General features: G+C 44.9%; 1 protein-coding gene and 1 long non-coding RNA gene across 2 annotated transcripts in view; both read left to right on the top strand.

Annotated features, from left to right (window-relative positions):
* Positions 1-4563, top strand: part of LOC140204478 (uncharacterized) — a 57739-nt gene extending 53176 nt beyond the window's left edge. The window contains exon 3 of the long non-coding RNA XR_011887639.1: positions 4496-4563. This is a non-coding gene — a long non-coding RNA (uncharacterized lncRNA). The remainder of the gene's footprint in view (positions 1-4495) is intronic.
* A 7269-nt stretch (positions 4564-11832) lies between these two features.
* LOC140203588 (serine/threonine-protein phosphatase 2A 65 kDa regulatory subunit A beta isoform-like) lies at positions 11833-59830 on the top strand. The gene is made up of 16 exons (XM_072269635.1): positions 11833-11899; positions 12933-13042; positions 14021-14111; positions 14203-14303; positions 17698-17930; positions 19698-19845; positions 22673-22828; positions 26034-26148; positions 28526-28596; positions 29511-29645; positions 34694-34867; positions 42149-42209; positions 43994-44148; positions 54921-55063; positions 58651-58742; positions 59806-59830. The coding sequence occupies exons 1-16, from the start codon at positions 11833-11835 to the stop codon at positions 59820-59822; spliced, it is 1869 nt and encodes a 622-aa protein (XP_072125736.1). The 3' UTR covers positions 59823-59830.
* The last annotated feature ends 1118 nt before the right edge of the window (positions 59831-60948 follow it).

A 60948-nucleotide genomic window follows, 5' to 3' on the forward strand; every position in this document is an offset into this window, starting at 1 on the left:
TAAACATCATGGTACCTGCAGCTGCCTAAATTGACATACAGTGGCAGGAAAACGTTTGGGCACCCCGGTCAAAATTTCTGTTACTGTGAATAGTTAAGTGAGTAGAAGATGAACTGATCTCCAAAAATCATAACGTTGAAGATGAAACATTCTTTTCAACATATTGAGCAAGATTAGTGTATTATTTTGGTTTTGTACAATTTTTGAGTGAAAAAAAGGAAAGGAGCACCATTGAAAAGTTTAGGCACCCCAAAAGATTTGAGTTCTCAGATAACTTTTACCAAGGTTCCAGACCTTAATTAGCTTGTTAGGGTTATGGCTTGTTCACAGTCATCATTAGGAAAGGCCAGGTGATGCAAATTTTAAAGCTTTATAAATACCCTGACTCCTCAAACCTTGTCCCAACAAACAGCAGCCATGGGCTCCTCTAAGCAGCTGCCTAGCACTCTGAAAATTAAAATAAATGATGTCCACAAAGCAGGAGAAGGCTATCAGATGATAGCAAAGCATTTTCAGATAGCCGTTTCCTCAGTTCGTAACGTAATTAAGAAATGGCAGTTAGCAGGAACGGTGGAGGTCAAGTTGAGGTCTGTAAGACCAAGAAAACTTCCCAAGAGAGCTACTCATAGGATTGCCAGAAAGGCAAATGAAAACCCCTGTTTGACTGCAAAAGACCTTCAGGAAGATTTAGCAGACTCTGGAGTGGTGGTGCACTGTTCTACTGTGCAGCGACACTGAAGAAATATGACCTTCATGGAAGAGTCATCAGAAGAAAACTTTTCCTGCATCGTTACCACAAATTTCAGCATCAGAAGTTTGCAAAGGACCATCTAAACAAGCCTGGTGCATTTTGGAAACAAGTCAATGGTAGAATTGAGTTTTCTTCAGTTGGCAATTCTTCTAGAAGTGCCAGGATTTGTTTTCCTCAAAGACCATTTCTATATTTTAAAGATTCTTTGCTTCCTGCAGGGAGGAGGTGTGAGGCTATTTGGCTAACCATTGGTGGGAAGGTAATTTAGATTAGGAATCAATTAAAGCCAATTGTACGGACAAATGTCAACTTTCCCCTTATTATTCTTTTGCCTCGGAGAACAATTTAGAGTGATTTCTTTTTTTTAATCCTAACTTGCCCAAAGAGGTGAATATTAATGCACTGGGATCACGAATGTAATTCTGTGTCGTTTTCTTTTCTGTGTACATTGGAACAAAAAGTCTGTCAGACACAACTGTTTCATTCAATAAATCACAAGACCCACCCCAACTGAAATTTGTGGCCAATGATTACAATCAATGATGGGAAGGTTCAAATAATGAAGTGCTTCAAATATTTGGGATAGCATTTTATCAGATTGCATGTTTTAATTAGTTTTAATCAGTGGCTGATGTCATCACAGTGGGTCATGACATCACAATGGCTGATGTCATCACAGTGGCTGATGACATCACAATAGCTGATGACATCACAGTGGCCAAATCAGAAACCATGAGAAATATTTTGTTGATATCAGATAAGAAGCACAAACTGTTGTGTCTCAGTCTTCAGCTAGGAAATAATAGAGAGCTAAAGAGGTGATAACTCCCGAACAAAATGGGGTTGAGATGGACCAGATGCTTGCTCAGGCAGGATGAAGAGGAAAGATCTCAGGTAATTCCAAACTTGTCAGCAAGTGTTCAGTGTCCAGCTGGCCCCCGTTTTTTGAACGTTCACTTTACGACTCCTCGCTGTTGTGAAAGACCAAATTAGTTACCGGTTTTCGCTGACAAGAAGGTGTTTTCACTGTTACAAAAAAATGCAGCATGCACCCCGAGCAGCGAGAGTGGTGAAAATAGCGTTCAGCGTTTCTTGTGAAGCGAGCCGTTATAGAGGCAGCGCGCACCCTGAGCAGCGAGAGTGGTGAAAATAGCGTTCAGCGTTTCTTGTGAAGCGAGCCATTATAGAGGCAGCGCGCACCCCGAGCAGAGAGAGTGGCGAAAATAGCGTTCAGCGTTTGTTGTGAAGCGAGCGGTTATAGAGGCAGCGCGCACCCTGAGCAGCGAAAAGTGAAATAGCGTTCAGCGTTTGTTGTGAAGCGAGCCGTTATAGAGGCAGCGCGCACCCCGAGCTGCGAGAGTGGCGAAAAGCCAAGCTTCTTCCCCGGGAACTACACTCAGCATCTCAGCATTAAGCTGCCATAGCTTTGAACTGAGTGAGATTTTCGCTACAATTGACAATGCTGCAATGATTGCAGAAAAGTATGACTTTAACTTTGAAAGGGCACGTAGGTTCAGGGCAGGTTTGCAGGATGTTTTGAGTGCTTACAAAGAACTGTCTGATAGAAAGATGTGTGAATGTTCCAGCGTGCTGGCTGTCTTCTTGACTCTGCTAAGTGAAACTACGCTGTACATCAGTGGTCCCCAACCTCCGGGCCGCGGACCGCTACTGATCCGCGAAGCATGCAGTGGTGCAGCGATAGCCGGAACGCACCCAGAAAAAAGCCAAAATAAACAAGCTAATTAATTAGGTGCTGCCTGGCATGTAAATGTCGGCCCAGATCAGAGACGATGCAATCAGCACCTAATTAATTAACACACATAAAAATTGCTGGTGTACGCAGCAGGCCAGGCAGCATCTATAGGAAGAGGTGCAGTCGACATTTTGGGCCGAGACCCTTCGTCAGGACTAACTGAAGGAAGAGCTAGTAAGAGATTTGAAAGTGGGAGGGGGAGGGGGAGATCCGAAATGATAGGAGAAGACAGGAGGGGGAAGGATGGAGCCAAGAGCTGGACAGCTGATTGGCAAAAGGGATATGAGAGGATCATGGGACAGGAGGCCTAGGGAGAAAGAAAGGGGGAGGGGGGAAGCCCAGAGGATGGGCAATAATGGATGGGGTACGAGGGGGAGGTGGGGCATTAACGGAAGTTAGGGAAGTCACTGTTCATGCTATCAGGTTGGAGGCTACCCAGTCGGAATATAAGGTGTTGCTCCTCCAACCTGAGTACGGCTTCATCTTTACAGTAGAGGAGGCCATGGATAGACATATCGGAATGGGAATGGGACGTGGAATTAAAATGTGTGGCCACTGGGAAATCCTGCTTTCTCTGGTGGACAGAGCGTAGGTGTTCAGCGAAACGATCTCCCAGTCTGCGTCGGGTCTCACCAATATATAGAAGGCTGCATCGGGAGCACGAGACGCAGTATACCACCCCAGCCGACTCACAGGTGAAGTGTCGCCTCACCTGGAAGGACTGTCTGGGGCCCTGAATGGTGGTAAGGGAGGAAGTGTAAGGGCGTGTGTAGCACTTGTTCCGCTTGCAAGGATAAGTGCCAGGAGGGAGATCGGTGGGGTGGGATGGTGGGGACGAATGGACAAGGGAGTCGCGTAGGGAGCCATCCCTGTGGAAAGCGGAGGGGGAGGGAAAGATGTGCTTAGTGGTGGGATCTCGTTGGAGCTGGCGGAAGTTACAGAGAATTATTTGTTGGACCTGGAGGCTGGTGGGGTGGTAGGTGAAGACAAGGGGAACCCTATCCCTAGTGGGGTGGTGGGAGGACGGGGTGAGAGCAGATGTGCGTGAAATGGCAGAGATGCGTTTGAGAGCAGAGTTGATGGTGGAGGAAGGGAAGCTCCTTTCTTTAAAAAAGGAGGACATCTCCTTCGTCCTGGAATGAAAAGCCTCATCCTGAAAGCAGATGCGGCGGAGATGGAGGATTTGCGAGAAGGGGATGGTATTTTTTCAAGAGACAGGGTGAGAAGAGGAATAGACCAGATAGCTGTGAGAGTCTGTAGGCTTATAGTAGGCATCAGTAGATAAGCTGTCTCTAGAGATAGAGACAGAAAGATCTAGAAAGGGGAGGGAGGTGTCGGAAATGGACCAGGTATTCAAGGACTCGGCAGCTAACCTCAATGAGTATGCCTCAGCTGTCACAGACAGCTGTCACAGACTTCTTTGGAAATGCACGGAGAACTGTCTGTCTCACAAGACGATCCAGGTATTCCCTAACCGGAAACCATGGATGAATTATGAGGTCAAATCCCTTTTAAAGGCTAGAGCTGCGGCTTTTAGGTCCGGGGATACCAGTGGCTACACAGAATCCAGGCGTGAACTCCGGAAAGCCATTAGGGGCGCCAAGAGGCAATATCGAGCCGAGTTGGAAGCCCAGGTTAACCAAAGGGATGCCAGTAGACTATGGCAGGGTCTAAATGAGATCACTGGGCACAAAGAAAAGGCTGGGAATTTCTTGTGTGATTCTTTCAAGGGTAACATGTTTGAGATGAACATTAAACTTTGAGGGTTTGGGCTAATAGGTTGCAGCAGGTTAGTGAAATATATGGAAGGATATAATGGGATGCATTGAAAGGGCAGGGAGGGGGCAATCCAGTGGACGGATGTACAGAATTTAAGTTGCTGGATGTTAAATGTTTGCAAGCTTCCTGCCCATCTAATCTTTATTTTATCAAATCAGAAAATACTAACAGCTCGGGAACTAATCTATTTCCATTCTCTTGCCCTTGTGCAGTCTGCTTCCTCAGAAGACAGTGCCCCTTCATCAAACGAAGCTGATAGAAAGACTAACACCAGCCCTAGTTTACAGTCATGCCAAGGATCCTGCAGCTCGTCTGACGAATCTGTATCCATGATACAATCAGGTATGAAGTTTCTGACAGCTATGTGTGAGCTTTTCAGTATTTATACTCGGTAGGTACTCACAGAATTCCATGTAAGCACAGCTAACATTACAGCTCAGTACTGATGGGAGAGTCTCAGCAAATCTAGTTGCTCATGAAGGGTTGCAATTGTCCATATCAGCAGAATTGTATTCAGCTGCAAACTGTAATCTCGAGGCCTGGTCTATCACTCCTTTTGACCATTACTATCAAGCTAGGGACCAATGCCAGTTCAGTGGTGAGTATAGAAAGAAGTTTTACAAGTTGCATTGGGTGGATCTGAACTGAATAGAACTGCTACTCAGAACCATCAGCTTGTTAAATGGCAAAAGCAGCATGCAGTAAACAGATGCATCACACACAATGCTGGAGGAACTCAGCAGGCCAGACAGCATTAAAGGAAAAGAGTAAACAATCGATGTTTCAGGCCGAAAACCTTCACGACTGGAATGGAAGGAAGAAGGAGTCAGAAAAAGAAGGTGGGGGAAAGGAAGGAAGAGATACAAGTTGGCAGGTGATAGGTGATACTGGGAGAGATGGAGCGGTTAAAGTAAAGAGCTGGGAAGTTGATTGGTGAAAGGGGTAAAGGGTTAGAGTAGGGGGTATTTGATAGGAGAGGACAGAGGACCATTGAAGAAGGGAAGGAGGAGGAGCCCCAGTGGGAGGTGATGGGCAGGTAAGGAGATGAGGTGAGAGAGGGAAACGAATGGAGAGGAGGAGGAGGCAGTTACTGGAAGTTTGAGAAATTGACGTTTGTGCCATCAGGTTGGAGATCACCCAAACAAAAAATAAGCTCTTTGCCGCTCCAACCTGAGGGTGGCCTCACAGTGACAGGAGACCATGGACTGACATAATGGAATGGAAAGTAGAGTTGGAATGGCTGGCCACCGGAAAATCCCGCTTTTTGTGGCAGATGGAGCGAAGCTGCTTGACAAATGTCTCCCAGTCTGGTCTGATCAATATATAGGAGGCAACACTAGATACTATAGGTGATCCCAACAGACTCACGGGTGAAGTGTCGCCTGGCGTGGAAGGGCTGTTTGAAGCCCTGAATGGTAGTGAGGAAGGAGGTGTAGGGGCAGGTGTGGCCCTTGTTCTGCTTGCAAGGATAAGTGCCAGGAGGGAAATCAGTGGGGAGGGATGAGTGGACAAGGGAGTCGTGTAAGGAGTGATTCCTACGGAAAGATGTGCTTGGTGGTGGGCTCCCTTTGGAGATAGCAGAAGTTGCAGAGAGTTATGTGCGGGATGCAGAGGCTTGTGTGGTGATAGGTGAGGACAAGAGGAACCCTATCCTTCGTGTGGCGGCAGGTGGAAGGGTTCAGGGTGATTTGTGCAATGTGGTTGAGGGCTACGTTGATAGTGGAGGAAAGGAAGCCCTTTTCTTTGAAGAAGGAGGATATCTCAGTTGTTCTGGAATGAAAAGCTTCATTCTGGGAGCAGATGCAGTGGAAATGGAGGAACTGAGGCCAGGGAATGGCATTTTTGCAAGTGATAGGGTGGGAAGATGTCTTGTCCAGAGAGCTGTGAGAGTCAGTGGGTTTGTAAAGAGTATCAGCAGATAAACTGTCTCCAAAGATGGAGACGGGGATCGAGAAAGGGGTGAGAGGTGTCAGAAGTGGGCCAGTTGAGGGCAGTGTGGAAATTGGAGAAAGTTGAGGAAATTGATGAGCTCAGCATGGGTGCTGGAAGCAGGACCAATGCAGTTATCTTTGTAGCGTAGGAAGAGTTGTGGAGTGATGCCCGTTTAGGTTCGAAACATGGACTGTTCCACGACTGTTAACTCTCTTCCGTAGCTGTTGCCTAGCCTGCTGAGTTCCTTCAGCATTTTCTGGGTATTACTTTGGATTTCCTATATCTGCAGATTTTCTCATCTTCAATGAAGAGTTCAGCAGTTCCCCAACCAATGGATCTGATCAAAGTTCTGCCACCCTGGTTCACACAGTCGTGATGGTGATAGTTTAGCTAACATGAGGACACTTCTCCAGTGAAGATCCCCACCTTCAATTAAACCAGAGCCTGGAATGAACTTTGTGAAACTATATTCAACTCGAAGAACTGAGTGAATGATGCATCTGTGCTTCCTCCCAAAGTCCTCACTGTTATAATGGTAGTTTTCAGCCAAATCAAAGAATGAGCGAGTAGCAGGAACAGCAATAATAATGAAAATGGGTAACCTCTGATGTGCCGTGCTTAAAGTTGCACTTCAGAACTAAATGCCTAGCAAGCCAAGCATATCCAGTACAGGTCTGTCAGTGGCAACTACATGTCCCTAGTTACGTTCTATCCACCAAAAACAGAGTATATCCGATCTGGCTAATTACTGTCCAATCATAAAAGTAATGGGAGGTGTCACCAACTGTGCTCTTAAGGGACATTTGCTCTTCAGTAATCTGTTCCCCCATGCCCATTTTGACTTTCCAGGGTCAGAGTTAGTGCAGTATTTACAGGTGATTTGAGTGACTGCCTTTAATGAGGCTGTATTTGACAGGGTGTGGGATTAAATAGCCCGAATCAAATTGAACTCTGGAAATCAACATGAAAACTACACTGGCAAGATTTGTACCACACAAAGGAAAAGGTTTAAAAGCAGTGGTCAGTGAGTTCTAGCTTTGGTTAGTGAAATGTTGCATGTAATCTATTTTGCAGCAAGTGTTTCTCTGCCTATTGATGCAATGCTCACCATTAGCTTCGATTTTTTTAAAAATCTGATTTTATATTTAAATTGTTTCCTGATGTTTCCCTGCTTATGATCTCAATGAGTCCACAACTGTATTTGCTGTTGAGAGTGTGAGCCACGTCTCCAACGAGGCCGTGACTCTGGCCGGTCGGTGTCCGACGAGGTTGGGGCTTTATGTGCGTAATTGGTATTTTGGGGGATATCAGTATTTCTTTCCTTCCCTGTTTGCCCTTCATCTGTCGGCTTACTGGGCCAATTAAGAAGACATTTAAGAGTCTATTGCCTTGCTCAGCTGTGTGTTAGTAGTATTCTGAGCTTTAAGAGTGCATTTAGTGAGTTATGGATCTGATTGCACTGTACAGTGACAGCTTTTGATTATATTTACGGGAGAATGGTACCAGGAGGACAGTGTCAAAATCAAAATGCATTTCCTGCCACTGGGGATCTCAGGACGTGTGATAAACAAAACAAAATCGTATGTGAGAGTTTCCATTTAATTCTGGCAGCTATTAATGCATTGAATCAGGTGGATTTTAATTCGAAATTTAAGCTTCAAGTAGCAATAAATGAATAGAAACTGAGTAAAATTGTTAGTTGATTTCACCCCGCTGAGGTATGTATTTTGAATGATAAATAATTGGTTGAATTGGAAGCTATTACCTATTATAACTTTGATTTGATTGCATCCTGAACAGAGAAAGCATCTGAGCAGAGTGATATCAAGGGCAGGATTCATGCACCTAAAGATGATCTGAGGAAACATAAACCTATTGTAAACAAATTGAAGAAAGGGCAGAAGCTTCGGAAGGAGAGATTGAAGGCACAGGAGGTCAGTCTCATTAACGAACTAAGGGTAAGATTGTCGTCGTACTCACCTTGACTGCCCTGCCAGTCTTTGATTAGGGCAATAAGAACGTTGTATGTATATACTACCCCAAAATCAATTTGCTATCCACAATATTCATTTTTTAATTTGGAAAATTGTTGAGGAAATTCAGTAACACACATCAAAGTTGCTGGTGAATGTTTATGTGTGTTGCTTGAAATCCTAGCATCTGCAGATTTCCTGGTGTTTGAGGAAATTAAGTGCATGATTATTCAAAGGACTTGATCTACCTTTATTCTTTTTGTTTCTGTTCCATTGCTGGAAAATCCTTTATATCACCCTCAACTCATTCTTAAGGCCCTTTGCATTGCTATATTGCTTCTGACTTTCAAAAGTCTTTGAAAAGTATGCAGCATTCAATAGTGCGTTCGGTTGTCTTTCCCCAGTTGCTGCTATTCTCCTGCTTTGTATCTGCTATGTTAAAGCAGCAGGAGGCAATGCTTTCTGAAAGTTTGGGGAAATCTGGATTGTTGCAGTCTTTACAATTTATTTTTTACAGCATTTAGCCAAATTGATTTGCCATCCTCTGAATATTTTCAGTTGTCAGCCTTGATTAATTTACCAACTAAAATTGGATTGATTAAGTTGAAAATGCTTTTGCTGATTTGTTGAGTTTGCAGCCACTGTCTTCGTATGCCGATGGAAAGCTGTTTCCAATATCCTGAGACATATGTGAATTTTGGACTGTACTTCATATTGGTTTCCTTCAGGTTTTGGTGTTTTGTTAATTGTGGCTGGTTGGTGGGTGGGTGAGCTGTAAATATTTTGTGTGTAAGGTGGGGTTGGGGTTTCGATGTTACTGTCACTGGTCTGTTTTGCAGGCGAGGGGGTCGGGGATTGTTATTGTTTCTTTTCTTTGTCGTACTGATGGTGGGGAGAGTTGGTGTCTTTTCTTTCATCAACTCTCATGGTCTTTCTGTATTTCAGGGCTATCTGGAGAAGACAAGTATCAGAGTTGTACGTGCATACTTTGACAATAAAATGAACCTTTGAACATTTCACCGTTTTCTTTCTCTTGTATTACCAGTCCTGTGATGGATCGATTAAAAGGACTCCAGCAAAACTAAGCAAAGTGTCCAGTTCCACCAAACCACAAATCAAAACCCCTTCCTCCATTGCTGCTGAGAAGCCCAAGGCTGAACCACTTTCTCTACAAAGGTAATGTCACTGGGCAATACAGCCTTAGTTGGAAAAGGACTTCTCAGAATATTGGTAGTATCACTGTTTTATAAGTTAAACATAATGGGATGCCTTCTCCCCTATTGAAAGTACTTATTTTTAAATTAGGTTGCACGTGACTGTTGTTCATTTATTTAGCAGACTTCTTTAAAGAGTAGTACAGTATTTTCTACTGAGGAGGTGGAGCATGAAACAATGACAGTGACTTTTGAAATATTATTTCAGTAATTTTGTTTCTCTCTTTTTAGACACTGCTTCACCTGCTGAATATTTTGTCATTCTCTTTACATTTCCAGCATCTGTGATATTTTGATTTCTGTTTTCAAAAAGTTTACTAAATTTCTAGCAGGTTTTCTTTCAAGAGCTGATTGTTCCATCCAGTGACATAATTCATTCTATTCTGCAGTTTAATGATAATCTATGATATTTGCTGTGCTCCTGAGTCTGTGGGATTTGGCTCAGAAATGTTGTGAGTAGCTTGCTGTAACACGCACGGAATCAGGCAGAATTTGTGAAAAGAAAAGCAGTCTGCAATGTCGATCTGCGATCCTTCGTCACTGCAAAATTCCAAAGACAATATGATATTTATCTGCCAAGCTCTCAAGCTCAAAATTAGTTTTCTACTTTTTGTTTTCAGGGCTGAATCTGAAAAGAGCTGGAAATCGCTTCCTGAGGGTGAAGGATCTAATGTGTCATTCAGTTGCTTTGTTAAAAAGGGTACGTCTGCATCTCAAAATGTTCTCTCTGTAAACACCTGAGATGACACATTCCAAAAACACTTGATAAAAGAAAGTTTTTTAAGTTGAAAGTTTACAAGTATGAACACTTTTAAAAATTAGTTGAACAACTAAATTGTGTTTCTAAAAATAAAACCTACCTGCCTATTTCCTAAGCCAAGCTCATAGAACCATAAAAATAAATATGTTGGCAATTGCATCTGTGATGGTCAAGAAAAGAGCTACCCATTCTAATTCCACGTCCTACCTCAGGCTCTGTAGCCCAGTTGATCACAGCGCTTCAGATATTCATTTACTTTTTAAATATGAGGGGAATTTATGCCTTGGAAGTATTTCAGATCCCTCTACCATCCTCTGAGTGAAAATACTTTTAATACTACTAGCAGTTACGATGGACCTCAGTTTTTTTTTAATCCCCCTGTTCAGGAAATAAGCCCTTCTCATTTCTGCCATTTGATCCTCCCAATTTTATACATCTCAAGACTAGAAAACAACCCAAGCTTATCCAATCTTTCCTCCATAGCTACAATTTTCCAGGCTTAACATTATCTCTTGTAAGACCGACCTGGGCTCCCACAATCCAGGCTATTCATATGGTTCGGTATTGAAGGATTACTCTACCAATAGAGATGCAATGGTAACCGGAAACCTGTCTGGTTTTATCAATGTAACAGATAATGTAGTCCTAATTTTAAAAAGAAGTAGGAAGTGTTCTTCCTCCAGTTCTTGCCAATGTTTTTCTGGCAACCGACACTTAGAACATTATCTGGTCTGCAATCTCTCCATCACTTCAATCACTTTCAGTTACTTGGTCCAGATCACTTTATTTTCACTATGGGTTTAGTGTTTATACATTTTCATCCCCTTCCAGGAAGTCCTTAATGTTCTGCTTCTTTCTAGACAACAGACCTCATCAGTTCCCCTTCATCACCATCTTTCCTCACCTGGTAGAACTAGTTCTTACTCTCAAGTTTGACTTAGGTTTCTCCCACTTTCTCCAAACTAAAGGTGAAGCCTCGGACAGTTGCATGGGCCCCAATTAAACATGCCTTTTCAGCAGTTATATGGGACAATCCATGTTTCAAGCCTTCACTAGTAACGCCTTGGCTTCCTGCATATGGCGTGCACGCAGTAGCTTCATTTCGGGTACAGTGAACCAGATGCCCGATATGTTAACTCCACCTGCTCTCCTTGCTGATCTCCAGGGTCCCAAGCTTAAACCTCTCAGGCTGGGGATTGCCCTGCAGGTGATAGGGCATGGTCCTCAATTTCTCAACTCCCAGCATGCCCAGTAACTCGTAGATGAGTCTACTCTCGAAGTCCCATCCCTGGTCGCTATGTATCCGCCTGGGGAAGGCCATAATGCATGAAATACTTCTCCCATAACACTTTTGCCACCGTAGTCGCCTTCTGGTCCTTGATAGGAAAAGCCTGAGCATATCCAGTGTAGTGGTCCGTGATGACTAAGACATTGGCCGTGTTGCTGGCATCGGGTTCTATAGACAGGAAATCCATACACACCAGGTCCAGGAGCCCTGCACTCTGCAGGTATGACAGAGGAGCTGCCTGCACAGGCAGTGTCTTCCAGCGTATGCAGCGAATGCACGACTTGCAGTCCTCTTCAACCTCCAACTTCATTCAGGGCCAGAAAAACCATAGGTCTTGTCCACCCCCAAATGTCCAGAATCATCATGAAGTGAACTCAACGCAATGCTCCGATACTTCTCAGGCAGAACCAGCTGGCAACGCCGAGGTCGGTCCGGGGCTGACATGACCGGTATAAAATTTGGTTCTTTAACTTCAAACGAGGCTATTCTCTCAGTAATGGAGGTACTGAAGCTGGTTTTGTCTTCTCCGCCTGCGCCATATCCCCCTTTCCAAATACATACCAGATAGTGCCAGTGCCCGGATCACCTCACTGAGCAGCTGCCACTCCTCCAGAACTCAATTCCGGCAGCTGCTTGCTCTTCAGAGCAGTCAGGTTACAGTAAACTGGAGGTAGGGCATCATCAGAAGCCCCCAAATGATCCACTGCTCAATCCGCCCTTTCCTTTTCGTCGGCCTTCACGGTGATGGCAAACTGACACATGGCCTTTATAACCCTTATTTTGTTGTGTGGTTAGTAGAGAAACCAAATATAAAAGACAAAGACGCCACTCTTGTTAAAGTTAACAGTTTGTGCACAAAAATCTTTGGAGCTCACGCCTCCGGTGTTCCTCCTCAATGACCTCCGCCGAAACGTTGCCAACCGCTGGACCCTCGAATTCCCGTAGACTCCGTCCGGTGATCACCGAGCACTCCCCGCACTCGTTCTACCTCCTCACTCGCCTCGACCGAAAAACCACAAAAGCTCGGTTCCCAGACAAACAAGATAGAATAATGTGTCTCTCATTTGGTTAGTTCCCTGTTATCTGTAGTTAAAACCCAAATATCGCAGCTACAGAGAAACTATTACATCAGCAGTTAGCATTACAGAGACGCCATTTCATTAGCCTTAGCAGTTAACATTACCAAGAACCCTACATGTGTTAGTTGGTATGTGTTCTAAGACTGGGGCTGTCAGTACATGTGTGATAAACAAAACAAAATGGTATGTGAGAGTTTCCAATTAATTCTGGCAGCTATTACTGCGTTGAATCAGATAGATTTTAATTGGAAACTTAAGCTTCAGGTAGCGATAAATGAATAGAAACTAAGTAAAATTGTTAGTTGATTTCTCCCTGCTGAGGTGTATATTTTGAATGATAAAGAATTGGTTGAATTGGAAGCTACTACCTATTATAACTTTGATTTGATTGCATCCCTAACAGGGACAGCATCTGCCAAGAGATCTAGTGTAGACAAATTGAAGGAAGTGCATGAAAAGTATCAGGAGGAGAGATTGAAGGCACAGGAGGCCAGACTCAGTAAAAAACTAGAGGTAAGATTATTGTTATACCTTCTTACCTTGACTGTCCTGCCAGTCTTTGATTAGGGCAATAAGAAAGTTGTCTGTATATACTACTCCAAAATCAATTTGCTATCCACAATATTCATTGTTTAATTTGGAAAACTGTTGAGGAAATTAAGTATATGGTTATTCAAAGGACTTGATCTAGCTTTATTCTTTTTGTTTCTGTTCCATTGCTGGAAGATCCTTCATATCACCCTCAACTTATTCTTAAGGCCCTTTGCATTGCTATATTGCTTCTGACGTTCACAAGTTTTTGAAAAGTATGTAGCTCATTCCACACTCTCACTACCTTCTGAGTGAAGAAATTCCCCCCTCATGTTCCCCTTAAACCTCTCACCTTTCACTCTTAAACCATGGCCTCTGGTTGTAGTCCCACCCAACCTAAGTGGCAAAAATCTGCTTGCATTTACCCTAGATCCTTCATACCTCTGTCAAATCTCCTCTCAATCTTCTATGTTCCAAGCAATAAGGGCCTAACCTATTCAATCTTCCCTCATAACTTAGGTCCTCCAGTCCTGGCACCATCCTTCTAAACCTTCTCTGTACTCTTTCAACTTTACTGACATCTTTCCTGTGGGTAGGCAGCTGAAAGTGCACATGACACTCCAAATTAGGTCTTACTACTGTCTTATAGAATTTCAACATAACATCCAAACTTACCTTGATTTATGAAGCCCAAGGTGCCAGAAGCTTTCTTCATGACCATATCTACCCATGGCACCACTTTCAGTGAATTATGGTCCTGTATTCATGGAAATGGATGACCAAAGCAGAGGCTCGGCATCTGTAGAAAGAGAAACCATTTAATGACTGGGCTCGGGACTTGTGCTGACGAGAATAATGTTGTGCGGTGCCCAGTGGAGTGGCCAGTAATATCTTTTTTTTTCCAGAATTCTGTTCAGGGTTGGATGGCATTGATCAATTTCATTTCTTTCCTTTCCCCAGTCACGGTTGAACAACATAAAGCAACTGTCCACAATTGCCTTGGCCTTGGGGGTAGAGCATACCCGGAATGAGCTGCTCCCACTTCTGACTGGTAGGTACAAAGCTGCGTGTGGTTGGGCTGCTTCGGTTTGAACAATCGCCTCTCAGAGTCACCTTGCCACTGATTTCTCGTCTAGATGCAGACACCATTTTCGATGAAGACGAGGCACTGCTGGCATTAGCGGAGCAACTAGGGAGCTTCACGGTGCTCGTTGGCGGACCGGAGTATGTTCACTGTTTGCTGGTAAGAGCGGTCGTACATTTACAAAGCACTGCACAAGACGGACACGCGGTTAATGCCATTGAAGTGGTATTACTGTCTTAATAAAGGTTAATTTCCAGAAGATGATTCTCAAAGCAGCAGGGTACCACAGGCAATGATAAAGTAAGTGACTTTATAATGAGTCATAGAAAAGTTCAGCACATGTTCCCCTTAAACATTTCACCTTTCACCCTTAACCCATGACCTCTAGCTGCAGTCTCATCCAACCTCAGTGGACAATGACTGCTTGCATTTACCCTATCTAAACCCCTCGTAATCTTGTCTCCTTCTGTCATATCTCTTTGCAATCTTCTATGTTCCAAGATAAAAAGAAGTCCTAACATATTCAATCTTTCCATATAACTCAGGTCCTCCAAACCCGGCAATGGCCCTGTAATCTTTCTTTGTTATGATGGGTTGCATGAATGAGGGGTAAACGGACACATACAGAACCCTCTCTGCTTTTATTGTTTGCAATAAAATCTTTGAGGCAGATGAGGCTTTGTGCCACCCCAACATATTTGTAGGCACGAGAAAGTCTGCAGATGCTGGAAATCCAAATCAACTCTCACAAAACGCTGGAGGAACTCAGCAGCTCAGGCAGCGTCTGTGGAAAAGAGTAAGCGGTCGATGTTTCTGGCCGAGACCCTTCTTCAGGACCTGGTTGAAATATTGGAGGGGTGTATCATTGAGAATTGCTACAGTGAAGTGTAGTTACTCTACCCCTGATCCAGGTTCACCCACGCAGCCTGTTGGAAAACATACACGGACTGATACCGTCCCCCGAACACTGAAACCTCTGCTCTGTATTGACCAAATATACGTTCAACATGAGCCCAACTGGGGGAAACAAAACACAGATTTTAATGCCCAGATGCAATGGTCCTATGCATTAAATATTTATTTAAAATAACGTACTTGTATTGTTTTTAAATACCCGTAATGGGGAACAAGATTCTGAAATTAAATAACGAGGGCCTCAGGCTATTACAGGGCATAGATCAAATTGAAATGATTTTCAGTGATCAGTTCATCATAGGACAATTCAGAATTAAAACAATGAAATCAATTTATGAAACCACCAAAGTAGCTCGATCAATGAGGTTTAACCAGGATGCTGCCTGCTTTAGAGGAAGTGCTGCAACTTTATCAGACTCTGGGTGGGCCACGTCTGGAGTATTGCATGCAGTTCTGATTGTCCCACTATAGGAAAGATGTTGGGGCTTTGGGGTCGATGCGGAAGAGGTTCGCCAGAATGTTGCCTGGTTTAGAGGACGTGTGATCATGAGAGCTGGATAAACTTATGTTGTTTTCTCTGAAGCGCTGGAGGCCGAGGGGAGATCTGCTAGAGGTTTGTAAGATTATGAGGAGCATGTGCATAGATTAAGTAAAGAGGAGTATCTGTTTCCCAGGATTTAAATGTCTAATACCAGAGGTATGCATTAAAGGTGAGAGTGGGTAGGTAGGTTCAAGGGGGATGTGAGGGGTAAGTTTTTTTTACCATCAGAGTGGTGGATGCCTGGAATACATTGACTGGTATGATGGTAGAGACTTTTCAGAGACTTTTGGATAGGCGCATGGGTATGAAAAAGATGGAGGGAGATGGACATTGTGTAGGTAGGAGGGATTAGTTCTTGGTGGTTTTTGATTTTCTTTTTAGCTGGTTCAGCACAACATTGTGGGCCGAATGGCCTGTTTCTGTACTTTACTATTCCATGTTTTACTTTATTGATTGCAGTGGTTTCAAATTAGACACTCCAGCGTCAGTATGTTGCGTATAGAGTGTGTACGTTCTTTTGTATTGATACTCCTTTCAAAAATGTTTTCTTTTTGTGTAAAATTACCTGCGAGTACAGGCAGAGAATTCTTAAAGCATTTACGTAAGGAATCCAATTTGCTCATGTGTGGGTGGGGGCTGTATATAAAATATCACAAACTTTTAGCAGTGTTTCTTGAAGAACGCTGAGATGGCGTGGCTTTGTATTATAGAAAATAGCAATTCAGAAACGTTTTCTCGGAGCCCCTGTGATGCCTGCAATTCTAAACTGAAACGTGGGCACAGTTGTTGTTTGAATAGTTATATAAGATATAGGTGCAGAGTTAGGCTATTTGGCCCATCGATCCATTTTCCCCTCTCAGCCCCAATCTCCTGCCTTCTCCCTGTATCCTTCCATGCTGCGATTAATCAAGAGTCTTATCAATTTGTCTTTCAATCATGGCTGATCCTTTTTTCGCCTCCTTTGCCCCACTCCCCAGTCTTCTTCCAGTAACCTTTGATGCCATGAACCTATCAAGAACCTATCAATCTCTGCCTTAAATATACCCAATGACTTGTCCGCCACAGCCACCTGTGGCACAGAATTCCACATATTCACCACCCTCTGGCTAAAGAAATTCCTCATCATTTTCATTCTAAAAGCATATCCCTCTATTCTGGGGCTGTGCCCTCTAGCCTTAGACTCCCCTGCCATAGGAAACATCCTCTCCACATCCACTCTATTCAGACCTTCCAACATTTGATAGGTTTCAATGAGGTCTCTTCTCATTCTTCTGAACTCCAGCGAGTACAGGCCCAGAGCCATCAAAGGCTCCTCACGTGACAAGCCTTTCATTCCCAGTATTATTTTTGTGAATCTCCTTGAAACTCTGCACACTGTCAGCACCTCCTTTCTTAGATGAGGGGCCCAAATCTCCTCATAATACTCTAAATGATGCCTCACCAATACATTATAAAACCTTAACACTACATCCCTGCTTTTATATTCTAGTCCTCTCGAAATGACTGCTAACATTGCATTTGCCTTCCTCAGCCTGCAAGTTAACCTTTAGTGAATGCTGCACGAGGACTCCCAAGTCCCTTTGCACCTCGGATTCTTGAATTTTCTCCCAATTTAGAAAGTAGTTTACACTTTTATTTCTTCTAACAAAGTGGATGACCATGGACTTCCCTCAAACTTTGGCAAAATTATTCTGACAGGCAGCTTCATGTTTATTTGCATATTAAAACCTCATAGGATGAACAATTATTGGTACTTAATTTGAAGATGAAATAATAATTACTGGTAATTAGGAATGTGTCAGTGTAATTTCCATTTAATATTAGTACAGAGTTTTCTGGTTAGGAACCTTGGGAATTTCTGTGATTGAGAAAATATGTCCTTTGATTTATACAGTTTTTGGTAGTTTGTGTTTTGTCCTCCAGCACGGCTCTATATTCTTCTGCCTTTAAATGTTTCTCTGTCTCATTTTCTTTATGAGAATTCCTAATTCTCAGCAATGTAAGAATTTATCTTAAAGATTGTTTCTAAATATTGTGTTTCTTAGAAGTAGAGTAAAAAGAAGATGTGTTTCAGTTTAATTCTTTCCCACTAATCAGCCTCCCTTGGAGAACCTGGCAACGGTGGAAAAATCGGTAGTACGAAATAAAGCCATCGATTCATTGCGAGCCATCTCCCACGAGCACTCTCCTGCAGACCTAGAAGTCCACTTTGTGCCACTGGTCAAGCGCCTGACTTGTGGTGACTGGTTCACGTCCAGGACTTCGGCATGCAGCCTTTTCAGTGTCTGCTACCCTCGGGTATCCAGCTGTGCAAAGACCGAGCTGCGTCAGTAAGTACTTTCCTCCCTTGGAATGCTGGAGATGAACATGATTGAAGTTGGCTAGGAATATTACAGTATTATTGTAGAAAATCTACATCCTGTAGTATCGCTCATTATGTACCGTGTCGTATGGTGTGGGCGATCGTGGGTCTTTCCGTGGACAGGATTGTTCTTGGCGAAGTTTTCTACACAAGTGGTTTGCCATTGCCTTCTTTCTGGGCAGCGTGTGTCTTTACAAGACGGGTGACCCCCAGCCCATTATCAATACGCTTCAGAGACTGCCTGCCTGGTGTCAGTGTCAGGAGTTGAGATCTGCACCTGCTGCTCATACAACCGTCCACCACCTGCTCCCACGGCTTCACGTAGTCCTGATCGGGGAGGCTAAGCGGGTGCTACGCCTTGCCCTAGGGTGACCTGCAGGCTAGTGGAGGGAAGGAGTGCCTTACACCTCCTTTGGCAGGGACGTATTTCCTTCCTGCCACCCAATTTCGGTATAATTTGGTTTTATTGGCGATAACATGCTACCACCATGGTGGACGGGACCTTGTTTTAACTGAGTGGGTAGAAGTTTCTAGTTTAGAGAATAATCAGCCCCAAAATAGCACAGAAAGTGTGGCATTTTTGTTTTTAATGACATAAACTGAAGGTTTTTTGTGTGTTTTTAGTGAGGAAGGAGCAAAAGCCGAGGTGCATCATAGTCGAGTGGTGCTCATCGCTTACTCTCGGCTGTGGGGTTGAAGTGGCCTTGTCATTTACAAAGGCGTGCTCTTTTTGAGAGCCGTGTCTTGTCAAGCCTGTTGCTCTGCTTCAGGGCCATTTTGATTAATCTGGCGCGCAGAGGATTTCACTTGTTCGGAGGTGTTTGAGTTTTGTCGGACGAGAAGGTTGCTTTGGTAACTGTGTGCCCCTGCAGTCCACAACCAATGGCTCTGTTCTGCTCCAAGTGCAGGAGTCCCACATCTGGGGTTCACTTCCAGCCGCTTTACTCCCTGAATTAAAATTTTTTGTGGTGTCATTTGTGTAAACTTTCAGATACAGTCAGTTGTTTCAGAAAAAGAGAGGGCTGCATGGTGGGGAAATTCTAGGCAGCTTCTAGAGTAGGTTACGTGGTCAGCACAACATTGTGGGCTGAAGGGTCTGTAATGTGCAGTAAATTTCTATATTCTGTTGCTATCTTGAAGTATTTCTCAGGATAAAATCTGAATACCACAAATATTGGATTTTTGGGTGGTGTGGTGGAGATGCGTCTCTACCAAAGGAGGTGTAAGGCTTCCTTCTGCTGGTCTGCAGGCCACCCTTGGGCAAGGTGTAGCTCCTGCTTCGATACCATCGACCCCTCCCGACCGCCCCCGCCCCGATCAGGGTCAGGTGAAGCCATGGGGTCAGGTGGTGGATGAGCAGCCGGTGCAGATCACAAGTCCCGGTTATGCGACACCTGACGCCAGGTAGACAGTTTCTGAAGTGCATTGATAATGGGCTGGGGGTCACCCACCTTGTAAAGACACACACTGCCCAGAAGGCGGAAATGACAAACCACTTCTGTAGAAAACTTTACGGAGAACAATCAGGGTCATGGAAAGACCGTGACCACCCATAGCATATGACACAGCACATAATGATGATGGGTTTAGCAAAATATTTTAGTAGCTTCTGATTTAGAAACATTAATTGCAAAAATGTCAATTTTTAGTGCTTGTATTTCTGCTTGCGAATTGTTAAATTCTGCATCAATGGGCGACTACTCCTATGAGACCTTTAATTTTATTTTTTCTGCAGACTTTTCCACAGCTTGTGCTCAGATGACACACCAGTGGTCCGCCAGGCAGCAGCATCAAAGTTGGGTGAATTTGCAAAGGTTGTGGAGCTGGAGTTTTTGAAAAGTGACATTATACCCCTCTTCACTTCCCTGGCTTCTGATGAGCAGGTATGTAGTTGTAGAGCAGATACTGGGGTGGCAGCGGGAAGTCGAATTGAAGTGGGTGGCCATTGGGATACCCCGGCTGTCGCAGCGGAACCAGAGAAGGTGCTCGATGAAGAAGCCGCCCCCCCAACCCCATCTGTGTTGGTCCTCCGATGTCGAGGAGGCCACGGCAGGAGCTCCAGATACAGCGAATAGCCCCGAGAGGAAAGCACCGCTTCGCCTGCAAGAACTGTTTGCAGCCCTGAACGGAGGCAAATGGGCGAGTGTAGACCTTGTCTTGCTTTCGGGGAGAGCGGCGAGGATGAATGAGTGGCGTGGAACCCTGAAGGGTGGGGTGGGGAAAGTGGGGTGTGATTAGTGGCAGAGACCTCTTGCAGATAGCGGGGGATTGAGATTAGTCTAGGAGTCTATTGTGGATGGTGGGGGCTACAGACACTGATGCGCTGGAAAGGCTTGTGGGGTGGGAATGCAGGTGACGTGGATGAAGGAAGCGTGGATTATAGTGAAGAAAGGTGATCTTATTCCCCATGGCTTGTCATGATTTATCTTGCTGAAGCTGCTGCTGTCACCTTGGCTTTATGTCACATGTGTATCAATTGCTTGTACTGAGGAGCCTCTGTATCCCACACGTCATGGCAGTGTGTGAAATAACGGAGAGCACTTGGCTCGTTCCGGTAACAGGCTGTCTGTCATTCCGCTCACTGGAGCAATTCCCCCCCCGCCCCACCCCACATTACCGCTTGCATTTTACTGTATGGATGAGCTGGAGGTGGGAAAGATTAGTACGGATGGTGTGTCCGTGGCAAAGAACTGAGTTGCATCCGGTTAATACGTCCATGTACTCAATATGCTACGCCTTGTTAATGCCACTTCCTGCTTGCAAAGTTTCTGTTGTCGTAGTCTGCACCATCTGTTCACCTTTGTAACCGGGGTTCACAACCCTCTTTTACGCCATCAACCCCCTACCATCAACCGAGGGGCCCCAGGTTGGGAGCCCCTGCTTTATAAACTTCCTTTGTCCACAGCAGATGGAAGCAGTGCCTGTCAATCTATTGGCATGATTACACCATTCCAGTACTCCAGCTGGAGATGCTCCTCCAAGAAGGTGGTTATCTTGAGGCTTTTGCCTGAAGAGCGAACTGTTTAATCAGTGTGTGTCCTTTCATATTCCTCCAACCTAAAGTATCCCGGGCAAAAGGCTTGACGCAGTCCGCAGTATCCTCGTGTACTAAGGAGCCAGAGTCGTACAGAAATGGTACGCTGAAGGGGTGCTGGGATGGACACTTTGACCCTCACCTAGCTTCTGGTTAACGGTTGGACGTGTGCTCCTTGGTGTTGAGTAAGCTTCTCTTCTGGTTACTGTCCAGTGACTCCTGGAAATAAACCTACACATCTGTAGCCAAGGAGATGTTCACACTTGCTCCAGGTTCAGACCCCACCAATGATGGCTAGCGTATCAAAACAAGGATGTAATGTTCACATTTTATAAGGCTTCACTTGGAATATTGAAGGTAGTTTTGGGCCCCTTATCTAACAAAGGGTTTGCCAAGACAGGAGTGGGTTCAACGGAGGGTCACGAAAGTGATTGAAAGGTCCAGGATTGAAAGGCTTGTCGTTCAAGGAGCATTCGATGGCTCTGTTCCTGTAGTCATTTGAATTCAGAAGAATGAGGGGGAGGGATCTCATTGTAACCTGTCAAATACTAAAAGGCCTCTAGAGTGGATATGGGGAGGATGTTTTTTATGGTGGGACAGCCTAAGACCAGAGGAAGCAATCTCAGAGCAGAGGTTTGTCCATTTAGAATGGAGATGAGGAAGGATTTCCTTATCCAGAGAATCTGTGGAATTCATTGTCACAGAGGAGAAGTCATTGGGTATATTCAGGGCAGAGAGGTTGATAGATTCTTGATTAGTCAGGGCATGAGAAGTGACCTGGTTGAAGCGTGTAAGATGATAAGAGGTATTAATCGTGTGGATAGCCGGAGACTTTTTCCCAGGGCTGAAATGGCTAACATGAGGGGGCATAGTTTTAAGGTGCTTGAAAGTAGGTATAAGGGGGACATCAGAGGTAAGTTTCTCACCTAGAGAGTGGTGGGTGTGTGGAATGCACTGACAACAAAGGTGGTAGAGATGGATACAGGGTTTTTTAAGAGACTCTTAGATAGGTACATGGAGCTTAGGAAAATAGAGGGCTATGCGGTAGGGAAATTCTAGGCAGTTTCTCGAGTAGGTTACTTGGTCGGCACAACTTTGGGGCTGGATAGCCTGTAAAGTGCTGTAGATTTCCGTGTTTCGATGAAGAGATATGGGGAGAAGGCAGGAGATTGGGCTGAAGGTGAAATGGATCAACCATGATGAAATGTCAGAGGAGACTCGATGTGCCAAATGGCCTAATTCAGCTCCTACATCCTACGGTGAAAAGTGACCACTTGGGTGATTAGCTTGGAGATTCACTCAGCAGAGAATGGTGCTTCAAGAGCAGGAGAAAGAAAATTGATTTATCAATAAATTTTTGCACTGTCATGACATTTGCTAATATACTAATCCAAGGAATGCTTCCATCAAAGGTTGCATGTTGATACACTCCAAATTTCCATTCCAGTACTTGTATCCTGGGAAGATTCCAGCACACATTGCAAAGTAATGAAACCTGTTGCTACTTTCTAGGTGATCTGAACGGATATCATCTGGGAAACAATTGTTATATTGTCAGTATTTATTTTTATGATTTTTTTGATGAGATTAGTTCTTCCTAATGTTAACTTCAGGAAATTAATTTTGTTTTTTAATGAAGAACCAGCTCAAACCCGGTTTGAACATCTTTTTCACAGGATTCGGTGAGGCTGTTGGCAGTTGAGGCTTGTGTGAGCATAGCCCAGCTGCTGCCCCAGGAAGACCTGGCAACGTTGGTGATGCCGACCCTCCGGCAGGCAGTGGACGATGAATCCTGGCGTGTTCGCTATGTGGTGGCAGACAAATTTTCTGAGGTACGTGTTATTGCTAAAGCACAAAATGCATCTCTTTGGTATGATGATATGGTGCATTTATGTTTTAAAGCTAGTCTTTAAGTTTTCTGTTCCAGCTGGAATCCCTTCTGATTCTGTCAAAAGTCATGAAAACACGATTAGTTCCTCTAATATAGTTTTAAGAAATCATTAAATCAAGCACCTGCGTATTTTTAATATAATTGACTGACATGCCAAAAGGTGCTGAGATTTCTTTCCAGATTCATTTAATTAGCCTGTTTTTAAACATGGATCTGAAATAGAACAAAGTTGGTCTGAATTGAGCTCAGATCTTTTTCAGTGTATCTGAAGGATAATCCTGTGACAGGGGTTTAGAACAAACTTGTTGGCATAGTGCCAGGGATCTGGGGATTCAGCACGTGCACAGGTTGATGACACTGATATTTTTCACTTTTGACTGGAGGAAGTTAAGGGGAACTTCAGTTCTGTTTAAAAATGAGCCGAAAGGTTGAAAAGCCAGGACGATCCTCAGAGACTTTGACACTCAGGAACTTGAAATTACTCACCCTTTCCACAGTCCCCTTGATTAGGACTGACGTATGTTCCCTTGACTTCCCCTTCCTGACGTCCACAATCATTGGTTTTACTGTCATTGTGGTAAATTTTGTGATGTAGGGCATTAATTAATTAATTTAATTAAAATTTTGATGGACTGGACTTTGCTGGTTCCTTCCCACTGCTGACTTCACACAAACCAGGTATGGTGTAGGGAGGTGGTGATTCTACTTCACCCTCCTGTGGTCCACAATCAGTTCCTTGGTCTGACTGACAAAGTGCCAGATTGTTGCCACACCACTCAACCAGCTGATCTATCTCACTCCTCTTCGGCTCCTTGTCACCATCTGAAATTCTGCCAACAATAGTTGTGTCATCGGCAGATTTATAGCCCTGAAGAGCAGTCTTGGCCCGAAACATCGACTGTTTATTTCATTTCCATAGATGCTGCCTGGCCTGCTGAGTTCCTCCAGTATTTTGTGTTAAGTTTCCAGCATCTGCAGAATCTCCTGTGTGTTTATGTTTTTTGAACCAGATGGTCTTTGTTCTCAGTATAAAACTTGTTGCCTCAGGCTTCCTCCTGGTGCTCCGGTTTCCTCGCACAGTCCAAAAGCATTCCGGTTAGTAGGTTAAAGGGTCATTGTAGATTGTTGCACAAGTTGGTGGGTTACTGGCGGTGCCGTTTGAAGGGCCGGAACAGCTTGTTGCGTTCTGTGTCTCCAATTAAATCTATGCCCTTTAGTCTTAGGCTTTCCCAGCCTGGGAAAACACTCGGATCAACTGAAATCTCCGTGCTTTTCTCACCACAATGTAATACAAGTCCTCAAAATAAAGGCACATTGCCTACACAGGTTAATTGCAAACATTAACAATCAGGTTAACATTATTTAACAATTAAGAAGCATTATTTAATGATTAAATAACATTATTTAGTTGTTTCTTTTGACCTGAGAAATTAGCTGATTACAATTGCTCACGTTGTTGTCTGTGTACCATACTTTCGGATTCAGAGCCATCAACGACAATATTTTCTCAACTTTGCCTTTCTTTAAAAATTTAAAATTCCGTCTCTTTAGGCCAGGAAAATCTGGTCCCACCCCAAAGCATTGAGATTAAATCTTTCTGTTCTGTATGAGTGTAAAATCTGTACTGAAGCAGCTGGTTTATCTGTGGATATTTTATCAAGGATAGATCATTACAGCTGTTTTACCTGGGTAACACTAAAGAATGCTGCTTCTAAATGGACACCATTTATCTGACCATTCCCTTTTTCTCCCCACTCATTTATTTCTTTACCAGAGCATGGGGTATCCACTCATTGATAAACATCTGAACACAATGGCAACATTTCTCTGGGTTTCTTTCCTCTTACCCCATGGCTTCACGTGACCCTGATTGGGGGGGTGGGGTTGGCTAAGCAGGTGCTACACCTTGCCCAAGGGTGACCTGCAGGCTAGCGGAGGGAAGGAACGCCTTACATGTCTCTTGGTAGAGATGTATTTCCACCCTGCCACCCATGATAAAATTACATAATTAAAAACTGTAAACCTGATCGAAAATTAAAGCAAATTACAGATGGACCAGTGTTCAAAAGCACACAGAAAACACAGCCATTTTGTCATCTTAGGATTGTTACCCTTGGAACAGGCAAAGACGTTATATTGTCTGTCTTTATACGATAACTAACCCGTGTTCAAAAATAAGCTCCATATAAGGTAACACACACAAAAATGCTGGAAGAACTCAGCAGGTCAGGCTGCATCTATGGAAGTGAATAAACAGTTGACGTTTTGGGCCAAGACCTTTCATCAGGACTGGAAAGGAAGGGGAAATATGCCAGAACAAGATAAAGGTTGCCAGAGCACTTGTGAAATTGGCACCAACCCATTATTGGAAAACAATTGCATTAGAACGATACAGAGTTTATTGTATTTATAAAGTTCTGCTATCATTGCTAATGACAGACCATCACAAAAGGCACTTTCTATGCTCAAGATCACGTATAAACTAATCTTGCAATGAAGTCTGTAGCTAAAGTATAGTTCAGATTTTTAATTTTGAAGTTCATATTTTCAGAGTACATACATGTCACCACATAAAACCCTGAGATTCATTTTCCTGTGGGCATACTCAGCAATTTCTATAGAATAGTAACTGTAAACAGGATCAATAAAAGATAAAGTACAAATGCAAATATAAATAAATAGCAATAAATAACAAGAGTATGAAATAACAAGATAAAGAGTAATTAAAGTAAGATCATTGCTCGTGGGAACATCTCAATTGATTCAGTGTACTGATCCCCTGTAGTTCAAGATCCTTATGGTTGAAGGGTAATAACTGTTCTTGAACCTGGTGGTGTGGGTCCTGAGGCTCCTGCAGCTTCTACCTGATAGTTGAGGGGTAATAGCTGTTCTCGAGCCTGGAGGTGTGGGTCCTGAGGCTCCTGTACCTTCTACCTGATGATTGAGGGGTAGTAACTGTTCTTGAACCTGGTGGTGAGGGTCCTGAGGCTCCTGCACCTTCTACCTGATGGCAGCAGCGACACGAGCGTGGAAAAGAAAGATGGTGTTGTCTTTGTGATTCCTCTGTTCACGTGTTAATGCACAGATTGCTGCTATTGAAACCCGCTCTATCTTTGTTACTCATTTGGTTTCTCTTGCCTTTAAAGCTTCAGAAAACCGTGGGTCCTGAAATTGTGGAAAATGATCTGGTTCCTGCTTTCCAAAACCTGTTGAAAGATTGTGAGGCTGAAGTGCGAGCAGCTGGGGCCAACAAAGTTAAAGGTTGGTTGGGAATTCTCATTCTTGTCTTTTCCATCCGGTTTAAGATGTTGTTGGTGAAGCACAGTGACAACTTTCTGGCAGCAGAAACAACTATCAATTACTTCATTAATAGACTCTTGTTCTGGGCAATGACACTGCAATCTGTGCCTGTAACTTTCCTAGTGGAGACGAGGCCTTTGATCCAGCTGTACAACCTGGCATTTTGCAGTGCAGTCCTGAACATTATTTGCTTACTTTTCTTGTCTGCACAATTTGTCTTTTTTTCCTGCGCATTGTGTGATTGATGGTTTTCTGTCTTTAATGGGTTCTGTTGGGTTCCTTTGCTTTGTGGCTGCCTGTAAGGAGACAAATGTCAAGGTTGTGTATAGTACGCATGGTGGTTGCACATTTTGTCCGACGATGACAGGAAACCTGTGCGGGAGAGTTTTTAAAATGGAAAAGCCTTTGCACTGTGGCAGTTCCACTCTCTTGGCCTCAGAAGTCCGGGTCCAGTGGTATGAACAAGCGCCAGAAGAAACAGGGGTCTTCTTGTTTGCAGTGGATGACCAGGACGCTTTCTGTGTCTTTTCATGCCCCTCGCTCTCCACAGCGCGATGCAGAGCCACCTTCCTGGCCGTTGGGCTTTACTGTAGATCGCACCCGCCCAGTCCGCTGAGGCTGACGTTGCGTGCTAGGACTGGCTTGTCCGAATCTCACTGGAGTATGAGACTGCTGTCACGTGCAAATGGCTGCTTGCAGCCACAGGGGAGAGATGAGTGTCCGGTGGCGAGCAAAGGTGAGTGAGCTGCCCCGGAATGGACACGACAAGCCCCTTCACCAGAGGTGCGACCCCTTCCGTGGACACCCCTGAACTTTGAACTCCTGTGAAAGATGTAAACAAGGTTGAAAGAATGCAGAGAAAATTTACAAGGATGTTTCCTGGTCTGGAGGACCTGACTTAGAAGGAAAGATTGAATAGGTTAGGACTGTATTCTTCAGAATGCAGAAGACTGAGAGGAGATTTGATGGAGGTACAATATTATGGGGGCGTATGGATGGGATAAATGCAAGCAGGTTTTTTCCACTGAAATTGGGTTGGACTACAACCAGAGGTCATGGGTTAAGGGTGAAAGGTGACAAGCTTAAGGGGAACATGAGGGGAAACTTCTTCACACAGAGGGTCATGAGAGTGGAACGAGCTGCCAGCACAAGTGGCCCATGCAGTTTTGATTTCAATATTTAAGAGAAGTTTGAATAGGTACATGGATAGTACGGATATGGGGCGGGGGGGTGGTTGTGGTCCTGGTGCAGGCAGATGGGAGTAGACAGTTTGAATTGTTCAGAATGGACAAGAGGGACCAAAGGGCCTTTTCTGCGCTGTGCTTTTCTATGACTCTATTTAATGTGGTACCACATATCCAGGTGACACTTCTCCAAGTGAGAACAGCATGCCAGCATGCCTCCCCTTTGGCATCCTGATCTGATCCCAGAACTGGATGACAGCAAATGGAAAGGAATTGTGTGCCACTTGACTTCATGTTTCGATGGTGGCTGCTCCTTACAAAGTGCATTTCATTGCTTGTGCAGAGTCTTGAAAGGTTGTGAGATTGTGAAAAAGAGTGAGTGGTGTTCTTTACGTTTGTACCACTGACTGCCTAACCCGAGGCCCTCCGTTGGTCAGGGTCCACCATGGATGTTACGTGCAGCTGTCTACGTGATACGTAAGCCAGGGCAGTATGATATGGAGAGTAAGCTGTTGCCCATGTAGCAGGCTCCCCCTCTCCACGCATCTGATGAGTCCAAAGGATCGGCAGAGACCGATACAGTTTGGTACCAGTGGCATCGCAGGAGTTGCCAGTCAGCGTTGAACTCAACGTAGGATTGCCTCGGAGAATCCGGCTCCGGATTTTTCCCTTGGGGTTTACTCCCGGGAAAATGTACAGATGTACCAAAATTGAACCTGTGCTGACTCTTGATGTTTACACTGTAGGTGCTGGCCTTGCTTTTCCTTGTGCGACTTAAATAGTGCTTCAGAATGTATGTTTTCTCTTGCCACTATCTTGTGAGAAGATACAAATATTAAGGCAGATGCTTTTCAGCAATTGCTTAATCTGTTAAACTTTATTGATTTATCATTGTGGTGAGAGTGTGGAACGAGCTGCCAGCGCAAGTGGTGCGTGCAAGCTCGATTTCAACGTTTAAGAGAAGTTTGGATGGGTACGCAGATGGTAGTGGTATTGAGGGCTATGGTCCAGATGCAGGTTGATGGGAGTAGGCAATTTAAATGGATCGGCACAGAATAGATGGGCTGAAGGGCCTATTTCTGTGCTGTACTTTTCTCTGACTCCATTGTTTTGTTTGAGAATAACTCTCTAACATGCAGTACTCTATCTTGCAGATTTCTGTGAAAACTTGCCAGTAGATTGCAGGGAGACTGTCATAATATGTCACATCTTGCCGTATGTTAAGGTAATATGCCTTCTCAAATTCTTGGCTGGTTATACAGTCTATCTAAAATTAATGTAGCAACTCATCTCATTCACTTCAGGAAAAAGTCCCTCAGTATTTTGGGTGGGTCTGAAACGAGGATTCAGGCACCATTTATCAGTGTGAACTGTTTGTAACTGGAAAAGCTCAGTGTCCAAGCACGAGTCACATCTTGCCCCCTCTCCCGTCCCATTCTCCTCTCCTGTCCCATCCCCCTCTCCCACTCCCTCCCCATCCCCCTCTCCTGCTCCCTCCCCCTCTCCCAAAGGGCTGAGTTCTGCCGAAGGGTTTTGGACTGAAATGTCGACTGTCCTTTTCTCCATAGGTGCTGCCTGGCCTGCTGAGTTCCTCCAGCATCTTGTGTGTGTTGCTGGTTTTTTAACATGGTGTTGGCTGCCTGGAGTGATGGTAGAGGCAGATATATCGGGGACTTTTAATGACGTTTAGATAAGCACACGAATGTGAGGAAAACGGAAGAATATGGACATCGTGTAGATTAGATTGCCCACTTGATTAGGAATTTAAGTATAATATTGTGGGTTATGGGGCCGGTTCTGTTCCATGATTTATATAAACTAGAATATCAAACTGTAAAAGAAATTATTTAAGAATGATCCATGACTGACCAGGTGGATCATAAGAACGTGGATCAGGATGGCATCATGAGTGAGATATCAAATGACAAACAAGAGAAAATCTGCAGATGCTGGAAATCCGAGCAACACACACAAAATGCTGAAGGGACTCAGCAGGCCAGGCAGCTTCTATGGGGAACAGTACAGTCGACATTTCTGTAGGTGCTGCCTGGCCTGCTGAGTTCCTCTAGCATTTTGTGCGTGTTGACTGAGATACCTGTCTGGGTTTTCATTTGATCATTTTTTGTGTTTCTTTTCCAGGAACTTGTGTCTGACACCAATCAACACGTGAAGTCAGCTCTGGCCTCTGTTATTATGGGCTTGTCCACCATCCTGGGCAAGGACAGCACTGTTGAGCACCTGCTTCCCCTGGTCTTGGCTCAGCTCAAAGATAAGGTAATTTTATCATGAAGTACAAACTTTAACATACCCCTTGCGTGACTGGTGGCCATCGTGGATAATATTTGATTAGCCTACCGAAATCAGGCTAACACCAATGGAGAGCTTTCTTCTGTGTGCTGTTTGGAAGCTGTTGTCAAGTCCAGAGTGCTGAGGAAAGGTCGCTTATTGTTCATTAGGCGATCAAAAAGTTGGTTGTCATCTCTGGAACTTGTACATCTGCTGAAGGTGACGAGCAGTCCATGCTCCACCACAAGATACAGGTATCTGGATAAGTGTGCCAGAATGGGACGTGTTGCAACACAGACTGATGTGTCTAGGCTTTTACTCTCACTGATATCGATTCCTGGAAGGGGACAGCAGTTGGCCCATGTTCATCTGCTTTCTTTCCTGTTGACAAACATTGTAACTGCCGTTTGCTTGGAGCTGTGCGGTGATGTCCAGCATTCTAAAGTGTTATAATCACAGATTCTGCAGATGCTGGCAATCCACAGCCACACGCGTGCACACACACATACACACACACACAATGCTGGAGGAACTCAGCAGGTCAGGCAGCATCTATGGAGGGGAATGAACCCTTGGGCTGACACCCTTCGTCAGGACTGGAAAGGAAGGGGGAAGGCACCAGAATAAGAAGGTTGGGAGGATGGGGGGAGTACAAGCTGGTAGGTGATAGGTAGACCAGGTGATGGGAAAGGTTGGTGTGTAGGGGAGGGGAGTTGAAGGCAGGTGATGGGTGGGAAAGGTAAAGGGCTGGAGAGGATAGATAGTAGGGGAATTAAGGGTTATGGGGAAAAGGCAGGTAGGTGAAGCTGAGTTTATGGACAGGTCAGCCATGATCTTACTGAATGGCGGGGCAGGCTTGATGGGCCGGATGGCCTACTCCTGCTCCGATTTCTTATGTTTTTATGAATCATGAATGGAATAACAACTGTTTCTTCCACCGGAGTCTCTCGAACTGTTCTTTTAGTTTGAGAGCTTCAGATAAGAGCAAATGTGCAGTGCGTTCTTTAGAAGCAGTGATGTGAGCTGGTTTGTAATCTGAGTGCATATTGGATTAAAGATGAATCGGTTAATGGTGTGATGGAGCTGTTATTTCTCCATCCATCAAGTTCCTTGTTTATTTTGGCGTGAACTTAAACAAAACTGTTGCATGTGCAAATTCTGGATTTTTTTAATTTATATGGAAATTTGCATTCTTTCATTATTTTTACAGAATTAAGATTATTTTTAAAAATGTAAAAAAAATCTCTCCCCTCTCCTCTCCTTCCTCAATTCCCCACTCTGAGCTTTTACTTCTCACCTGTCTATTACTTCTCCCTGGGTCCCCACCTCCTTCCATCTCTCCTGTGGTCCACTCTCTTCTCCTCTCCTCTCTCAGATTCTTTCTTCTCCAGCCATTGACCTTTCCCACCCACCTGTCTTCACCTAACACCTTCCAGCTGGCCTCCTTCCCCTCTCCTCACCTTTATATCCTAGCATCTTCTGCCTCCCTTTACAGTCCCGATAAAAGGCCTCGGCCTGAAACACCGACTGTTTACTCATTCCCATAGATGCTGCCTGAGCTGCTGAGTTCCTCCAGCGTTTTAGGTGAATTGCTCTGGACTTCCAATGTCTGCAGACTTGATTCCCTTCATGTGCTACACCCGAAAAGATTCCCCAAATGTCAGAAATGCCTCGATTTTCCAGGCACAGCTGACAGATTCAAAGTGTACATCTTCAAATTGGCAGCTGTTAATTCAAGCCTTGAATTATTTGTTAGTTTGAAATGAAATCAAGAAAAAAGCCTGCCGAATCATGATTTGAACTGTTGGATAATTTAATAGTAATTAGTATCTTGCATCTATTTATGCCAAAGGTGCAGAAAGATTTCTCAAACACAGAAATTCAAGTGTTTTTCTTTTGTGAAATGCAGCTTTTCACAAAATGACCGTTGTTTCCTCCCATGGCCCTCCCGAGGAGCTCGCCTGCACTCAGGGAGAGTGAACGGACAATAAATTAAGACTCAGGAACAGAATTAGGCCACTCAGCCCATCGTGTCTGCTTAGCCATTCCATCATGGCTGGCTTATTACCCTCTCGGCCCCATTCTCCTGCCTTCTCCCCCGTAACCTTTAACACCCTGACGAATCAAGAACCTGTCACCCTCCACGTTAAGTATACCCAATGACTCGTCCTCCACAGCCTTCAGCGTTGATGGATTCCACAGATCCACCGCCCTTTCCTGAAGAAATTTCCTCTCAGCTCTGTTCTAAATGGACGTCCCTGTATTCTGAGGCTGTGCCCTCTGGTCACAGGAAACCTCCTCTCTGTTCTAGGCCTCTTAATATTCCATAAGTTTCAATGAGATTCACCCCTCTTCCTTCCCGTCTGAACTCCATCGAGGACAGAGCCGGAGCCGTCAAGCACTCCTCCTGTATGTTTCATTCCCAGGATCATTCTCGTGAACCCTCTCTAATATCAGCACATCTTAGATAAAGGGCCCAAAGCTGCTCACTATACCCCCAACTGCGTTCTGACCAATGCCTTATAAAGCTTCAGCATTACCCTTATATCTTTTCTAGTCCTCTCAAAATGAATGCCAACATTCCATTTTCTTTCCGTACCACCAACTCAGCCTGCAAGATAACGTTTAGGGAACCCTGCACGAGGTCTCCCAATTGCCTTTGCACGTCTGATTTCTGAATTTTCTGCCCATTTGGAAAATAGTACATGTCTTTACTCCTTCTACCAAAGTGCATGGCCATACGTTTCTGGTAGTAGGCACCCTTCGATCCCGGGGATGATGGGTTTGTGCCTCTGGTGGACTGTGTCCTCTCCTGGGCAGGAAGGTTTGAAGGACCGGCTCTTCCCATGCAGCAGGCTCCCCCTCTCCACATCACTCATGTTGTCGAAGGGAAGGGCATGCGCCAATACAGCTCGGCACCAGTGTCATCGCAGAGGTTGCCAGAGTGAAGCTGTAAACAACATCAAACTGCCTTAGGGGTTTACCCCCAAAGCCTTTCCCATGGGTGGGCATGACTGCAAGGCAGTGGAGGTTTAAAATCAGGGTTTTCCCTCTCCTAAGCGGGCTGCCGCCCAAGGCTGAGGAATCCTACCTACCAGAAACACTTTCGGTCAGTGCAGTATATTCCAACTGCCACTGCCTTGCTATTCTCCCAATCTATCAAGTCCTTCTACAGACTCTCTGCCCCTCCACCTATCTTGGTATCATCCACAAATGTGACCACCAAGCCATCAATTCCGTTGTCCAGATCATTGACATCTGCTTGAAAAGAAACGGTCACAATACCAACCCCTGTGGAACACTAATGGTCACCTGCAGTCAACCAGAAAAGGCCCCTTTCATTTGCAACTCTTTGCTTCCCGTCAGTCAGGCAATCTTCTATCTTTACTAGGATATCTTCTGTAATACCATGGGCTCTTAACTTGTTAAGGAGTCTCATGTGCGGCATCTTGTCAAACTCCAAGTAAACAGCATCCACTGACCCTCCCTTGTCTATCCTGCCTGTAATTTCCCCTTAAGGAAACCATGCACCTCCAAGTACTGGGAGCCTCGTCCTTAATAATGGACTCCCACATTTTCCCAACCACTGAAGTCAGGCTGAAGGGCCTATAGTTTCATGTCTTTTGCCTCCCTCCCTTCAGAGTGAAGTGACATTTGGAAATTTCCAGTCCTCTGGAACCATTCCAGATTCTAATGACTCTTGAAAGATTATTACTAATGCCTCCCCAATCTCTACAGCTGCCTCTTTCAGAACCCTGCGACTACCTTCAAAACTTTCAGCTTCCCAAGAACCTTCTCCTTAATAAAAGCAACTGCACTCACTTCTGCTAACTGACTCTCGAATTTCTGGCATACTGCTCGTGTGACCATAACTTGGACCATAATGTATAGTACTATGCAAAAGTCTTAGGTGTATATAGCTAGGGTGTCTGAGTTTAGCACGGTCCTGTAGTAATTCTTATATATTGCACTGTGGTGCTGCTGCCGCAAAAAAAAATCAAATTTCTTGACATCTGTGAGTGATGATAAACCTCACAGATGTCTGATATGGGTCTCTGATGTGGACTGAGAGTGGGAAGGGGGCAGGGAGAGGGGAGTTGTGTCCCTGTCCCCCTCTTTTGGTGAATGTCGGTGATAGCGTAGGATGATATCCTGGTTCTGCATTTGTGTTTATGGACTGTGGACTTTTTCAGATTTAGGGTTTTTATATTCTGTTTTCTTCATCGCCTTATTCTTTTCGTTTTGTTGTGTGAGGGGAGGGTGTTTGGGGGTAAAATGCTGTGTTAGTTTTTTGTGCGGGGGATGGGTTGGGGGGGGTCAATGTTGCTATTCCGTTTTGTGTGTGGCGGGAGGGGTAGTTTTGGGGATCAGATGATCAGGATGCCATTATTTTTTGTACCAGGGCTGGGGAGGTGTAGGTTTCATGCTTCTCTCTGAGTGACTTTCATCTTCTTTCTTTGCTTGGTGGCTATCTGGAGAAGACAAATTTCAGGGTTGTATTTGGATACGTGCTTTGATCATAAACAAACCTTTGACTCTTTGGTTGGGAAAAGGGGGAAGGGAGCGGGAAGCACCAGAGAGACATTCTGTAATGACCAATAGACCAATTGTTTGGAATCAAATGCCCTTGCTTGTGTTCTCAGGGCTGAGTGTGTCTCCACTCGCACCACACCCTCCTGCCCCTGGCAGTCCACCTCAGCCACCTCTCTCACACCCCTCCCGTGGGTGCTCCACTCTCACCATTCCCAACATCCTGTGCTCCCGCCAGATTTACAAACTTGCTCTCCACTGCACGTTGGCAAGTACAGTTCTGTGCAAAAGTCATTGGCACCCTGGCTAGATGTGCATGTGCCTAAGTACTGTAAGTGTGAAAGTGGCATTCATATTTCTTTTGTGGGATTAATATTTCATAAATGTCCAAGATGATACTTTGAAAGCAGAGAGTCTGGGGAGCGCCAGTGTGTTTGTCAGACAGCGTTCGCAGTATGAATGTTTTTCACCTTTGCTGTACTCAGAAAATTGCCTTTCCTTCCTAGTGCCCTGAGGTCCGTTTGAACATAATCTCCAATCTGGACTGCGTGAATGAAGTTATTGGAATTCACCAGTTAGCACAGTCTCTCCTGCCAGCCATTGTAGAATTAGCAGAAGATGCCAAATGGAGAGTGCGCCTTGCGATAATCGAGTACATGCCTCTGCTTGCAGGGCTGCTGGTGGGTGGTTTATTCTAAAATGTTTTTATAGTCTATTAGCAATGCTTCCATATGGATGATTTGCAGAATGGAAATGATTGCCCATATCAAATTGATACTTTAGTTTAAAGACGGAAATAACTTTGAACATCTTCTTTCCTTTTGCACCAGAAGCAAATGTGCGATAGTAACAATTATACTTGTAGCCCACTGACATGGGTAGTCTTACTTTAGACTCGGGGCTCCCAACCTTTTTTTTAATTGACCATTAACCAAGTAGGGGTGGAAACCCCTGGTTTAGACAATCAGGTTTAGACCCCTGTTTAAGGACTGCGGACTTTGTCAGACTTGGGGATTTTATATTCTGTTTTTATATTGTCTGTTTCTTTTCATTTTGTTGTGCGAGGGGAGGGTGTTTCAGGGTAAAATGTTCTGTTAGTTTTTGTGTGGGGGGTGGGCTGGGATTGTTGCTGTTCCATTTTCTGTGTGGAGGGAGGGGTGGTTTTGGGGGGGGGCTGATGATCAGGATGCCATTCAATGACTTTCATGTTTTTTCTTTGTTTCATGGCTATCTGGGGAAGACAAATTTCAGAGTTGTACATGATAATAAGTGAACCTTTGGCCTGCACATCAAACAGACACAAACAGAAAGGGCAATAAACTCCATACAATCAGATGAGGGGGTGACAACGGTTGTCGCAGAGGAAATAAACAATATCTTTTTGAGATTTTACCAAGATCTGTACAGCTCAGAATATTCAGATTCAGCTCCACAAATACAAACGGAATTTCTCGACTTGTTACAATTTATACCCCGAGATGAAACGTCCTTGACATCACTGGAGTTTAACTTAGAGGCTAAAGAATTGTCTGCAGCTATAACTAACATGAAGGGAGGGAAAACTCCTGGGCCCAATGGAAATTCCGATTGAAATATATAAAATCTTTAAGACTAAACTAATACCACCTCTGCTTGATATGTATCAGGAGTCATTTGACAATGGATCCCTTCCCTCCTCTCTTAATATGGCAGCAATCACACTACTGTTAAAACCTGGAAAACCACCATCCCTTTGTGGATCTTATAGGTCAATCTCACATCTGAACAATGATCTCAAAATTCTCTGTAAGGGATTAGTTAGGAGGCTGGAGCCACTCTTGCCAAAAATGGTCCACCCTGACCAAAATGGGTTTGTAAGGGAAGGCAGGGCTTCCACAACATTCGAAGAGTGCTTAATATACTTTATGAAAAATCTGGAAGCTCCGATAGCGCTATTCTGTCATTGGATGCCAAGAAAGCCTTCGACAGAGTGGAGTGGAATAGGGGGAAAATTTCTAAGATACAGCTTCTGTATTCTAACCCACAGGCTGAAGTTTTAACTAACCTGCTTTTTTCGGCATCTTTTAAACTCCAACGGGGAACAAGACAGGGATCTCCCCTCCTGTTTATCCTGGCCATTGCGCCACTTGCTATGGCAATTTGAAAACAGGCTAACATAGCAGGAATAACTATAGGAGATGTAGAACATCGCATAGCCCTGTACATGGATGACGTAATTTTGTCAGAACAGGGTTTACCTATTTGGGTGTTAAAATTACTCCTACTATTGGTAAAATTATCCCAACTAATTATAAACCTCTCACAGACTCAGTTACTCAACTTACAAACAGATGGACGAAATTGCTCATAAATTTGATTGGACGCATAAACGTTCTAAAAATGTCAATTTTACTGAAGTTCCTGTACCTTTTCCAATCTATCCCACTTTCTCCTCCATCATCTTTCTTTTATTTATTTTTTTTTTATTTTATTTTTATTTGGATAAGGAATTCACAAATATCACGTACTTTTTTCACACATATAACATTTTCCATTTTTTTATATGTATAAAACTACAATTATTTATACATTCTTAAGTACACATTGAGATGATATAAAAGGAAAATAAACATTTAAATAGATAATTATGTACTGTGGTAAATCTAACCAATTAGGCTAAGTAATGGAATTAGTTGTTAAGAAAAATGGTAATAATAGTTTCCATATAACCCTTCTGGACCATTTCCACTGGTCCAAAATGTTGTATATAAGCCTAAGTATCAACCATTGCAGGTGTTTATATCCTAATTTGTTCATGCTTGCTCCTGCCCGCAGACATAATTATCCAATCCCTATGTACTTATTTACTCTTTCTTTTATTTATTAAAGAAATGTTTTTCTAATTTCATCTGGAATAATAGATGTCCAAGACTCAGGCTTTCCCTGTTATATCTGCCGTATGATAGAGGTGGCTTACAGCTACCAAATCTTATATGGTATTTCTGGGCGGCCCAAATTAGAGCAGGAATGTTTTATTTTGTTAAGGATCACTCCCCTCCTTGGGTCTCAATGGAATCCCAGTTGATCAATATCCCTCTAGAACTATATATGTATTCAGCAAATAAGAAAAACCTGGTCACACAATCTAAAATCCCTTTCTTAAAAAATACAACAATGATTTGGCACGATGCTCTTGCGTAAATGGGTGAGACATCACAGTTATCCCAGTTTACTCCTACCTTTGGTAATGATAGCTCCAGCCCGGCAGAGCGGATCCTAGTTTTAAAACTTGGTCGCCCCGAGGCATAGCTAAGGTGTCTGATCTTTATAATGGCAATTCACTTATGTCTTTTGAAGAACTCAAGGCCACATATGGAATTCCAACAAAACACTTTTTTAAATGCCTTTAGTTGCAAAGTTTTATTATGTCCAGGCAAAGTTACAGTTTGAAGCTCCCTCCTTTATTTACCCTAGAAGACATCACTCTGAAATTATCTGAAGCTAGGGGACAAGTGTCTGAATTATACATGTAAGGGTTTCTTCTTTTATGTTACTTGCTAAGGCTAATAAAATGGCTTCTCTGTACTGTTAACTGCTGAGACAGTGGTTCTCTAGAGCAGCTTGTTTGGGTTATAATTACTGATACAGGAATTGTATTCATTTGCTAACCAATTGGGATAGATGGTATTCTTTCTTGTGTGTCTGTAAGCTATTCTTTTTCGTGGGCTTTGGGCAGAAGGCGCGATGGGGACAGAGAGAGGAGACACGAGGAGAGAGATGCTGTAAGCTGGGCAACGGCACGGACCCCGAGCAGGAGTCCGAGGCCCAGGGTCTTCAGCGAGGATAGGAGGCGAGGACAGACTCGTGTGGAGTGTTTGGTGGATCACCGAGGGTGGTCCCATTCGTGAGTTGGCGGAGTTCAGAGGACATTGATTGGAGGAAGGGAGACCCGGTTCTGTAAGAGCTCCAACGAGTGTGCACCGAACTGATAGTTACTGACTTGGCACCTTTATTCTATTTGTTTCTACTAACCCATCACCAAGAAATACTTATAAAGTGTAATCATTTAATCGCATATGGCGTACTGTCGGTTAATTGGCGGTGTGGGGTACATCACACAGCATCCACACAGACCTGATCACCCCGTTTGGCGGGGCTGAAGGCTGCTCCCCCTAGACGAAAGCGAGCTGAGCGAGTCTGAGGCTTACCAGGGGGCTACATACAAATTGTTTGCAAGTAAATGCAAAGAGTCATCAAACAACATGCTACAAGCATGGAGAACTGATTTGCATGAGAACCTGTCAGAAAAAGAGTGGTCAGAAGCTTGTTCCTTCGTTCAAACCCAGTCAGTGAACACTCATTCTAAGCGGATAACCAGACAGTACATTACTCCAGTCAGGTTTCGTCACTTTAACCCCAACATTCCAGAAACATGCTTTAAATGTAATCACTAAAAGGGGTCTCTGTTCCATTGTATGTGCGAGTGCCCCCAGATAATCTGCTTCTGGAAGAAGGTGCTGGATTTGATTAGTCAGATTATTGGAAAAAAGGTGCTCCTTGATCCTAAATTATGTATTCTGAACATTCATCCAAAGGACTTTGTAACCTCCAAAAATGCAAGGTCTCTGCTTAATATTTGTTTTTTGAAAGCCAGACGTTGCATAGCCTATTCATGGAAGAAACCCACAACCAGTGGACTTTCACAATGGCTGAAAGGAGTGACTTTGTATCTTGCTCTAGAAAAGATCAACTACATCACAGAAAAACAAACTTGGCAAATGTCGGGAAATTTGGGATATTTTCCACAAGTTTCTGGAGAACAATATTTGGGATGATGAAAGTAACAAATTGAACTGACAGCTTGGTTTTAATGGCCGGGTGTTTGCTTTTTTTGTGCGTTGTTTTTCCTTTTATTTCTGATGTATTTTATTTTTCCCTTTTTCTTTAACCTTGTTGCACTTTCAAACCTATGGATGATCGAATGTGTTTATTTTTCATTCTGTAAAAGCAATAAAGAGATGTTTGAAAACAAATAAGTGAACCTTTGAATCTTTGATTGGGAAAAGGGGAAGGGAGAGGGAAGCACCAGACAGATATTCTGTAATGATCAATAAACCAATTGTTTGGAAGCAAATGACCTTGAGAGCAGAATTAGTCCATTCAGCCCATTGAGTCTGCTCCAACATTCCACCATGGCTGATTTGTGATCCCTCTCAACCCTATTCTCCTGCCTTCTCCACATATCCTTTCACACCCTGATTAATGAAGAGCCTGTCAGCCTCCATTTTAATTATACCCAATATCTTGGCCTCCACGGTTGTTCATGGAAATCAATTCCACAGATTCACCACCCTCTGGCTGAAGAAATCACTCCTCATCTCTGTTTCTGCCAGGTGCTCCGATTTCCTCCTCCATCCCAAAGACGTGCTGGTTGTAAACTGGTTGTTGTAGATTCCTCCTCTGTGTCAGTAACTAGCAGGAGTAGTGAGGTAGTGTTCATGGGTACGGTGTCCACTCAAAAATCGTATGGCAAAGGGGAGGAAGCTGTTCCTGAATCAGTGAGTGTGTCTTCAGACAAATTGTCCCTCCTTTCTGGTAGTAGCAATGAGAAGAGGCTGGTGGGGCCCTTAATGATGGACAGTGTCTTTTTGAGGCACCGCTCCTTGAAGATGTCCTGGATAATATGGAGGCTGGAGCACACGATGGAGCTGACTAATTTTATAACTCTCTGTAGCTTACTTAAGCTCTCCTGTATCATACCGGATTTAGTATGTATTTGGTTTTAAGGAAGCAAATCGCTCTCAGTTTCGGTGTGCAAACACAAAGTAGATTTTCTTCAGTAAGGCCTTTGACAAGGTCCGGCATGGGAGGTTAGTTAGGAAAATTCAATCGCTAGGTATACATGGAGAAGTGGTAAATTGGATTAGACATTGGCTCAATGGAAGAAGCCAAAGAGTGGTAGTAGAGAATAGCTTCTCTGAGTGGAGGCCTGTGACTAGTGGTGTGCCACAGGGATCAGTGCTGGGTCCATTGTTATTTGTCATCTATATCAATGATCTGGATGATAATGTGGTAAATTGGATCAGCAAATTTGCTGATGACACAAAGATTGGAGGTGTAGTAGACAGTGAGGAAGGTTTCCAGAGCCTGCAGAGGGACTTGGACCAGCTGGAAAAATGGGCTGAAAAATGGCAGATGGAGTTTAATACAGACAAGTGTGAGGTATTGCATGTTGGAAGGACAAACCAAGGTAGAACATACAGGGTTAATGGTAAGGCACTGAGGAGTGCAGTGGAACAGAGGGATCTGGGAATACAGATAGAAATTCCCTAAAAGTAGTGTCACAGGTAGATAGGGTCGTAAAGAGAGCTTTTGGTACATTGGCCTTTATTAATCAAGGTATTGAGTATAAGAGCTGGAATGTTATGATGAGGTTGTATAAGGCATTGGTGAGGCCGAATCTGAAATATTGTGTTCAGTTTTGGTCACCAAATTACAGGAAGGATATCAATAAGGTTGAAAGAGTGCAGAGAAGGTTCACAAGGATGTTGCCGGGACTTGAGAAACTCAGTTACAGAGAAAGGTTGAATAGGTTAGGACTATTCCCTGGAGCGTAGAAGAACGAGGGGAGATTTGATAGAGGTATATAAAATTATGATGGGTATAGATAGAGTGAATGCAAGCAGGCTTTTTCCACTGAGGCAAGGGGAGAAAAAAACCAGAGGACATGGGTTAAAGGTGAGGGGGGAAATGTTTAAAGGGAACATTGGGGGGGGCTTCTTCACACAGACAGTGGTGAGAGTATGGAATGAGCTGCCAGACGAGGTGGTAAATATGGGTTCTTTTTTAATATTTAAGAATAAATTGGACAGATACATGGATGGGAGGTGTATGGAGGGATATGGTCCTTGTGCAGGTCAGTGGGACTAGGCAGAAAATGGTTCGGCACATCCAAGAAGGGCCAAAGGGCCTGTTTCTGTGCTGTACTTTCTATGGTAAAGAGTTGTCAAGGTCTGAGTCAGAGTCACGGGCAGAGGTTGTGGTTGGGCTACTCAGCCACGTGGTTACCCTGGGAATTGTTAGCTGTGCTGGATATGAAGCAAAGTAACCTGAGAATTATGCAAAGGCTAACTTGTTCCCAGTGACTGAATGTAGAAAGTGGAATGTTTTAACCACATGGGAGACGTGAATGTAGAATGCTGCACTGTCATGACGAAGAGAGATACTATGCGGGTCAGGAGTGTGGGATCTGTAATCTAAATAATCCAGCACATGCATAATTACGTTTAAATGGTGAAGTTGAAATAGCACCCTGCTGTGGATGTGGTAGCATAGGATTCACTGGGTTATTTATTTAAAGGTACATGGAGGAATAAGGCCCTTCCTGCCCTTCGAACCGTGCTGCCCAGCAATCTCTGATCCAACCCTAGCCTAAACAGGGACAGGTAACAGTGATGAATTAACCTCCCAACTGGTGCGTCTTTGGATTGTGAGAGGAAACCCGCGCGTTCCGCAGGGAAAATGTACTGGCTCCCTACAGGTGACATCAGAATTCCCAAGCTGTAACAGTGTCAGGCCAACTGCTACGCCACCGATAGTGGTCAGTAACGTTCTTACTGTCTGCATTAAACCATCGGACACTTTTAAGATTTTTCCTATTTTTCATGGATCATAGTTCTGGTATTGACACAAAGAAATTAATTAAGGATAGTCAAAATACTAGATGCAAGTACCTTAGATAGGGTATCTTCTGTGTAGCCTTCTGCCACGGCACAATCTAGTTTTGTGCAGTTTATTAGAGCACGTTGCCAGTCTTTCTTGTGTGACCCCTTCACCATTGGCTCAAAGGAGTTAGCAAACTGTACTGGTAAGTAGCGAAAGGTGAAGACGGCTAGAATGCAAATGTGGCAAGTTGGCATGTTCTACTAGAAATTCGAGGGGTTATTTTATCAACATTCTTTCTTTTGTCAAAACCTGTTTAGGGAGTGGAGTTTTTTGATGAGAAGTTGAACTCCTTGTGCATGACGTGGCTGGTGGATCGCGGTGAGTATAGCCTTGATGAATCGTTACTTTTGTTGAACGAAAGTCCTTCAAAGTTGTCCATGTCATCTTACTGGTGCTTCCATGATGCTGAGTGACCCTACCAGGTGCCTAACCAAAAATCCTTCATTGTGCTTTGTCACATCCTCAAAGGATTGGGTCAGGCTCAAGACACGACATGCCCCTCACAAAGCCATGCTGACTCTCCCGAATCAGACTATGCTTCTTGTAAATCCTGTCTGTAGGAATCTTCTCCTGTAATTTGCCCACCGGTGAAGTAAAACTGACTGGTCTATAATTCCCAGGGTCATCCCCACTCTCTTTCCTGAACAAGAAAATAACATTTGCCAACTTCCAATCATCTGGTACTTCCTCCGGTGAGGACTGGCCAGTGAGGATGCCCAGATCATCACTAAAGGTGCAGCAATCTCTTCCCTTGCTTCCCGTAGTAACCCTGGGGTATATCACATCTGGCCCCGGGGACTTATCTATCCTAGGGCTTTTCAAAATTCCAGAACATCCTCTTTCTCAATGTCAACATGTTGCAGCATATCACTGCCCTCGCAAGCATCAAGGTCCCTCTCACTGCTGATTACTAAAGAAAAGTATTCATTGCGGATCTCCCCCAAAGTCCACCGACTCCAAACATTTTGCCTCTTTTAGCTCTGGCCGGCCCAGACTCTCACTCTGGCCATCCACCTGTTCTTCAAGTTTGTTCTTCTGAATCCAACTCGCCAAGTCCTTCTCGTGGCCCCTCCTAGTTCTCCGAAGTCCATTCTTCACTCCCTCCCTGGCCACATTGTAACCCTCTGGAGCCCAGGCTGATCTTTGCATCCTATGCTTCTAGACTAGCTGTTGCACATCTCTTGTCAAGCATGGCTCCTTCACCCTTCTGTTCTTTCCCTGTCTCAGTGGGACAAAACTCTGCAGAGCTCCATCCAAGTGAAGCCCAAAACGACTTCCACATTTCAATTGTGTGTTTCTGAGTGCATTCATCCCAGTTTGTACTCCCAGGTTCCTGTCCAATGTCCAATACCATCATAGTTCAAACACCGGCGCCCCCCTCCCCCCCAGTTATTACTGCTGCAAGCAATCTTGTCGTACTCTTGTACACATGGCAACAAGAAACAGACTTGACTTTGACCGATACGTTTATTTATTTAATTATTCGAGAATAGCATGGAACAGGCCCAACGAGACGCACTGCCCAGCAACCGGCCGATTTAACCCTCGCCTCATCACAGGACAGTTTACAATGACCAATCAGACAACTAAGTAATAAATAATGGTAATCTATTCGAAGTATTTTTTAAGTATCTAATGGGGCAACACAGTGGCATCTGGTTAGCGCAACACTTTGCAATTGGGTTCGATTCCCACTGCCACCTGTGAGGAGTTTATACGTTCTCAGCCTGACTGCGTGGGTTTCCTCCGGGTGCTCCTGTTTCCTCCCAGAGACCTACTGGTTGGTAGGTTAACTGGACATTGTAAATTGTCCTATAATTAGGCTAGGGTTAATCGGGGGTGGCTCACAGGGCAAGAAGGGCCTGTTCCACGCTGTATCTCAATAAATAATCAATGATAAATAAGTATATTAAAATGCTACTTTCCAAGTGCATAATTTCCTCCACTGTGTGTAACTTGGTATGGAACAGGTTGACACTTTGAAGAAGGTGGTACGAGCATTTCATTTCGGAACTTTGTATTTTATCAGCAAGGTACATATTTGAAAATCAAGTAGTAACAGCGATCAGATCATTTCTTGACCTGTCAATGCTGTCTTGCAGTGTACGCCATTCGCGAGGCCGCGACCAACAACTTGACCAAGTTGGTGGAGAAGTTTGGCAAAGACTGGGCAGAATCCGCCATTGTGCCGAAAGTACTTGCCATGGCCAGTGACCCCAACTACCATCACAGAATGACCACCCTGTTCTGCATTAACGTGAGTATAGCTTTGACAATGTACTTGCCCATGGCCAGTGACCCCAACTACCATCACAGAATGACCACCCTGTTCTGCATTAACGTGAGTATAGCTTTGAAAATGTACTTGCCCATGGCCAGTGACCCCAACTACCATCACAGAATGACCACCCTGTTCTGCATTAACGTGAGTATAGCTTTAACAATGTACTTGCCCATGGCCAGTGACCCCAACTACCATCACAGAATGACCACCCTGTTCTGCATTAACGTGAGTATAGCTTTGACAATGTACTTGCCCAAGGCCAGTGACCCCAACTACCTTCACAGAATGACCACCCTCTTCTGCATTAACATGAGTATAGCTTTGACAATGTATTTGCCCATGGCTAGTGACTCCGACTACCATTGCAGAATGACCACTCTGTTCTGCATAACGTGAGTATAACTTTGACAATACTTCCATTACACTTCACAAGCTGCTAAAATATTTCATGAATAAAATGTACAGTTAGAACACACACTAAAGAATAAAGAATTTAACAAAAATAATATGGATTTGTTTAAAATGTTCTTTTAATATATTCTTTGTGAATGTTTAGATTCTGCAAAAAATCAATTAACACTTTGCCAAAGCTGCTCCTTCCAATATTGACATCTGCTTGATACGAGCTTCTGTGCTTGCGTTATTTGCTGAGGTGTAGTGGTGTTTTGTGTTTAATCTGCAAGGTGTCTGGAGTAAAAATTGAGTTGAGGGTGAGACTTTTTATGATTTCGTGGAGCAGAGTTCCTAACCGTCCCTGTGGAAATGGACTGATGGTGTTAGCTGAAGGACAACTGATTTAATGACCTGTTGACCCACCAGATGGCTTACAGCTTTCAAGTTTTATTTCACAAGGGTCTGTTTCCGTGCTGTAGTGGACTATGGCTCTGTCTTTTGCTTAGAGATCTGAGTACCTTGAAATGCACATTATACATTATCTGGCTGAGGGAATTGTAAGTTTTTTGACGCAACTAGTTTCAATTTACAAGTGTACTTAAAGGCCCCCACAGTCATTCCAGTTGCGGAATTAACTTCTTTCCCTGGATTTATTTTATGGGCCTGGGCTTTGCTGGAGTTTGGACAAGGTGATGGAGAGATTCAGTTGAAATGCCCAGATAAAATGGATGTTTCTAAAGTGGGTGAGTCTCGGACTGGAGGGCACAGCCTTTGGAACAGAGGGATATCCCTTTAGAACGGAGATGAAGAATTTCTTTAGCCGAAGCGTGGTGAGTCTACAGAATTCATCGCCACAGGCGGCGATAGGAGGCCAAGTAATTGGGTGTATCTAAAGTGGAGCTTGATAGGTTCTGGAGGGTGTCGACAGGTCTGCACAACCTGGCATTTTTGCGGTATCCTCAAGGATTTGGCAAGCTGGACTCTCAAGAATGCAGGTGCAGCGGCCGCGGCCATTGCTGGGAGTGGACTTCAGGTTGGATGAGAGTGGCCTGAGAGGGGAAAATGAAGTGGTGTTCAGTCGATTTCAACAACGAGCCAGGTTAAAAAGTTTAAAGAGTCGCAGGGGGAAAGACTAACTTCTCTGTGAGGCTTTACACACCTCAGCAGTGAACCGACTGTCACTGTCAGCACTTGTCTCCGCACTGAATTGACTTGCTGGCTGTGCCCTGCGACCATTGGGACCCTGGCTCAGATAAAATGCTGAACTGGCTCCTTGGCTGTGGACTGCAACCATTGGGCCCCTGGACTGGTTTCACTTCTCTCAGCACAGAACTGACTCCCTTGCTGTGGCCTGCAGCCATCTACTGATCTGAACTGGCTCCCTGCCTGTGGGCCTAATTTCGGCGACCCTGCGGTTCATGTTCTGTTTCTTACTGGTTTACTATTTTTTGATTCTTGTTTGCCCGATTTGTTCTTTTTGGGCACATTGCGTGTCTGACAGTCTTTGCTGTGTAGGATTCTTTCTTTTTCCATGGATTCTCTTGTGTTTCTTTGCTTTATGGCTGCCTGCAAGAAGACAAATCTCCTGCTTGTATATGGAGTTCATACTTTGGTAGCAATGTACTTTGAAATTTAGACCTCTGGATCAGCAGGAACACCTCAGAAAGATATGCCTGCGCGGGCTGGACCAAAACAGGGCTAACAGCCTGTGGGAGTGCTCGCTGGGATTCAAACTCATAGGGATGGGCCACAGGCCACATTTACAGTTGAGGTGGCAGTGGAGTTAAATATCAAAGGGAAACAAAGCAAGCCCAGTAAGGAGAGCAAACCTCAGTCTGATAAGAAATGCAAGATTATATTTATTTTGGTGTAAGCAACATTACTAGTAAAGCAAATGAGCTCACAGGAGGGTGATATTGTTACTGTCATAGAGAGGGTTGAATGGCTGAACGATTCACTCAGTGAATGGTGTGGTGGGCGTGGCACCGTAATATTGATTTATTACTGAAATATCGAGGAGGAGGACATTCTGGGACACACCTTACTAATCCACAAGCCTCTACTGGTGAACTTCCGGTAAGATGGCAGTGTGCTGGGGCGCGGCGGGTTCTACAGGGCCAGCCAAACGTGTTACTATCTTTTGTTTATTTCTTTACAATCTCAAGACCCTGCTGGAAGTTAAGCACTTAAAGAGTGCTGCGGCCTACCCCAACGGCGTAGAAACTGAAGAAGCTGGACTTGGGGCAGATCGTTCTGCTCCCTGTGTCAGAGAGTCAGCAATGTGGTTGGCGTGCAGACTGGCAGCGAGCAATTGTCTTAGTCTCTTTTCTTGTGATTGCAAAACCCTGTTGAGCATTGTTAATGTGTAATGCTGCAAGTCTGGTCTTCTGATTTATTGCGGACTACAGGGGCTGGCAGCAGCGGTGACTGACACCCCTGCAGGGTGAGCGGATGTGGCCTCAAGCCATGGGGCCGCCTGTTTGCAGCCACCCAGGAGAGAGGCATCAAGAGCTGGCACTGGAGGTGGTGTAGCGCAGCGTTTAAGCTAACGTTGGTGCTGTCCCTCTCCCCCAAAGTGTTTGCTTGGCAGAAGGCAGGATGTATGTGTTCGACTACAGACTGCTGCAACATTCATGGACTCAGGGACTTGGACTATATTTGTTGTGTGACTATATTTTACTGCTATATGTGCCACGTGCTGTGTATGACTGTTGGTACTGTGTTTTGTACCTTGACCCTGAAAGAACACTGTTTCGTTTGGATGTATTCATGGGTATTCATGAATGACAATTAAACTTGAACTTGATGTAAACAGCCAAGAACAGCAAAACATTGGAATATTACCTGCAAGCTGCACACCAACCGGACTTGGAAATATATTGCCATTACTTCTGAAACCCCCTTTTCACTGGGCGTCTCTGGAAATGCAGCCTTTTAGCCCCTCGCAAACAGCCATCGGACTCCGCGGGGAGAAACTTCAGGCTTCGTACATCTAAGGTGTATGTGACTTTGGTCCCGCAAAATCCGTGAGGTTGGGATGTCTCGCCTACCCAAATCCCGGTTTGTGTGAATGCTGTGTGATTTACTGCCCCTGGCAATCGCCTGTCAGCAAAAAATAGCAGATTGTTCACTGCATAGAATTATTCAGGAGTATATTTAAGAATGTTAACTTAAGCAAACAGTTATTAAAGGAAAGAAAGAGAGAAAAAACAAGAAGGGCCCATTCTACTTAAAAAGTCACAACTGCACAGTGGAGTTCAAATCTTGAACTTCTCTGTAAATCGCGCGCTGGACCCTCCCTCGGCCTGCGTGAAAGCACACAACACCTTCCGAAGGTCACTGGAAATCCATCTTGAACAAAGAGGCTTTCCCACAGGATTATTGGTCCTTCCTCCTTGAAGCCATTCATCTGCAGAAAGCACCCTCATCGTCCACCATCTTTCCTCCTGTCTTCTCCCAGCTCCGGCCAAACAAAGACCTCTCTGCCCAGTAATCTCTAGCACCTTCTCCCAATTCTACCATCCTGATTGGATGACACCTCATTCCTGAGCTCAGACCCAAACAGGCTGAAAGCAGAACAGATTGCTCTTACAGAACTGCTAAAATGAAATGCCTACAGCATAGCAGTAAAAATCTGAACCAGGGCATTGACTCTGACTGGGTCAGAATCCTGGATCACCCACCCTAACTGCATTGTGGGTGCACCCACACCTCAAGGGCTGCAGCCCACCACAAAGGAATTAAATACCACTTCAACCTGTGATGCCCACACATTCCTTGGAGGAATATGCAAAAAGAGCTTCAAGTAACAGTGTACAGGTAGTCCCTAGGAGTGGTCACATGTGACAGCTCTCCCAGTATTCAGCATGAGGTACAGGAGCAAGCATATCAGAATCAGGTTTAACGTCACCGGCATAATGTCGTGAAATTTGCTGTCTTTGTGGCAGCAGCACAGTGCAACACATAATAATAGAGAAAACTGTGAATTACAGTAAATATATAAAATAATAGTGCGGAAACAGAAATAAAAAGTAGTGAAGTAGAGCATGGGTTCAGTGTCCATTCAGAAATGGCAGAGGGGAAGAGACTGTTCTGGAATCGCTGAGTGTGTGCCTTCAGACTTCTGTGCCTCCTTCCTGAGGGTAGCAGTGAGAAGAGGGCATGTCCTGGGAGGCAGGGGTCCTTCACCATGGATGCCGCCTTTTTGAGGCATCGCTCCTCAAAGATGTCCTGGATACGAAGGAGAAAGGCAAAACACAGTTGTGCGAGTTATCAGGTTATAGCAGTACAGAACCTCAACTTCTCTGATATCAGCACGAACGATTTCAAAGGGAATGGCCCAAAGGAGGGGGGATCCAGGAAAACTTCGTGAGAAACAGAGTGAGAGAAGGATGTGGCTGGAAAACTCGAGCAGGGCAAGAAACCGAGTTATTAGGAGTCTTTAGTGGGGTTGGATATGGATATGTTTCCAAGGCCCGATGAAATGTATCCTTGGCTGTTATGGGAAGGAAGGGCTGAGCTCCCAAGGTCTCTTTGAGTGTTTAGTGAAACCCTCTCTCATTGCTCCCCCTCCGTGATCTCTGCTTCCCTTCGACGGGAGTCAGTGAAACCTTCTCTCACTCTGTGATATCTGCTCAGCTCTTTACTTCATCCCTCCCCCCTCCTGGTTTCACCCAGCACCTTGTATTTCTTTCTCCACTCACCTTCCACCCCCCCCCCCACAACTTTTAAATCTACTCATCTTTTTTCTCCACTCCTGCCGAAAGGTCTCGGCTGGAAATGTCGACTGTACTCTTTTCCACCGATGCTGCCTGGCCTGCAGAGTTCCTCCAGCATTTTGTGTGTGTTCAAGGATCCTGGTTGTTTAAAATCCTAAATTGTCACAGAACAGGTGCCAGGTAACTGGATCCCAGCAGTACGGTGCCGTTCTTCAATGAAGGCAGCAACTGGTAACTACAGAGCTGTGAATCTAACATCAGTGGTAGAAAGGGTGTTGTAAAAAGTCTCGAGGGACGGGATTCAGCTGCACTTGGGCAGAGCTTCATCAGAAATGGTCAGCGTGCAAGTGGTGATTCTGTTGGCCAGTTTGAGTTTCTTGGAGTTACGGGTGTACTCATGCAGTTGGTGTTGTCTACAGGGACTTCGGTAAATATTTTGACAAAATCCCCAAATGAGCAAGAGACCGAGGGATCCGAAGTAACTTCACAAATTGGGTTCAAAGTTGATTTGCTGATCAGCTTTTGTGATTACCCCGTGGCGTACCACAGGAATCTGTGCTGGAACTCTCCTGTAAATGATTTGGATGTGGCTAGAAGTTTAGAAGATGACATAAAAATGTGAGCTTTGTCTTGCAGCATTAGTGCTAATGATGGTGAATTGGTTAGTTGGCAAACTAGGCAGAGCAATTGTACCTGGAACATAGAACGTTAAAGCACTGTGTTAAAGTGCTGTGCTGATCTTTTAACCTACTCTGAGATCAATCTAACTATTCCCTCCTACATAGCCCTCCATTTTTCTATCATCTGTGTGCCTATCTAAGAATTTGTCAAATGCCCCTAATGCATCTGCCTCTACCATCACGCCTGGCGGGGCATTCCACACACCCACCCACTCTGTGTGTGTGAAACAAAAATCTTACCTGTGTACCTTCCTCCAATCATCTCAAAATTATGCGTCTGGTATTGGCCATTTCTGCCTTGGGAAAAAGTCTCTGGCTGTCCACTCTATCCACACTTCTCATCCTCCTTCACCCCAAACAGAAAAAGCCCCAACTCACTCAACCTTTCCTCATAAGACACGCTCTCTAATGCAGGCAGCCTCCTGGCAAGTCTCCCCTGTGTCCCCTCTAGATATTCTCCATGCTTCCTATGACAAGAAGGAAGAAAAAGAAAATATTTAAAGAAAAACTGGATAGGTATATGGACAGGAAAGGAATGGAGGGTTATGGGCTGAGTGCAGGTCGGTGGGACTAGGTGAGAGTGGAGTTCGGCACGGACTAGAAGGGCCGAGATGGCCTGTTTCCGTGCTGTAATTGTTGTATGGTTCTACAAGTCACTTATAAATCAATAGCATCATAACATTTTAAGTAACATTTGGATATTAAACACACAGCACGTATTTTCCCCGCATGAGCATATAAAATCATTGCAACACACCAATATCGCTGATTCAGTGGGAGCCCTGGGCTTGTTTCCCTGCAACAAGACGGTCCTATCACGGGCTGATGGGAGTCAGCGATACTCGAAGGGGGTTCCTTATGTCCAGTCTTTTCCGCAATTTAGTTTTCGTTGCATTCATTGCAGAGATATGTTGGAAATGGAAGCACCGTTTTCAGTGTTTTCATGGCTATCTCAGGATATTTAGCCTTGACTTTGATCCAGAATGTCGCCAGAGATGTTATGTCAAACATACTTTTCAGCCCGCCGTCATTTGCAAGCTCGAGGAGCTGATCTTATTCCCATGCTGACATGGATGACGTGCGAGTAATGACCTCGCGTGTGTTCAAGCTGAACAGTGGGTGAGAGGGAATGAGGAAAGGTGCAGCGACTCCTATCGCCAAATCATGTCGTTTCCTCGCGGCCCGGTAGCACATGCTTTGTGGCTTGGTACTGGTCCGCAGCACGGTGGTTGGGGACTGCTGCGCTAGGGAAATTCTAAGCAGTTTCTAGAGTAGGTTACCTGGTCGGCACAACATTGTGGGCCGAAGGGCTTGTAATGTGCTGTGAATTTCTATGTTCGGAAACATGTGGTTAAACCTCCCAGCCCTCTCGTGCTTTCCCACTTATTTCTGCCTGCTCTGCTTACCGGACCTGCCTGTTTAGTTAGTTTGACATGGAATTCTGACTCAACACCTGCTACACTAGTATTCTGTGTCGCACCCCTGCTGCCTCACCAGCTTGAACCCTCCCAAAGTGCTCGAGCAAAGATATGGATAAAAGGGACGCACAGAGGCGGTTTCCAATAGTGCAAGAGTCTGGGACCAGAGGGCACAGCCTCAGAATAGAAGGACATCCCTTTAGAGCAGAGGTGAGGAGGAATTTCTTTAGCCACAGAGTACTGAATCTGTGGAATTCATTGCCACAGATGGCTTTGGAGGCCAAGTCATTGAGTATATTTAAAGTGGAGGTTGATAGATTCTTGATTTGTTAAGGGTGTGAAAGGATATGGGATGAGGCAGAAGAATGGGGTTGGGAGGAAAAATAAATCAGCCATGATGGAATGGCAGAGGGGACTCATAGAAACAAAGAAAACCTACAGCACAATACAGGCCCTTCGGCCCACAAAGCTGTGCTGAACATGTCCTTACCTGAGAACTAGCTCGGCTAACCAATACCCTCTATTTTTCTAAGCTCCATGTACCTATCCAAAAGTCTCTTAAAAGACTCTATCATATCTGGCTACACCACCGATGCCGGTAGCCCATTCCACACACTCACCACTCTCTGAGTAAAAAACTTACCCCTGACATTTCCTCTGTACCTACTCCCCAGCACCTTAAACCTGTGTCCTCTTGTGGCAACCATTTCAGACCTGGGAAAAAGGCTCTGACTTTCCACATGATCAATGCCTCTCATCATCTTACACACCTGTATCAGGTAACCTCTCATCCTCCATCGTTCCAAGGAGAAAAGGCAGAGTTCACTCAACCCATTCTCATAAGTCATGCTCCCCAATCCAGGCAACATCCTTGTAAATCTCCTCTGCACCCTTTCTATGGCTTCCACATTCTTCTTGTAGTGAGGCGACCACAGTACTACAAGTGGGGTCTGACCAGGGTCCTATATAGCTGCAACATTACCTCTCGGCTTCTAAATTCAGTTCCATGATTGATGAAGGCCAATACACCATATGCCTTCTTAACCACAGAGTCAACCTGCGCAGCAACTTTGAGCGTCCTATGGACTCGGACCCCAAGATCCCTCTGATCCTCCACACTGCCAAGAGTCATACCATTAATACTATATTCTGCCATCATATTTGACCTACCAAAATGAACCACTTCACACTTATCTGGGTTGAACTCCATCTGCCACTTCTCAGTGCAGTTTTGCCTGCCAAGGCCTTCTCATGGCCTCTTCTGGCTCTCCTAATTTCCTTCTTAAGCTCCTTCCTATTAGCCTTATAACCTTCTAGATCTTTAACATTGCCTAGCTCTCTGAACCTTTTGTAAGCTTTTCTTTTCTTCTTGACTAGATTTATTACAGCCTTTGTACACCACGGTTCCCGTACCCTACCGTAACGTCCTTGTCTCATCGGAATGTACCCATGCAGAGCTCCACACAAACATCCCCTGAACATTTGCCACATTTCGTCCATACTATTGCCTAAGAGCATCTGTTTCCAGTTTCCTGCCTGATAGCCTCATATTTCCCCTTGCTCCAATTAAACGTTTCCCTAACTTGTCTGCTCCTATCCCTCTCCAATGCTATGGTAAAGGAGATAGAATTATGATCACTATCTCCAAAATGCTCTCCCACTGAAAGACCTGACACCTGACCAGGTTCATTTCCCAACACCAGATCAAGTACAGCCTCTTCTCTTGTAGGCTTATCTACATATTGTGTCAAGAAACCTTCCTGAACACACCTAACAAATTCCACCCCATCTTAAACCCCTTGCTCTTGGGATACACCAATCGATATTTGGGAAATTAAAGCCTCCCATCATGACAACTCTGTTATTATTACACCTTGCCAGGATCTGTTTCCCTATCTGCTCCTCGCTATCCCTGTTACTATTGGGCAGCCTATGAAAAACACCCAGTAAAGTTATTGACCCCTTTCAGTTCCTAACCTCCACCCACAGAGACCCCGTAGACAATCCCTCCATGGCGTCCACCTTTCCTGCAGCTGTGACACTATCTCTGATCAACAGTGCCACGCCCCCAACTCTTTTGCCTCCCTCCCTGTCCTTTTTGAAACTTTTAAAACCCAGCAATTGAAGTAACCATTCCTGTCCCTGAGCCATCCAAGTCTCTAATGGCCACCACATCATATCTCCAAGTACTGATCCACGCTCTAAGCTCATCCGCTTTGTTCACAACACTCCTTGCGTTAAAATAGACACATCTCAAACCATCGGTCTGAGATCATCCTTTCTCTATCACCTGCCTATCCTCCCTCTCGCACTGTCTACAAGCTTTCTCTATTTGTGAGCCAACCCCCTCTTCCCTAGTCTCTTCAGTTCGGTTGCCACCCGCCAACCATTCTAGTTTAAACTCTCAGCAGCCTTAGCAAACCTCCCTACCAGGATATTGGTCCCCCTCAGATTGAAGTGCAACCCGTCCTTTCTGTACAGGGCACAACTGCCCCAAGAGAGGTCCCAATGATCCAGAAATCTGAATCCCTGCCCCCTGCTCCAATCCCTCAGCCACGCATTTATCCTCCACCTCATTAACCACTGACATCTCCTCTGTACCCACTCCCAAGCACCTTAAAACTATGCCCTCTCGTTCTAGCCATTTCAGCCCTGGGAAAAAGCCTCTGACTATCCACACAATCAATGCCTCTCATTATCTTGCTCACCTCTATCAGGTCACCTCTCATCCTCCGTCGCTGCAAAGAGAAAAGGCTGAGTTCACTCAACCTATTCTCATAAAGCATGCTCCACAATCCAGGCAACATCCTTGTAAATCTCCTCTGCACCCTTTCTATGGCTTCCAAGTCATTCCTGTAGTGAGGCGACCAGAACTGAGCACAGTACTCCTGGTGGGGTCTGACCAGGGTCCTATATAGCTGTAACATTACCTCTCGGCTCTTAAACTCAATCCCACGATTGATGAAGGCCAATGCACCATATGCCTCCTTAACCACAGAGTCAACCTGCATAGCAACTTTGAGTGTCCTATGGACTCAGACCCCAAGATTCCTCTGATCCTCCACAGTGCCAAGAGTCTGACCACTAATGCTATATTCTGCCATCATATTTGACTCGATAGCCGAATTCCGCTCTTGCGTCTTATAATCCTGGTTCTCTCTTGGCTCGGGTCACTTTGCCATGGAAGAGATCCCAGTGATGCTGTCTGCTCTGCACCCACACTTTGTACATTTCAGCCGTCCTGCCTTCCTGTTTCTAAACTCGCTCGTACATGGCAGAAGGGGTAGTCCAGCGATTACAATATACCAGCACTTTTTCTTTACAGCTTGTCTATTGATCTGTAAATCTCCGTTGCAGGACCTCATCTCTCTCCTTGCGGGTGATCATTGGTGCCAGTGTGGACTATGCCTTTTTATCATGGGGCAAAATACATTCTGAGCGTCGCACAAATCAGATCGATGATCTTTTCTTCAGTCTTGCTTCGTGAAGGTCGGGGCTGTGAATGAACATTTGCATTTTCTGCTGTTTTTTTTTAGGTGTTGTCTGAAGCCTGTGGCCAAGAAATCACAGCAAAGCACATGCTGCCGACGGTTCTCCAGATGGCAGGCGATCAGGTGGCAAACATTCGCTTCAACGTGGCTAAAACATTGCAGAAAATAGGACCGGTTTTAGATGCCAGGTAAGTATTTGAGTTGGGGCTTATAACCCGGCCTGTGGAGAATGTTTCACCTCCAGTTTGGAATGGAAATTGAGACGCCACTGTGGTGGCATTTAGTGATGGAGTCGCACCGTCTTTTGTACCCACAGGTCCAATCCGGCCAAGACCACCGTCTCCGCCGGTCCCATCGTCCCAGGTTCTCAACCTGGGGTTCATGGACCCCTAGCGTAATGATCCATGGCACCAAAATAGTTGTGCACCCTTGCTCTAAACCTTTCCTGCCCGCGTACCTGTGCTTATTGAAGTTGTTAATGTGCCTGCCTCAACCAGTTCCTCTGGCAGCTCATTCCATGTACTGCATGGGGGAGGGGCATAAACTTAACCCTCGGGCCTCCCCCTCCCCTGTGGTGTTTGCCTCACTTTCCTGCTTGACCTTGATCCTTTGGTACCCTTAAACGATCTTCTTCTCTATCCAGAGGTTAAGGCCATAAGACACAGGAGCAGAACCAGGCCGTTCGGCCCATCGATAATGCACGGCCATTCTATCATGGCTGATTTATTATTCCCCTCAACCCCACTCGCCTGCCTTCTCCCCTTTTTTTTTAAAGAAAGGACATCCTTACCAAGAACATTTAGTGGCCCGTTGCTACCTTCCAAATTACCTGTTTAAGGTCTCTCCACTGCCTTTGTATTCCAAGGACCTCATTTTACTACAGCTTTCCCAAGCAATGCGCAATATTCCTTTTTGTAAGGTTGTAAGACTGACCTTGCACACTTGGTCTCTCATCACCCACGCTACCTGAGGAACTCCAATCAACTGGCCTTTTAAAAGGGTCCCCCGTGTCGGAGGCGTTGTTTGCCCCTCGAGCAGCTGCTTCCCAGTTTACCTTCTCCTGTTCCTGCCTAACACCGTTGCAATTAGCCCTTCTGCACCTCAGCACCTTCACCCAAGGATCAGTTTTAATCTGTAACCATCTTAAAACTGAGGGAATTACAATTATGGCTGAAAATTTGATCATCTGCCCGGCTCATTTCCTCGTAAGCTGTGTTACGTCGCCATGCCAACTTGGAGTGTCTGCATACTGTCTGGTGTAACCCTCCTAGACACAGTTATCAATTTTGACCCATTGAAGCCTCTGGCGCTCAGGAAGTTCCATTCAGTACTGGAGAAGTTGAAATCAGCCACTCAGTGACCCTATTTTTAAGTCTTTCCGTGACTGGGGTTGAGGGGGATAATGAATTGGCGGTGATGGAATAGCAGAGTAGACTCGATGGGCTGAATGGCCTGATTTTGCTCCTGTGTGGTCATACCTTTTGGTCGTATCTGCCTGTATATCTGTTCCCCAGCTCCCAGTGGCCTTTTGGGAGCCTAACACAGTAATTAAACCATTTTGTTCGTGTGTCATGCAATATATGTCGTCTGCATGGACTTCTGTGAGACCTTTGACAGGATCCTGCACGGGAGGCTGCTCCTTATTGTTAAAACTTCTGGCAAGCTGGCAACGTGGATTAAAAGTTGGCTGAGGATGGTGGAGGGTGTTTCAAGCAAAGCTTGGGTTCTGGATTTCGTCAGTTGAACTGTATAGAAGCATGCCCTCTTGTCCATTACATCTATACTGACAATCACTCCTTGCTATAGTAAACCCACTCAGCCACACTAACTCCACATCCCTCTGTCTTGCTCACTGAACCTGTAGAACAGGCCCGTTGGCCCACAATGTTGTGCCAAACTAATTCTTCCTTTTCAGTCCGGACGAAGGGTCTGGGCCCGAAACGTCACCTGTTTATTCATTTCCATAGGTGCTACCTGACCTGCTGAGGTCCTCCAGCATTTTGTGTGTGTTGCTCTGGGTTTCCAACACCTGCAGACTTTATAAATAAAGCAGCGCCTAATTGAACCGTGTCCTTTTGCCCGCACGTGGCCGATATCCTCCATTCTCCGCACGTTCATTTGCCTGTCTAACAGTGTCTTAAATACTTCAATGCTCACACAAAATGCTGGAGGAACTCAGCAGGTCAGGCAGCGTCCATGGAAATGAATAACCAGTCGACGTTTCAGACTGTGACCCTTCTTTGGATCGTAAACACTTGTTTCATACCTGCATCCAGTTCCACCAGACCTGTCGGTGTGTTCCAGGTACTCAAATCCTCAGCACATCCTTGAGCTGTTCTCTTCTGGCTCTTACATCTCAACTGTGAGCCGTCTGTCTTTGCCTCAGAATTTTGTAAACTTCTATCAGCTCGTCCCTCCCTCAGACTCCGTCACTCTGGAGAAAGCAACCTCTCCGGTAACATCTGCAGTACCAGCCAGCATGTCATCTGTACCTTTTTCAGACCCTTTAAACGGGAGACCAGAGCTGAATTCAGTACTTCAAATGTGACCGAACCAGAGGTTTCTCACAGGCAACGTCCTGTAAACACCTTCTGTACCTTCTCTAAAATCTCCACCCCTTTAAAGGGGAGGCCAGAACTGAATTCAGTACTCCAAATGTGACATAAGCAGAGGTTTCTCACAGGCAACGTCCTGTAAACATCTTCTGTACCTTCTCCAAAGTCTCCACACCCTTTAAAGGGCTGACCAGAGCTGAATTCAGGACTCCAAACGTGACCTAACCAGACGTTTATCAAGAGACTGTCCAGGTTTTGTTCCTGCCTGCACCACCACCACCACCTCCTTTGGCAGCTCAGCTACCAACTCCTGCATGAAAAGGTTACTCCTCCAATCTTCTTTAATACATTTTCCCTCTCCTTCAACCACTGATGGATAAATCCTGGTTAGAAGTGAAAATCGCACAGTGAGATTTCAGTTAACGCCACCATCATCATCATCATCATCATGTGACGTGGGCGATCGTGGTCTCTCCATGGCCACGGCTGTTCTTGGCAAATTATCCTGCAGAACTGGTTTGTGCCATTGACGCCTTCTGGGCCGTGTGTGTCTTTACAAGACGAGGTGACCCCCCCCACCCCCCGGCCATTATCAGTGCTCTTCAGAGATTGTCTGCCCGGCGTCAGTGGTCGCACAACCAGGACTTGTGATCTGCACCGGCTGCACACATGACCGTCCACCATCTGCTTCCACGGCATCGCGTGACCCTGATCAGGTGGGGGGTCTTAAGCAGGTGTTGCACCTTGCCCAAGGGTGACCTGCAGGCCTGCAGAGGGAAGGAGCGCCCTACACCTCCTTTGGTAGCGACGTATCTCCACCCCGCCAACCCGTCCGGTGAACGATTTTTGTGAAATTGTGCGTTTGTGATTTGATTGGAATTTGTGTGGAAAGCAATAACAGATGGATTGTATTAAAAGGAAGTTTATGCATTCAGTGCCCCCTCTCTTCAACGGCATAAAAATGCGGCATCCAAATTATTCTCCTTTTGCATCCACTAACCTAAATGAGCTCAGCTGCAGTTTGTGACCGTAGTCTGCTAGTTGAGCTCTGACCCGTATCTGGCCAGTAAATGATCAGTTGTGGTAGTGGGAGCCTGCGTGAGAGGCAGAAAGAGGAGATTTTAATCTGGGTAATATCCAGTATCGCTTTAGATTTAAGTGAATGTGCTGCTGTCTTCTTTTGAAGGTCACAGGTACTAAAAATTGCTTTTAAATCACAGCACTTTACAGAACAAGTTCAAACCAATACTGGAGAAATTGGGTCAGGACCAAGATATGGACGTAAAGTACTTTGCGCAGGAAGCCATGACTGGTAAGTTGTGGCTTTGGACCCAGCTCGGTACGAGCATAAGCATTCTCCCTTCAAGCAGTTGTGGCCTGCATTGTCCCAGAGTCTGTCACTGGGTCTCTGAAGATGAGCACAAGACAAGATGGGTGTCTGCTGGGTTCCTGCTGTGGGGGCACTGATGGTAGAAAAGGCTCTTTAAGCTAAAGATGTGTGCTTTGTAATCTGCACGTGTAACGAGTGAGGGTCGGGGAAAAACATGCAGTCCTCAGCACGTTCATTAAAGGGGATAAAACACAAATTATGGATTCAAAACTCTGAACCAGCAAGAGGGTTATTCGAGCTGCTGGAACAATGCTGTGATATTTGGAACTGTTTCCAGTTAAAGGGATTTACGAATTGTTCAGAATTATAAACCTTGTTATAGAGCCAAGCATGAAGTTCTCAGTTCTGTCTCTTACTTGCCTCCCTGTTTCTGTCAGCTGAATATTTTAAGAACCAATCCAGAGTTTTGAGTACAATCCTCAGTAAAGAGTTCTGTGTTTATATTAGGTGATTTTTAGGGTTTAGGAACGGGTGTTAAAATCTAGTGCCAGACATCCCACCCTGCAAAACCTCATTTCAGGGAGGTAGCAGTACGATATGGAGAGCAAGCTGTTGCCCCATGTAGCAAGCTCCCCGTCTGCACGCACCCAAAGGAACGGCAGATTGAGTTTGGTACCAGGAGCACCACAGGAGTTGTCATTCAGCGTAGGACTGCCTTAGGGACTCCAGCTCCGGGTTTACTCCCGAAGCCTTCCCTGTGAGTGGGTACAGCCGCAAGGCAGCAGAGGTTTGAGATCAGAATTTTCCTTCTCCTAGATGAGCTGACGAGTCCCATCTCCCCGAATAGGTCTTGAAGCAACAGGAATTAAGAGTTGGCAATGTATGAATTCACTTGCAATATTTTAGAAATGACATACTCCATCGCTAGAATTCCCACAAGTTGTCGTCATAGCTTACAGATAGATGCGTGTTCTGATTATCTTCAGAAACGTTCCCATTTTGTCTCCTTTTAATATCTAATCTGCATGTTTTCCTTCTTATCTAGTGCTTGCCTTATCGTAGAAAGGAGTGAAGAAACGGCCCTCCAGACTTGCAACGAGATCTGCCGCTGACATCTTTGAAAACCTTCTTCACTCTCTCTTTGTACCGTATAGGAAAAATGAAAGTTACGTCACATCCGGAGTTTCTCCAGTTGCCGGACGATTTCCCTCCACGCCTCTGACATAGTGGGGAACCGCGTACGAGGCAAGTTACAGCAGTGGTTTGCCATTGCCTTCTGCCGGGTGAGTTTCCAAAGAGATCACCAGCTCGTAACCCAGCATGGATGGAAAGCGTGCAGGGGAGCCGGCTGGATTCAAACTCGGGGTGACGCCACTACAGCATCAGCCGGGTCAGCCTACTGTATAATATGGGGACTACTTTATGTTGTAGTAACACGTCGTTGCATGCGCTATTAGGCGCACATTGATACGTATGTGTGTGTTCTGCATCATTTTCTACTGGTAAAGAACCACGAAACTTCGCTCCTGTCTCCAGCATTTTTATTAATAGCATTGTTGTGTAGCCAGGCCACACACACAACACTCTTTAAAGAATTACCCCTGGAAATGTAAATGTCTCGTACGTAGTGTCACTGGATTTTAGCTGCCTTGTAGATTCTAGTCTGCAGTCTTTCTGCTGTCTCAATTTAGCTTGAGATATCAAGCTGTCTACTCCCCCTATTTATTTTCATTGACTGTAGTGTACCCAGTGGCATTGTGTATCCGATGGGTTTAACTGTTAACAAGGATGTGAGGTTATTAGCTTTGCTGCTCTGTCGACAGTCACTTGTATCCAGTATGCCTCCTCCTCCTTTCCCAAAACACCTTCGCTTGTATTCCCAGCATCCAGTGGCAAATGCTTGAATTAAAACTGAAGATGTTGTCCAATCTGAAACTGTTCTCGGATGGGGTGGCAGAGGAGGGGCCCAGTGAGGGGCCCACGTTGGATGGGCCTTGGCTTGGGGAAGTGGTCCACATTAATGGGTCCTGACCCTGATGTAGGAGAGGGTTTCGCATTTGATGGGGCCTGGTGAAGGGGTGGGGCCCACATTTAATGGGGCCTCATGTGTCTGCACTGCATTGTCCCCACGTTGCTGAATGATGTGCTCTAAGTTTTGACCTACCTTAATTTCCCTTTTAATCGTTTT

This window comes from Mobula birostris, chromosome 10 (assembly GCF_030028105.1).
Source record: "Mobula birostris isolate sMobBir1 chromosome 10, sMobBir1.hap1, whole genome shotgun sequence".
In the NCBI taxonomy this organism is placed as follows: domain Eukaryota; kingdom Metazoa; phylum Chordata; class Chondrichthyes; order Myliobatiformes; family Myliobatidae; genus Mobula; species Mobula birostris.

What these genes read in the sequence shown, in the direction of transcription:
- LOC140203588 (XM_072269635.1), top strand. Translation starts at nt 11,833, where the DNA reads ATGCTCCGATACTTCTCAGGCAGAACCAGCTGGCAACGCCGAGGTCGG. An exon ending in GCTGCTCCCACTTCTGACTG is followed by an intron (nt 14,112 to 14,202) that starts GTAGGTACAAAG and finishes GTCTAGATGCAG; the next exon opens with ACACCATTTTCGATGAAGAC. An exon ending in TGGCAGACAAATTTTCTGAG is followed by an intron (nt 22,829 to 26,033) that starts GTACGTGTTATT and finishes TTGCCTTTAAAG; the next exon opens with CTTCAGAAAACCGTGGGTCC.